This window comes from Talpa europaea, assembly GCF_964194135.1.
Source record: "Talpa europaea genome assembly, chromosome: 9".
Classification (NCBI taxonomy): domain Eukaryota; kingdom Metazoa; phylum Chordata; class Mammalia; order Eulipotyphla; family Talpidae; genus Talpa; species Talpa europaea.
Window position 1 is genome coordinate 15,267,294 of NC_140076.1, and position 69,479 is coordinate 15,336,772.

General features: G+C 51.6%; 6 protein-coding genes across 7 annotated transcripts; 2 read left to right on the forward strand and 4 right to left on the reverse strand.

Annotated features, from left to right (window-relative positions):
- Window positions 1-4,536: 4,536 nt before the first annotated feature.
- On the forward strand, window positions 4,537-5,283 carry SFN (stratifin; the record flags this gene model as incomplete). The annotated part of the gene is made up of 1 exon (XM_084243135.1): window positions 4,537-5,283. The coding sequence occupies one exon, from the start codon at window positions 4,537-4,539 to the stop codon at window positions 5,281-5,283; it is 747 nt and encodes a 248-aa protein (XP_084099261.1).
- Window positions 5,284-15,649: 10,366 nt separating this feature from the next.
- GPN2 (GPN-loop GTPase 2) lies at window positions 15,650-21,882 on the reverse strand (the record flags this gene model as incomplete). 2 transcript variants are annotated; one of them, XM_084242604.1, is made up of 5 exons in its annotated part: window positions 15,650-15,722; window positions 16,559-16,689; window positions 17,679-17,839; window positions 20,743-20,899; window positions 21,541-21,882. In XM_084242604.1, the coding sequence occupies 5 exons, from the start codon at window positions 21,880-21,882 to the stop codon at window positions 15,650-15,652; spliced, it is 864 nt and encodes a 287-aa protein (XP_084098730.1). The 2 variants fall into 2 exon arrangements, with proteins under 2 accessions (XP_084098730.1, XP_084098729.1); XM_084242603.1 differs by having other exon boundaries at window positions 21,472-21,882.
- Window positions 21,883-22,414: 532 nt separating this feature from the next.
- On the reverse strand, window positions 22,415-30,675 carry GPATCH3 (G-patch domain containing 3; the record flags this gene model as incomplete). The annotated part of the gene is made up of 8 exons (XM_084244115.1): window positions 22,415-22,469; window positions 22,737-22,913; window positions 23,426-23,553; window positions 23,667-23,788; window positions 24,360-24,419; window positions 24,743-24,917; window positions 25,983-26,407; window positions 30,240-30,675. The coding sequence occupies 8 exons, from the start codon at window positions 30,673-30,675 to the stop codon at window positions 22,415-22,417; spliced, it is 1,578 nt and encodes a 525-aa protein (XP_084100241.1).
- Window positions 30,676-36,190: 5,515 nt separating this feature from the next.
- On the reverse strand, window positions 36,191-37,936 carry NR0B2 (nuclear receptor subfamily 0 group B member 2; the record flags this gene model as incomplete). The annotated part of the gene is given in 3 exon segments (XM_084244251.1): window positions 36,191-36,237; window positions 36,240-36,392; window positions 37,396-37,936. Coding segments are annotated over 3 exon segments (741 nt in total).
- Window positions 37,937-42,455: 4,519 nt separating this feature from the next.
- NUDC (nuclear distribution C, dynein complex regulator) lies at window positions 42,456-55,210 on the forward strand (the record flags this gene model as incomplete). Its single annotated transcript, XM_084242608.1, has 9 exons — window positions 42,456-42,536; window positions 44,513-44,590; window positions 51,662-51,865; window positions 51,957-52,022; window positions 52,738-52,857; window positions 52,938-53,132; window positions 54,243-54,326; window positions 54,411-54,529; window positions 54,948-55,210. The coding sequence occupies 9 exons, from the start codon at window positions 42,456-42,458 to the stop codon at window positions 54,997-54,999; spliced, it is 999 nt and encodes a 332-aa protein (XP_084098734.1). The 3' UTR covers window positions 55,000-55,210.
- A 2,181-nt stretch (window positions 55,211-57,391) lies between these two features.
- Window positions 57,392-59,478, reverse strand: KDF1 (keratinocyte differentiation factor 1; the record flags this gene model as incomplete). Its single annotated transcript, XM_084243013.1, has 3 exons — window positions 57,392-57,474; window positions 57,980-58,054; window positions 58,440-59,478. 3 exons carry the CDS (start codon window positions 59,476-59,478, stop codon window positions 57,392-57,394), a joined length of 1,197 nt encoding a protein of 398 aa, XP_084099139.1.
- Window positions 59,479-69,479: the final 10,001 nt, after the last annotated feature.

The window sequence follows — 69,479 nt, forward strand, 5'->3', positions numbered from 1 at the left end:
AGGTAGGACGCAAGGGAGATGCTTGCTGCCTTTGCTCCAGGCACTGAGGGACTGAGTTAGCTCCAGAACATTGGAGAGACTAAAGGAAACTAGACTGGACCTACAGCTGGGGGATGCTTGTCTGCTGCCCTGTACCTTTTTTAACCAAAATAAAGATTCCCCTCTTCTTGCCATACTCTTGGCTCTTTGGTCCACCTTTACTTCAGGGTCTGGGGGTTGGGCCCTACCATGGGTGTGCAAGGGAAACTCTAGCTTCCAGAGTCCAGCTTCCCTCTGGCTGGTTAGTGTGGTTCTGGAGGTTGCAGAAGAGGCATAGGAATGACTAGGCCAGGAAAAACAGAGGAAGAGTAGCCAGCGTTCTCTTTACTCTGCCCCTCAGAGCCCTCCAGAGATATTCAGGCCTTAGCTGATCTCTGAAAAGGTCCCAGCCCAGGCAGAGACAGGGTTTCACTTCTATGTGGGACTATCATACCCTTGAACTGAGCCCCTCGTCAAGTCACACAGTGTGCTGAGTGGGAAAACATAATTACAGCGGCCATATATCGAAGGCTTGCCAGGTGCCAGGCCCATTTCCTCGCCTATGAGGTGATGTCAGCCTTTGCACAGAGGAGAGAGCTGCAGCTTGGAAGGTACAGGACTTGCCCAGGATCTCCCACCTGGCAAAGCAGAGAATCCAGGATTTGATCTCTGCCCTGACCTCTGACCCTCTGTGCTACCCAGGCAGTGAATGTCACTCTTTCAGGAGGAGAGCTTGGGGAGGAGGGGGGAGAAACCCTACAATTAGAGGATGTCATAATCTGTGCTAGCTTACTTGCTGTACCAGAGGGGAAACTGAGACCCAGAGGCAGGAAGGGACCTGCTCACGGCCTTCTAACAGAGCTGGGACGCAGACTACACCCTGATCTCATTCCCTTTTCTTCCCCAAAATTCTCCTCTATGCCCTAGACTGGACTAGCCTAGAAGATGTGGGATACGCTAAACAGCAGTGCCTTGGGGAGAAAAAGACTCAGAACAGCTGAGTCAGTTAAAAGTAACCTAATGTCCCTTCCCAAAGGCAACTAGTAGAGTGAGCTGTTGGCTGGATAACTGAACTTTTGTTCACAAAGAACCAGGGGGAGAAGATTTCATGATGTCTACTAGGCACCTGTTTAATGTACTCATTCCAAGACTGAAACAGTTCCTGGGAAGTTCTTCCTGGAGTCTAACCAGAGGTCCCCCTGCTGCAATCAGAGCTCTGTCCCCTGTTCTCAGCTGAGACAGAGAACACCTGGTCTCTGCCTTCACACAACTCTCTAAGCCTGTCATTACCAGCGAAGGAGGCTTGGCTAGCTATGGTGCCAGAGACCTTGAGCCCACTGCTGGGATAGATGCTATGTGGAAGGGTGGGGAGCAAGCAGGCAGGCTGAGGAAAAGCCCCTTTAGGCTGCAGCCCCAGCTCCTCTCCTGCTGACTCAGGTAGCTGGCTGTGGAACTCCATGCCCTGCCAGGGCCTGCTGCCTCCTGCCTGCCTGGGCTCCTGGACTTGGGAAATGGAGGCCTGGAGGCAAAAGGAGGAACCTGAGACAGGAAACTGACTCAGGATCGACAGGCCAGAGCGGGCAGGAGGTGTCAGGCAGCCTGGCTCCCAGATTCACCCCTGATCTTCAGCAGGGGAGGGGCTGGAGTGAAGGGACTTCCTTTCCCTTGCTCAGGGCCTTGCTCAGGGCCTTGCCCAGGGCATGTCGCTGGGGTGGTGAGACACCACCAGGCCTCCCGTCCCTGAGCATCGGGACGAGAGTGTTCCTTCCCTAGAAACAGAAGCTCCAAAGTGCCGGGGCCTGCCAGGCCCTGTCTTCTAGGTTTCTGGGATCTCCAGCTTGCTCACAGGACTTGGGAACGCCTGGGCTGGGTGACTAGTACAGGGGAAGGTCCTTGAGAGCCCAGGGCCTTTGTGGATCAGAAAAATGTCCAAGATGGGAGGGAGGAGGCAGTGCTGAGCAAGTGCATCTGACCCAGCATTGTTAGGGAGGGAAGAGGAGGACACCCAGATGGGCAGGGGCTGGCTCAGGGCCTTCCTCATTTCATAGAACCTAGCACTGCTCGTGCTTTGAGTGTATATGTTTATTATTAATACAGTTGGTTGAACTTTTCACGTAACAATCACCATGCAGTCTACTAAGTGCTTTCTATCAACTCAATCCTCACAACAGGTCCCACGTTAAAGATTTATTTATTTATGCATTCAAGAGCTGGGGAATAGGCCAGAGGTGCAGGGGGCTGAGGGTGGGGTGTGAGAGGATTCACCAGAGACAGAGCAGGGAACAGAACAGGCAGACTGACGAAATACACTGCTGAGGGGAGTAGCGGGTGAGACAGGAGAGGTCTGCTGTGCCATGTGGGTGGCTCCCTGGCCAGGGATGGGACTCCTGCTGCAGTGGCTGCGGATAGTTTCATAGTGCTGAAGCTTAACCCCTAGTACCACCAGGCCATTTTATACTGAGGAAAGCTCACAGTGGTTGTCACTTAACCAAGGCCAAGCACACTGTAAGAGTTGAACCCAGGCAGTCTGATTTCAGATAGTGAGCCGTTCTGTCCCTCATAGAAAAAAATACACACTGGCCGCTGATAACCTCACAGGAAAAGGAAAAACAAATCACTTGGAATCCCACTACCTAAAGATCGGCTCTGTAAGCTGGTACCTAAGTGTGTTTCTTTCCCGTCATGTCAGTGTCTGTGACCTAGTTTGAGCAAAAACTTGGGGGCATCAAGCCTAAAATGCTTTCTTCCTTGGAAAACCTGTAGCATCAGCCTACACTTCTCCCTACTCTTCCTTTGAAGAGGCAGGTCTCATCTTTGGGCCTCAGTGTCTGACCTAGGCCTCCCTCCAGGAGAGGAGGGTAGGTGTCCAGATACCGAGAAGAACCAAAGGAGGGACAGGTCTGTGAAAAGGTCCTGGCTCGAGGATTAAGCTATCTAGAACCTAGGGAGCGGAACCCCACCCCTCAGCCCCATCTGGGCTTTGCTAGGAGAGGGGCAGATAGGCAGGAACCCATCCTCACAGGCACAGAGCCAACGCTTTTAGGGGAAACTCTTGGCTGACACAGGATAACCCAAGTGAACAGGGACAGAGTTTCCTTACAGAGGAGTCTCCATCTCAGAGGCCTCTGCTGGGGTCAGGGGTGGGGCCATGGTCAAAGGGAAGGACAGGGAAACTTCTGAGAGGCAGCCTGGGGGAGGCAGCACTCAGCTGGGATTCTGCCCCATAAAACAAAATAGTATGTGTCAACACTACCTCCTTTTTCTTGGTCCTGATTCTCTCCCCAGGTTGCTAGCGTCCCCCCTGGGGAACCAAACTGGGCTGAGCACCAAGTGGCCTGCTTCCCAGCCTCTGACAGAGGGCGGGCTGAGTCAGGCAGGAAAGTGGGCCAGCCAGCAAGCTGGGCCCCCACCCTTTGTGAGCCCCACTGATACAGGACAGCAGGTGGCTTGGAAAGGGCAGGTGACCTGGTGTGGCGAGCCAGAGGGTAAGTCCTCAAACAAGTGGCAACAGGCCACCAACTTGAAAGGGAAAATTGTGCTGCAACGGGGAAGGTGTCCGACAAACCTACTGGGTGACTAATTACAAAGGCTGGGCTGGAGCGTCACAGGCCGCTCGTTAAACTCCTCATTAAGTGGCACCCTAAAAGCTGCCACCTGTGCATTCTGGGAGCTCAGAGGGGGACAGGATCCTGAGGGGGGGCGGCGAGGACCAGGCAGTGGCATCACTTCAGGTAGACTCTGGAAGAAGCTTGGATCTCATTTTTGAAAGAGTGTGTGCAGCTCACTGCTCAGAGGCTTTGAAGGAAGGGAAGCCAAAGCAAGAAGAACGAGGTGACTTAGTAGCTGTGACTCCAAGTAAGTCTCACTCCTCTCAGCCTCAGTATCTCCATCTCCCAAGTGGGAGTAATAGTCATCATCCTGCCCGCCCCACAGAGACAGACCAGGGGTGAAATTAGATCATGGATATGAAAGTGCTGAGAAAACCATGTATCCCTACCTAGACACAAATGATCTCACCTGCACGAAGCCAGGGGATGTACCTGGCAGGATTTGGAACCCCTCCTCTTGCACCTGGTTTTATGGGCTCTGCCTGAGCTGAAGTCATTCCTAGCCCCTGGAAGGACACCGTGAGGGAGGATCTGATTTCAGAATCTGGGCCAGCTTCCTAACGTGGGCACCCATGTAATGGGGCTGAGCACAAGAGGGGGCAATCTGGAGCCTGGAGAGCTGCCTGTACAGGTGGGGCCAACGCCCGGATTTCTCCTGCTGACTGTCCCGATGACTCACCCCCCCCCCCCCATGTCCAGGCCCTTTTACCTTTAAGGAAGAGCCGGAAAGGGTGTGGGGAGAATAGTAGATGGGGGCAGGTCCCAGGCTCCAGGCCCGCCCTCCGCCCCTCCCCACCCCTCTCAGGGCCAGGCCTTCCAGCCAAAAGGCAGGCAGAGAGCAGGAGAGGTGCAGAGTCCAGCACTGGTCCCGAGGCAGCCAGTACCCCACTGCCTACCTGTCCCCAGAGCCATGGAGAGAGCCAGTCTGATCCAGAAGGCCAAGTTGGCAGAGCAGGCTGAACGCTATGAGGACATGGCCGCCTTCATGAAGAGCGCCGTGGAAAAGGGTGAGGAGCTCTCCTGTGAAGAGCGAAACCTGCTCTCCGTGGCCTACAAGAATGTGGTGGGCGGCCAGAGGGCTGCCTGGAGGGTGCTGTCCAGTATTGAGCAGAAGAGCAACGAGGAGGGCTCGGAGGAGAAGGGCCCGGAGGTACAACAGTACAGGGAGAAGGTGGAGACTGAGCTCCGGGGCGTGTGTGACACCGTGCTGGGCCTGCTGGACACCCACCTCATCAAGGAGGCCGGGGATGCCGAGAGCCGGGTCTTCTACCTGAAAATGAAGGGCGACTACTACCGCTACCTGGCCGAAGTGGCCACCGGGGACGACAAGAAGCGCATCATCGACTCAGCCCGGTCGGCCTACCAGGAGGCCATGGACATCAGCAAGAAAGAGATGCCGCCCACCAACCCCATCCGCCTGGGCCTGGCCCTGAACTTTTCCGTCTTCCACTACGAGATCGCCAACTGTCCCGAGGAGGCCATCTCGCTGGCCAAGACCACCTTCGACGAGGCCATGGCTGACCTGCACACCCTCAGCGAGGATTCCTACAAAGACAGCACCCTCATCATGCAGCTGCTCCGAGACAACCTGACGCTGTGGACGGCCGACAACACCGGGGAAGAGGGGGGCGAGGCTCCTGAGGAGCCCCAGAGCTGAGGCAGGCCTGCTACCCTCCCCGCCCTGCCCTCTCCAGTCCCCCACCCCCAGCAGAGAGGACTTGTATGGGGTGGGAGGCCCGACCTTTCTCCTTGTGTGCTCTGCTCCAGCTCAGAAAAGATCCCTGCGACGGGACCAGCAGAGCTGAGGCCACCTGGAGCCAGGGGAGCCCACTGTTCGTGCAGCTGTCGGGTGCTCCTAACCACTGGTCATCCCACAGCCCTGCTCTCTGCACCCCCTTCTTCGAGACCCCACCTGTAAACCAGGCCACTTCTTCCCTGCTCTTGATTCCCTCCTGCCCCTGCTGCCTCTGGATCTTAAGAATTGAGGAGGGTCCCACCCTTGTGTCTGATACGGACTGTGTGGCCAAGGCTGGAGATGTGTGTGTGTGTGTGTGTGTGTGTGTGTGTGTCTGTGTGAGAATAAGACCCAGAACAAGAGGGAAAGTATGTCTGCTGGGTGTGACCATGTTTCCTCTCAATAAAGTTCCCCTGTGACACGCCTGTCTTTTCTAGTTATTGGCTGAGGGCTGGAACTGGGACTGGCGTAGGTTCTACAGAGAACCTGACTTTGGACCTCTGATTTAGGGGCCTGACCTACCAGGCGGCGGCCCACAGGCAAGACTCTGGGGCTGGTAACTCCAGGTCAGAGGCTGGGGATTCAGCTCTCCCAGGGTGGCCCCAAACACTTTAGTCTGGTCCTGAGAGGGTCAGGTGATGCAAAGGCGGTTTTGAGGCTCCTGGGCCAGCTGTGGCCAGATTCATGGGGCCAGAGACGGAAGAGCTCAAATCTGAGGACACAGGAAACCAGTTAAGCCTCAAGTGTGAGATCTGAGGACAGCGCCTCAGGGATACGTCATAGCAAGCAGCACTGGGCGCCCCAGATTTGAAAGTGGGTAACAGTCCCATCGGGTGCTCAGATCTTCGAGAAGGGAGACCGAGCTCAGATCTGAGACACACCCTCTCTCCCCGCTTTCCGAGAAGAGGCGCAAGCTGGTTGGAAGCGCCACTGGGAGCGCAGGCCAGTGGAGGGGGGCAGAGCTCGCCGCCTCCGCTCCAGGCAGCAACACGCCTAGGCCTGCGGCTGCCCGGCTGGGTCGCGGCTTCAGAGCCGGGGGCTAGGGGCGGGCCCGAGGCTGAGGTTCTCCAATCACGGGAGGGTTCTGCTCAGGGTCCCGCCCCTAACGCCTGACTGGCCAATGGGGGGTGAGCGGCGAAGGCTCAAGACGCGTCTTCCCGCCGCCCGAGGGGCCCCGCCGGCGCCGCGACGCGCAGCGAGTCTGAGGGGCCCCGCCGCCCGCCGAGTGCCAGGGCGGCGCTTCGCGGGTTTCGCTCCTGCAAGTTGCTGCCCGCCCGGCCGGGGAGCTCAGCATCCTCAGAGCAGCGGCGCGGGGCGGGCCCGCGCGGAAAAAGCCGTCCCGGCCCTTTGAGTCATCGGCTCATGCAGGCGGGGCCGGGACCCGGCTGGCCGGCGCGGGCGCGGGGAAAGGGCGCCCGGAGCGCGCGCTCCGCCGGCCGGCCCGGGGCGGTGGCCGGGAGACCTGGGCTTGACGCCCTGCCCTCCGCGACCAAGGCTCTTACCTCACTGGAGATTTGAAAAACAGTCCCTGCTTCTTAAGAGTGGTGGTGAAATTTGAGAAAATAAGTGCAGGTAAAGTCGCCCCCGAAATGTTCTTAGCTGTTAGGAGCCCTCCCAGCGTCGGTGGTCAAGGACTCCGCCGACATTTCTGTGCCCAAAGCAGAATGACCAGTCGGGCCCCTACTGAGGAGCAGCGCTCCTGCCTGGGCCGGCCACCTGAGAACCGGCCTGGCCTCGGCTCACTCCGCCGCCCGCAGCCCCCTGAGGGGCCCCCCAGTTCAAGCGTGGCCACACTCCGGGCACCCAAGTTGACGCGCTCTTGTCAGAGCCCGTGTCTGTAGGGGAAGCTGGCAGGGCCACTCTGATGAACTGTGGGGGCCGCCCCCCCTTTTTCTCCCCTCCTTTGCTGGAAGTGTGTTAAGTTTCAAGGTTCCCAACCAGGCAGAAACTCTGGGCCGGGGCTAGTGACTCCCCCTCAGCTCTGGAGGTGACCCGGTTTCTCTGACCAGACAGGTCTGGTGACTTTCTCTTAATAGGGTAGGTCCTGGGAAAGGAACTTCTTTCTCCTTTTCTCGTGGGCTGCAACTTGCCTACTCCCTCCACACCACTCGTGGTTACCCTTTCAAGGGAAGGAAAGGAGCTACCCAAGAGGTGACGGTGTTGAAGGAGATGGCGAGGGTGTGAGCTGGCTTAGCAGCCAGCGCTAGTCAGAAGGCCCTAGGCCTCCTTTGTCAATGACATGTATATTTCAGTCCAACTGCTTTTGGGTGTGAAGTTTCTTGGGGAACGTTGACATGCTCTGGATTTAAATTGTGGTGATAGTTGGGTCTCCCCTGTGGCGCAGCCGGTTGAGGGCAGCGCTGTGAAGCTGTCCGCAGCCTCTGCAGTGCGGGTTCCATCCCAGGAGAATCACACATGGCGCAGCAGACCGCTCCTCTCTCTCCTGCTGCTCCCCTCAGCAGTGTATTTCGGTCCTTCTGCCTGTTCTGCTCCCTGCTCTGTCTCTGGTGAATCCTCTTTCTGTCTCTCTCTCTCACACACACACACACATACACACACACACACCCCTACCTCTGGCCTGTACCCCAGCTCTTGTATAAAAATAAATAAATCTTTGAAAATAAATAAATAGATAAATAAATAAATTGTGATAGTTACACAATTTTGTGAATACTGAAGAACACTGGACTTTGTATTTTAGAAAGGTGAATTCCATGGTATATGAATTATATCTCTTAAAAATACCAGTCCATGGGCCTCCCCTGGTGGTGCAGCAGTTGAGCGCTGGGTTGCGAGGCTGCCTGCAGCTTCTGCAGCGCCGGTTTGATCCCTGGCCACCGGCGAGGGTCCCACAAAAAAAAAAAGAAAAAAGAAAAAAAATACCAGTCCAGGGGCCTCCTTGGTGGTGCAAAGGTCAAAGACAGCACTATTAGGCTGTTGCCAGCCACTGCAGCATGAGTTCCATCCCAGGCTCCTCCAGGGAGCTGACCCACATAGCCCAGCAGACCTCTCCTGCCTCACCCGCTGCTCCCCTCAGCAGTGTGTTTCAGTAGATCCACCTGTTCTGCTCCGGCTCTGTCTCTGGTGAATCCTCTCACCCCCACACCTCTAGCCTACAACCCAACTCTTGTAGGCATAAATAAATCTTTATTAAAAAAATACCAGTCCAGAGGGCAAAGTAGGTGAAAATGCCAAAATGCCAAGTTGTGCTGGAAATTTCATGGTGGTCACTCCCCCTTTCCCGCTGTCCCCTCCACTTGAGCTTTTTTTTTTTTTAAAGATTTATTTATTTATGCCTACAAGAGCTGGGGTACAGGCCAGAGGTGTGGGGGGAGAGAGGATTCACCAGAGACAGAGCGGGGAACAGAACAGGCAGACTGACTGAAATACACTGCTGAGGGGAGTAGCAGGCGAGACAGGAGCACCATGTGGGTTGCTCCCTGGCGGAGCCTGGGATCGAACTCTTGCTAAAGAGGCTGCGGATAGCTTCACAGTACTGTGCTTAACCCCTTGCACCACCAGGGAGGCCCCTTGATAATGTTCTTTTAACCAAATTTCAAAGTCCATCTTTAGGTCAAAACTTCACTAGCCACCTTCCCTTTCCCTTTAACACATTTCCTGAGCGCAAATCTGTTATCTGTTCTGTCACCTCCTACATCTGTATAGGTCCATTTATTCAATCATGAGTTCCTGTCTACTTGATTCCCACTGGGTTTCCAGCTAGATCCTGGTGTATTTATCTCCTCAGAGAGCTCCCTAAGAATGATAAATTGTCCCATTATTCCTTTTCTCCTACACGTCTCCAGCAAGGTTTTGTGTTCAAGACCTAGTTTTAAAACTTCATGCTTGGAAACCAGGTTTAGGGCCAGGTCCTCTATGGTAGAAATGGAAATGCAGTTGGTTGAATTGAGGGAGGGCTGTCTAGACAGAGATTAAATTCATAAAGATTTGAGTTACTCTAGCCCCATCCTTTCTGCACTGCCACATTATCCCCCGAAATGGAGGTCTGGGGCTTGCAAAGTTCTTCCTCTCCCAAGGATTTGGGAGGCATGGGAAAAATTTGTTACCTAAATTTTCTAGAGAAAGTTTTTCTCTTCTCTCTCACATATAGCTTCTTCAGAGAGCAATGTCCAATTTAGCTCTGTAGACCCATAGTAGTGGGTGATGGAAGGCAGAGCGCCGGGGTTAAGGTATCTTGTAAAAACCAACCAGGCACCCTAGGGAGGCCAAGGCATTGGGATCAGACAGGCCACTGTGGCTCCTTCCAGAAAGGCAAGGCGCGCGTGCACACACACACACACACACACACAGAGTCCAAATGACTGATGCCTTTTTAGGAAAACTGATTTCAGATGCTTACACCAACATTGCTCTCTGACCAACAGTGCCCCACTCTGGCTTCTTACTCGAGAACAGAACAGTAACAATAGCAGCTGGCACAACCACTATGTGCTAGGCATTTCCATTCCTTAATCCTCACAGCAGTGCATATTACCATCTTTGTTTTGCATGTGAAGAAGCCAGTGCTCAAAGCAGCTTAAAAAAAAAAAATTACCCTAATAATAACCAAGGTTATACAACTAGTTATGTGTCAGGGGAGTTAAACAGGGTCTAACTCCAAAGCCCATGCTTTTAAAATACAGCAGCTGCTTTCTGACTGTTCAGAGGGTTCCCCAGAAGCTGCCACTGGGCAAGAGCCCAGCAGTCAGGGTTTCCCCTGTTTCCACACACTTGGGTTAAAATAGCCACACATATGTCTGTTTTGTGTATTGGAGTTTCATGACTTAAAAATAAGTTTGAAAAGAGCCACATTATGCTATGCTGTTCTGCTCTATCTTGGACTTTCTAAGAATCAAGACCTTCTTACTCTGCTATCAATTTAATGCCACCCCAGGGCCCCGCACAAAGGAACTGTCTTAATTGAAAAAACAACAAAACCAATTTCTTGGCTGGTTCACCAAGTTTAGTTTTCCTTAATCTGGTTACATCCTTTGTTTCTTTCTTTTTTTTTTTTAATTGATTTTCTTATGCATACAAGACCTGGGGTACAGGCCAGAGGTGCGGGGCCGGAGGTGGGGGTAGGGGGCATTGAGAGGATTCACCAGAGACAGATTGGGGAACAGAACAGGCAGATTGATGGAAGTACACTGCTAAGGGGAGCAGCAGGTGAGGCAGGAGAGGTCTCCTGCCATAAGGGTTGCTCCCTGGCTGCAGCGGGGCGGGGGTGTGGGGGATGGAGGCTCGGGGGTTGCAGGGAGGAGATCAAACTTGTGCTGCAGGGGCTGCTGCGGACAACTTCATAGGTTGTGTCTTGACCCCTTGAGCCACCAGGGAGGCCCCCCCCACCCCACTTTGTTTCTTTTCAATTATTCACCCTGTTCACGGGGTCTGCTCTGTCTCCTATCCCTGCTGTTTGGAGGGTGACCTCACAGAACCCCCTTAGCTCCACCTGCCCAATGAGTCAGCAGCCAGGAATGTCTGTGGGGGCAGCAGACAGGTATGTCACCCTGGGGGTGTCAGAAGCTGATTCATCTCATCTCCACCCAATCTCCTTACTGCTCTCTGGGAAATTTAACTCTTTGTCTGGAGATAAAAGAGGAAAATCCCAGACTCAGAAAAAGCACGGAGTCTTTAATCTGTGGCTAGGTACAGCATATAATATATCAGATTATGGTATTCCATAAATATTTGTTAAAAGAGAAGGCAGGAAAGAAGGAAAAAAGGCACATTTTAATTCTCCAGAATAAAGTTAACCTGAAATTTTCTTTTTTTTTTTTATTTTTTTTATTTTTTTTATTTTTTTTATTTTTATTTTTTTCTTTTATAGAGGCATGTTTTATTTATTTGTTTGTTTGTTCGTTTGTTTCGTTTATACATGCACTGGGTACAGTCAGAAGCGCGGGAGGGTGAGAGAATTCACCAGAGCCAGAGCAGGGAGCAGAACAGGCAGAAGGACCGAAGTACACTGCTGAGGGGAGCAGCGGGCGGCAGGAGAGGTCTGCGCGCCATGTGGGAGCCTCCTCTGGTGGCCGGGGAGCAGCCGGGGATCGAACCGGCGCCGCAGAGTCCGCAGGCAGCTTCGCAACCCAGCGCTCAACCGCTGCGCCACCGGGGAGGCCCAACCTGAAATTTTCTTATCGGACTTGTCCCCTTTGGAGAGGGGCAGATTTTAGACCGGAAGAGATCATGTGACCCTGGCATGACTTATGAGTTGGGAAAAACCTTATCTGTGCCCGATATTCCTCCTTTGTTGTTTCCGATTCCACAGTGCACAGTGGAGACTCCAGGACTGATAGAGAGGAAGAGGGAACGTCCAGTGTGAAGGGGAATTGAATTTGTGCAGCAAGCACACTGCTATTTTGTTTGAGGTGATTTTTGAAGGGGCCTGTCATCTCCCTCCTCTACAACTGCTTCAGGGGTTTGGATGGGTAGGGAAAAAAATTTAGAATTTGCTGTGTGTTCTAATCCAAAGCATTTTGCCAATACTCAAATGCCCAGCCCAGCCCAGCCCCTCAATCTTAGACTACCTGGCTAGCTAGACTTCTGGGATTGCCTGAAGTTGGCTCAGAGGTTGGAAATGGTGGACACAATGGGTTGGAGTGAGGCACACAGCTTCCCCTATCCTCAGCAGTCTGATGCTGATGTTGAGGTGTGTGCTAATTTGGAACTAATCCTTCTAAAGGGAACAGGGAGAAGAGGTGGGCAGACCTGCACAGGCTGGGTAAGGCTCCACAGCTAAAGGAAATAGAGAAGAAAAGGGAGGGCAAGGGAGGGGAGCTACTTGTTTGCTAGAAATTTTCCCTCCAGAATTCTGGGGCAGTTGGGCTTGTACTGTTTTCTAAGACAGGGTGCACCTTAGTAGTGCTGACATCAGGCTGTAGTTACTCCACTCCCCCCTCAGGAACCTTGAGAAAGGACAGAGCATCTTTTTTTTTTTTTAATAGAGGCATGTTTTTATTTATTTATTTGTTTGTTTGTTTTTATACATGCACTGGGTACAGTCAGAAGCGCGGGAGGGTGAGAGAATTCACTGCTGAGGGGAGCAGCGGGCGGCAGGAGAGGTCTGCGTGCCATGTGGGACCCTCCTCTAGTGACCCTCCTCTAGTGGCCGGGGAGCAGCCGGGGATCGAACCGGCGCCGCGGAGGCCGCGGGCGGCTTCGCATCCCAGCGCTCAACCGCTGCGCCACCGGGGAGGCCCAGGACAGAGCATCTTTAAGATTAGTCTTGCCTCCTTTCCATAGACCCTAATGGGTTCAGGCTTCTTGTTCGCAGCCAATGTGGCTGCACAGTTTGCTAATTCAGAAGCAGCTCAGAACAGAATGGATATTCAACTCTGGGCTTTAGGGTGACACTCTCACTCCTAAGCCTCTTTGTCTGGAGTGGAAGCCTTTCCAATAACCTGTGACCCCCAGTTGTTGGGATTCCCCATTGAGAGCTAGAAAATGCATGTATCCTAATGCCATTGGCCAGAGAAAAGCCTCGGCCTCAGATGTTTTCTTCCTCCAGAAGGTTTTCAGAAGTGAGAAGTGAGTTCTGGAGGTGAGAACCCTGTCAGACAGTATCCATGAGATGTAAAATGGCACTTTTCTGGAAGACATTTTGACAATATGAATCCAGAACCCGAACATGTCTACTTTATTTTCAGGATTTTATCATAAGCTAAAAATTAGAGACTCAGACAAAGATTTGGGTACAAAGATGTTAATCATGGCACTATTTACAATAGCAAAAAGTTGGGAGTCTGGTTAAGTAAACAGTGTTATCAACATACCACAGATTATCACGCAGACATTAAAAAGGTCTTTATATTTTTAATTACATGAGTGTTAACTAAAAAAAGCAGGTTACAAAGCAGTTATAACGTACTCCACTTAGATAAATGTTATAGCTTCCCCGCATGTATAGAAAAATGACTGAAGGAAAACACCCAAGATATATTTAAATAATAAATGTATTATATATAATTTTCCTGTTATGGGATTATGGGTGGCTTGTTTTCATTTTCCATGTTTTCTTTAGTTTTGTGTATTTATTTATTTATTTATTAAGACAATAGATTTTTTTTTTTTTTTTTTTTATACAAACACTGGGTACAGTCAGAAGCGCAGGAGGGTGAGAGAATTCACCAGAGCCAGAGCGGGGAGCAGAGCAGGCAGAAAGACCGAAGTACACTGCTGAGGGCAGCAGCGGGAGGCAGGAGAGGTCTGTGCGCCATGTGGGAGCCTCCTCCGGTGGCCGGGGAGCAGCTGGGGATCGAACTGGCACTGCAGAAGCTGCTGGCAGCTTCACAGCCCAGCGCTCAACCGCTGCGCCACCAGGGAGGCCCTAGTTTTGTGTTTTTAATCAGGAAAGGAAAAATAAAAAATTCTTACAAAGGTTACCACATGTCAGGCATATTGGAGAACAGTCATTCTCTTACCCACAAGTCACCCAGTCTCTTTTCTGCATGGTGCTGTACCCTCCCACCATGCAGGGGAAGCATCATCTTGCTGTCACTAGAGAATGCACCCCTGCTGTGACACCAAGGCCTGAAGATAAAGATTTGGATTATTTCCCCCCTTCTCTACTAAGGACTGCAAAGGAGTAATGCTGAGGGTGCTTGGATGTGAGACCATAAAGTTCTAAATGACGCCTCCCTGCCAGCTGGTTTGCTTTGGTGAGCGCTGGAGCCTCTGTGATGGGGTAAGCATCAAAACCCATGACCACAGCTCTGGCTATTTTCAAAAACACAGCACCCACCCTCACATCCTAACTGATGAGGAATTTGTCCAGCACCTGGGCGCCAAGCCCCACAGGTGACTCACAGCCAGCCTTAGGCTGTGCCTCCTGCCCTCAGTTTCCCTGGCTAGGTCTGTTGATACTCCCCACCTACTGTGCAGGGTGTTAATAGGGGTGAGATGCTTTGAACTCCTCACATGAAAGAGGCTGGGGAAGCAACACCTGGTTATTATCCCCTCTATGGTCAGGCGTGGGAGGGGAGGTTGCCGGCTTTCATATTGTTCCAGCCACAGCTGCCTCCTCATAGCCCCTTCCTCTTCTGTCTTATGCTGTGGCTGCCAAAACTGGAAAGGGAAAGGCCCCACTGCAAAGCCACTTCGGATCGCTTCTCGGCCTTTTGGCTAAGATCAAGGGCAAAGCCACTTTGGAAGAGATTTTTTTAAACTGAATCCTCCAAGAGCCCAAGCCCACAGTGATCTCTCTTCCCTCTGATTTGTGATTTAGTAATTCTCGATAAGTATCTACACTCTGTCTCCTGATTGGCTACAACCCCTGTGGGGCCTTGACATTTCACTAGTAAGTATTCACAATTAAGTCAGTAAAGTGGACCATGAGAGAATCAAAGTTCAAACTCTTTATCTGTGGTTTCCTCTCTGTAAAATGGGTTCAGTAACATCCCCATTTTGTCCCTCTTTCCAGAGTTAGCTGTGAGAACCACGAGGACCATGTGCATGGAAGCACTTTGTAAAATGTCAAGCCCTTCACGTGTGTTAACAGGACCAAGTGTCTACAAGTAAGACTTTTGGCACAATCACCATCTGTCCCTTTCTGCCCCAAGGCTACAAATGCAAAAAATATTTTTTTAAAAGCCTGGGATGCCACCTATTGGTTGAAAATGTGAATTGCATTCAACTAGCTGCAAAAGCAAAGGAAGCAAATGCCAGTTTTCATTTTAAAGTGAAATTTTAATCACTGCCATAAATGAAAAACTAGTTAACATTTGCCCAAAACAGAATAAAACCATGCAATACAATGAAAATATTTTAAAATAAAATCTAGCTAAGAAGTGTTGCCTGTGAAAATTCAAACTTAAGGCTCACTGTTAAAATTGGAGATGAACAAAAGCACATGACTGGAGACTGTCCATCCCCCAGTATGCTTCTGCACTTTGGGGAAAACGTGGACCAGGTAAGGTGGCAGTCCCTTGTTCTGCCCCAAATCCCTGGGTCTGGGTGGTAGAAGGAAGTTTAGAAGCCACAAAAAACAGAAAATAAACCCTCGTATTGTAGTACAGTCCATCACTGCCAGGGAGGGGCCGGTGCTGCATTCCCGGTGGTAGTGCCCAGAGCTTGTAAGCATGGAGGACGATGGGTGCTCTATTGGGCACCATGTCTGCCTTTTGGCTAGATGTCCTTGGCAGGGCTGAGTCTCCCTTTGCCAGCTTCTCAGTTCTGGCTGAAAGGACTTGTCCTTGGATCTGTGCCTGCCAAGCTGTCCGCTGCTCACTGGGAGTGGTCACTTCCCCCGGTGCTAGGTTACGTGTCTGGCTCTCCAGAGCCCAGATTGTTGCTATAACTGCATGGTTTCCTGCTCCACTGACTGGTCTGAGGGAGCCAGGTACTTCTCCTGGATGCCCAGGGTGCTGAGGGAGGGGTGTCAAGGCAAATAGCATAGGCCGCGATGGACAACAGGCCTGGGAAGGAGCTGTTATGGATGCCACCGTCAACCTGTCTGGCAGATTCCTTTCTGTCCCCTCCCCACCTTCTTCATAATTATAGCTTCAGATAACAGGGAACACTTGGGTTTGAGAAGCCCCTCAAAGCCTCTAGCTGCAGATGCTCCCCCATTTGCCTCTTCCCCACATTGCTATGGATCAAAGGACCAGAGTGCGCTAACCCTCCAGCTGTGTACGCACTCTCTGGAGTCAGACTGCAGGGGCTCAAATCCTGATCTCATCAGCTCTTTCCCTCGTCTGTAAAACGGTGTTGTGAGGATTAAGAAACACAATGAAAACATGGCCTGGCATGGCACCTGGCACGCAGTAGGTGCTCATTAAATGTCTGTGACTATGCTAGTTCCCACTGCCCACTCAAGAGTTAAAGTCCACACTCCCTCACAAGGCACCCAAGTCCTCCACCACCAGCACTGCCCTCCCGGAACCCCTGTATCTCCTTGTCTTCTTCACACTCAAGCTACCAGGCAAGCCGAACCCTTCCACCTCTACCAAGCACCTGCCTTTTCATCTTTGGGCCTCTGTATTAGTTCTTCCTTCAGATCAATATCCTCGCTTGTCCTCATGTACAACCAATCCTGAAGCCTTCTCAGGGACCAGCCTTTGCAAATGAAAGACAGTCACCATGAAATCCAATTGGTCAACACAAAACCAGTCACCTACAAGGGTAGATGTGGCCACTTCTGGGCCCCATCTCCCTTCTTGGCTGTGGCTAAGAAGGGGTTGAGGCTAGAGAACAAGGATACGAAGAGAAATGGAAGTCAGCTCCCATGGCGGCAGACATCATGGCTTCCAGGCTTCGCTGCTCTTGGACCCCGAAACAGTAGCCATTGGCTTTATCCACAGCCTGCAGGACTCGCTGAATACTCTCCTTGTCCTGGGTGGGGAGGAGAGAAACAGAAGTGTGTGGAACTGAGGTTGTACCAAACTGCTTGCAATCTCCAGACACTCCCTTGATCTCCATGCAGCTTTCCGTGGCCTGGAGCAGTTCTACAAGTCCCCAGAGGCCCGGCTACGTCCCACTTTTCCTGACCATGAACACACCCAAATGAAACAGGTAAGTTCCTCTGTGCACACCCAGTCCCCAGGATTTATCCCTACCATAGCTTTGATCCTACCATCTTATAACACCTATAAACTGACCTGTCTCCTCTACTTGACTATGCACCCCTGAGATTAGGGGCTTGTTTGTTGAGGTATCTCCAGTGCCCGGCATACATTTAGCTAATAATAAGCATCTGATAAATATCTGTTCATCTACTTAACAGGGATAACAGTTCATCCTCACATGATGAGAAAGATCAAAATAATGTAGCATAGTCCTCAGCACAGGGCCTGGGAGAGAAAGCCTTCAACAAGCGGCAGTTGTCATGTTTAACATAGGCTTCACCTCCTCATTTAGAGGAGAAAGTGTGGCACAAAGAAGAGAGAGACAAATTTCTCCAGCTCTATCTACTGCAGAAAGGAATCTTATATGCACGTGTGTCTCCCAGGTTATCTTTGCAGGGTGCAAGGTAAGAGGCACAAGGGTGTTACTTTGTAAAGTTAACAGCAATTGCTTATCTTGAAGAAGTCTGAATCTTATCCCTGGTCTTGGTCAAGTCCCTTGTTGGTGACTCTGAAGTCATCCATTTTCACACTGAGAGAACCCAGTGATACAGAATAGATATGGCCAAAATTTGGTTCCTCCTCTTTACTGGAATCCTGCCCATCACTGCCCCTGGTCCCAGAACCAAGGGGACCAAATGATAATCAGACCTAGGACAAAACCAGAGTCCTGAAAGTTTCCTGCACCCTCCATGTGGTGAGGTCACAGGCACTGCCAGAGCCTGTGGCCAAGGGAAGAGGCCCCATAGTCCCCAGTACCTGGATGTTAAGTGGGACGAAGGACACCAAACTGTAGTCTTCGATGAGCTGCACCAGTTTCTCATTGAGCTGGCGGTAGTGGCGGAAGAAAGGATCAGAAGCTAGGTGGTCGAGCAGGTAGGAGAGGTCCAGGACCTCTGTATAGTAATCCAGGTTGAAGGCTAAGGAGAGAAGCTAGTATTTAAGAGCATCTGGCATCAGGCCAAAGACATGAAGCCAGGGATCATACTTACTTTCTTCCTTTGCCTTCATTCACTCATTCATTAAACAAATGTTTGTTGAGGCAGTGAAATGAAGTTACGAAGAAGAAAATACTTGGTATCGCTTGCTGGCTCTGCCGTTTACTCTGGCACCCACCTCATGGAACTTGTGAGGACTGAATGCTCTAAATCCCAGTGACGTACAGAGCAGCGCTTCACCAAGATAGTAATAACAATACCAAACCCACAGCATGAACAGTGCTTGATCCCTGCGCCAGGAAGCTCTCAGTCAGTGTACCCTCTCCCCCACTACAGGATTCTGTAAATGCTGATTGAATTGAATGAATGCTGCATTCTAGCAGGGTTACCTCTTGGGTAAATCACTCTCCCTTTCTGGGTTTCTGGGTCAGTTCCTTCTTAATGTTGGATGAGGAAACCAGAATAGATGTCTCGGAGTACCTGACTCAGTTTTATGAATACCAACTTCCTACTATAAGGAAAAAGGGCCTCTCTGCACTATCCATTTCTGTCTAGAAAACTTAAGCTGCTCACTCAGCGGGTCTGTCCCAAAGTGAGGTGAGGGAGTAAGGCTGTCAGAGACTGATCAACTCATTCCTCACGCTCTGCATTCCAGTCAGCTCTAATTAGAAACTGATGTTTCTGTGTCTATATGAAAAATGTCCTGGAACAAATAGGACTCTTCTGAAGATAAGTCACATTCCTTTGTTTTGCCCCAACTCTCTGAACCTGGGTGGTAGAAAAGTTCAAAAGCCACAAAAAGTAGAAAACAAACCCTTGTATTATAATATATTTGTCATAGCCTGGGTGGGGTCGGTGCTGAGTTCCTGGAGGAGGCACCCATCCAGACCTCATGAGCACTGAGGGTGTGGAGGGTGTGGTCCAAGAAACTTTTTCAATTGTCTGACAGGTACATTTTTCATCAAGAACTAAGAACCAGTAGCCAGATACACTTGGGTTTGGATTTCATCACAGCTAACTTATCAGCTGTGTCAGCGACCTTGGGCTATTCATGTAATATCTCTAGGCCTAAACTGCCTCATCTGGTTTGCACAAATGAGGATGGCAGGCAAGAGTCAGAGCTAGAAAGGTTAAGGATCACCATGTAGCCACCTGGGCTGGAGGCTGTGAGAAGGGAGAGAGGGTTAGGAGAACTGAAAATCTGGGTGTAGACAAAATAGGGTTTCTGGATTTGCAAAGGCAAGAACCAAGACTCTGGGCTAAGATGTCCCCTCCAAGGAGCTGACATCCCTCCAGTCCTGACTGGCAGCCAGACAGTTATCCTTTAGACAACTTCCCCTCCTTCTCACTGATGGAAATTTCAGTTGTTTTAGGTTCCCTCTGGCTGGAGATGCTATTTCAGGAACTGAAGCCCCCAAGCTCAGCAGAGCACAAATTCTGCAGGAAAGAACATGCTAGTCATAGGGCCCCTGGGCAACTCCTCTGCCTCATGCCAGTCTGCTTCTCCCTCAGTCTTCCCTCTTTGATAAATGGCACCCTATTGGTGTACTGGCCCAGCTAGAAAGCTGAGAGTCATCCTTAATTCCTCTGTTTTCTATTTTCTTTTTCTTAAAGATTTATTTTATTTATTTATGCATACAAGAGCTGGGGTGTAGGCCAGAGGTGCAGGAGATGAGAGGATTCACCAGAGACAGAGTGGGGAGCAGACAGGTGGATTGACTAAACTACACTGCTGAGGGGAGCAGCGGGTGAGACAGGAGAGGTCTGCTGCACCGTGTGGGTAGATCCCTAGCCAGGGATCAAACTCATGCTGCAGTGGCTACGGATATCTTCATAGTGCTGAGACTTTAAGCGCTGCACCACCAGGGAGGCCCTATTTCTCTGTTTTCATGTCTAATCCATGAACTATTTCTTGAGTAAGTTTGAATCTATCTACTTCATTCCCACTGACTGGGGTGCTGCAAAAACCTAAAGGATCTGTTTTCATTCTTGTCCCTTTCAATTCATTCTCCACAAAGCAGCCAGAATAGCCTTTTCAGCTTATTGTATTCATTCTTAATATTCATCAATGGCTTTCCTCTGTGTTTAGATAATACATGGGGAAAAAGGAGTCAAAAAAGAAAAAAAATCAAACAAACAGCACAGGTTCTGGTCCCTGACCACATCACTGACATCGTTTCTTCTGACAACCACTTGCTCAGCAACCCTAGGCTTCTCCCACTTCTTTTCCATGAATGCAAAAAACTCTTTACTTAAGAGCCTTCACTACTGGCCTCTTTTCCTAGACTAGCTCTTCCTTGCTTGGCTCCTTCTCACCATTCAGGCCTCAGTCCAAATAGCACTGCTCATTCTCACTCCCAGCCACTCAGTCTCATCACTAGTTCCTGTACAGTACATTATCGCTATCCACATCCCTCTTGTCCCCCAAACCCAGAACAGTATCTAGCACGGACTGGCTTAAAATAAATGGGCTGGGGCCTCCTTGGTGGCGAAAGGGGTTAAGTCTCAGCACTATGAAGCTATCTGTAGCCACTCCAGCACGAGTTTGATCCCTGGCCAGGGAGGTGACCCACTCGGTGCAGCAGACCTCTCCTGACTTGCCTGCTGCTCCCCTTAGCAGTACATTTCAGTACATCTGCCTGTTCTGTTCCCCACTGTCTCTGGTGAATCCTCTCACCCTCCCGCACCTCTGGCCTACACCCCAGCTCTTATATGCATAAATAAATAAATTTTTAAAATAAACGGGCAGGGTCCACGACCTGCTGTGCATACTATCACCAGGCTATGCAAGGTCCCAAGAGGCAGTGTCCTTCAGCTGGTGCCTCCACTTCACTCTGGCCCAGCAGCTCCTCTACTCCTTGCCTGTTCAGAACAAGCGTTCTTACCCAGCTTCCCATAGTGCTCAATGAGGTCCATCTTGGAGAGGAGGTTGACGTGGGGCAGCTCCACATGCAGCATGGTGGCCAGAGAGGTACACAGTACCGAAATGAACTTGGCTGGGTCTGTGCAATAGTGAGAATCCACTAGATGGACAGCAGTCAGCTGGGAGGGGAGGAAGAAGCAGTATGAGTGTGGTCTGGAGAAGGAGGGAACACCAAGGTCTATATCTCCCCCATCACTCATGATGCCTGAGGGAAGAGGACAAGCCTCCCCATTAGTTTCCTCTTGGTTCTGTTTCATTCTAATAGCCACGCTCATTTCCTTCTCTCAAGAGATATAGGGCATTTTTTTCTTACAAGACACTGCACTAAGTCTCTCAGTGACTAGTTCACTTCCTGCTGCATCTGACTCTACTCTGTCACTTTTTGTTGTCACCAGTTCACAACAGTCACCACGCCACTTTCCGCATAACCCCTTCCATACTTCCAGTAATCCCAAGTTGGTACTAATACATCCATTTTACAGATGAAAAAACTGAGGTTCAGAGAGACAAAGTGACTTACCCAGGACCACACAGCAAGTCATAGGCAGAGTCAGAATTTGAACTCACGCCTGTTTCACTCCAAAGCGCCTCAAGCCCTACCAGGCTGTGTGACTTGGGGCGTGGCATACGTCCTCTTCCCAGTCTCAGTTTCTCCATCTGCAAAATGGGCCTGCCCCAACCCGAGACGCACCCTGAGGTCCCACTGCGCCATCTGGGAGAAGATATTGCGCAGAGCGCCGTGGTGCGTGCAGAGTTCCACCTGGCCCGGGCAGTCGAACAGGAAGTAGTGACCGCGGAGGGGCTCGAGCTTGGCACGCAGCCAGTCCAGGTTGGCCTCCAGGTACTCCATGCAGTAGAGCAGGCCGCCGTTGGGGCCCAGCCGCAGCGCGTCCATCACGTCGCCCAGCCCCACCAGCTCGCTCACGTCCACGGCGCACTCGTACGGCAGCCCCTCGTTGGCCGGGTCCAGGTTCACCACCGCCACGCGCCGGCCCAGAGCGCGCAGGAATTCGCTCATGCCCGAGCAGTACGTGGTCTTCCCCGAGCCCGGCGGGCCGATCACCGCCTGCCCGAAGGCCGTGGTCGGGGCAGCCCCCGCCATGGACGGCGCGCTGTCCGCGGGGGCAGGTGGATGCGGCAGGAAGGCAGGGCGGGCGGCCGCGTCCGAGTCGCGTCAAGGGCGGAAGCCCCCCGACACGCAGGGCGACGCTGGGGGTCGCCGAACGGGCCCAGCAGGGGCCCCGCCGCCGCCAGGGCCGAGCTCGCCGAGCGCCGCCGGCCTCCCCGGCTTCCGGGCGCGCGGGGAAGTCCCGCCCCACGGCGAGGGCGTGGCCGCGCGCGCCGCTGCTCCGGCCGGGGCCTCGGACGCCCGCCTCCAGCCCCGAATTAGAAGAGAACGAAAATCCCGTAAAAAACTTGTTTATTCTCCCGTTAGGCCGCAGACCTGGGCCGCCTCCCGCGGACCCTCCGCAGCCAGACACCAGCCGGCGGCGGGCGGGACAGTGGCGGGCCCGCCCCGAGGCCGGCTCAGCCGGAGCCGCGAGTCGTCTCCTCCAGGTCCTTTTCTCTCTTCTGACCTTCGTAGATTCCTCTCCTTACCACCCCCCCAGAGAAGGCTGTGCTGATAACCCCAGTCACTTCAGCTTTTCAAGGTACTGCGGGGGCTGGATGAGCCAGGCCAAACTGGGACTAAGGTTAGAAGACCAAGGAGGAGAGGGGCTTAAACCCTAATATCAAAGGGGAGCCGAGGGGACTTCTTGTAAAAATGTCCTGGAGGTAGAGAACTGGATGGCAAGTTCAGAACAAAGCACCGTAAACAAGCCACAGGGATTGCTGCTCCCAGACTCCTTTATGCGTCCATGGAAGACAGGCCGGGGCGGAGGGCCTCCGCTCTGCAGTTAGCGATGCTGCCTGAGAAACCCTCAAGCCTATCACTCAGGCTCTGAGGTGCTGCACCCCCTCACAAAAGCCACATCTGTCCGAAACTTCATGCTAGTGGGAGGCTGGCGGCGCAGCAGCGACTCCCCCTGGTCCTGGGGTAGGGGCTCATCATAGATAGTGGAGATGAGCCCCAGGCCAGTTGGTCGGGGCCTCTTCAGCTGCCCAAATGGCTGCAGCTTCTCTCCATGGTACCTGGATTAAAAAAGGGTCTCAATGAAGAGGCCTGTTCTCTCTAATCCCAATAAGGGGTTAGGAGAGGAAAGGGAAAGAGCTACTAAGAAGCTACTGCATATCTGGTTTGTCCCAAAGTCAGAGCATTTAAAAGTCCGGATCTCTGCTCTGTAGCCCCCTTATGGTTAACAGCTCCAGCTTCCGGGGCCCTCACACACCGCTTTCATTGTAAACAGTACACAAAGTTCAGTACAACTGGCATGATGCTGAACTTACAGTGAGGCTAACAGCAATCAAGTCCAAACTCCTCACACCAGGGGGAATGATGTCCCCAGTAGGTCAATGATCCTATCAAGTCTTAGAGCTTGTCAAAGAAGAAAAAAGTACTAGACCTAATTTTTCCTTCTAACTCTGCTTTGCTCTATCCCCTGCGAGCCTCCAGCACCCATCTCACTACCAGAGGGAAGGAGAAAACCAGGGCACAGCTAAAAGGCTACTTGGGCCTGCTAGGGAGGTCCCCCAACCACACTCACCCCAATCCACGCTTGCATCTGGGGTGCTGGCCATCACTATCCAGGGCCTCCGGCACCCCTGAACACTGGCTGCCCAAGCCCTGGCCCTCAGCCCATCCCTGCCGCTCCATCACCTTCCTCCCGATGCCCTGCAGAGGCAATAGAGAGAGAGATTCAAGAGATGGGGCTCCTGGAGGTGGAGGCAGGGGAGATGAGGTTAGAGAAGGAAAGGAGGGATCAATGGGCTGGGCACAGTGCTCACCTTGGTGTGGCGCTCAAAGGTGCCCACCTGGCGTTCGATCACAGAGCCATCCTCCCGGCCATCACGGAGTCTCTGTTCCAGGCGCATCTGGACAGAGTCTCGGGCATCCTTGTCTCCACCATCTGAAGAACCAGAGCCAAGTTTGCAGAAGGATCTCAGCAGAAGGGGCAATTCAGGTGTCTAGGACCTCTTACAAAATTGACTTAAGTATCTTCTGTTCTGTTGCCTTATTATTATCTCTCATTAGACTGGGAATTCACCAAGAGTAGGAACCCTGGCTCTCCCATCTCACACATGAGGAAACTCTGTTGCAGGAAAGCGAAAGAGCTGACCCACTACAGACCGAATTAGGTCTTCTCCGCCTCCCACCTCCATCACAAGCAAGTAATTTTTGACTCCAGAATCAACTCAACTGAAGCTGTAACTCCTGACTCTCCCAATCAACTAGGGCCTGCCTGTCAGAACGAGTGCCCTGAGAGCTGTCTGCACAGGTCCTTCCTCCTCCACAATGAAAGAAAAAGGCTCTGCCTACTACCTGCACTGAGGGAACTCAACTAGAGACATTGTAAGACAGGAACACTCTCAGTGGGCTACTTAAGGGAACTGGTCCCATCTCAGCCTCTGCTCAGCAGGTCTGGTAACCAGACCAGGGCACTAGTTCCATCCCTCATTACTGCAGCCCTGGCCCAGTACCTCTGTCGTAGTACACACTCATGTCCACGTCCCAGTCATCAGCTGTCTGTTCATCAAAATCTGCAGGGACATAAAAGCATCAAGCAGAGTTAAGGTCTCAGCCAGGTGGAGAGTCAGAGCTAGAGTTACACATTTGTTCTAGAACTTGGGGTTTTTTAATTGTATTTTGAAATCTCTCCTCTGGGAGGGGTGTGAGGAGAGCAGTTTCTCTCCATCTAATCTCCTCCACCCCTAAAACGGGAATTGATCTTTCATGTGCAATCCACATAAGCCTCTTCCCTGGCCCTTTGCTTAGGCCTGCTGCCAGGGAATCCACTGCATGGAAGCAAGAGCCCCAAGTGAGCCCCCAAGTGAATGCAGAGGGACCACTCACGTTAGCATACCTCCTTCCTCCTCCTGCCAGAACTGGGCATCCGTGTAGAACACCAGGCCAGAGCCACCCTTCTCCCACTTGAGCTCGATCTCCTCCTCAAAGAGCCGCTCAGAGGTGCGCTCCTGCCGGGTCACGTCCTCGTGCAGTGCTTCATGCCGTTCCCATTCCTCACCCCGGTCATCGTCCTGAGAGGTATGCTAACGTGAGTTATACATTATCACAAAGCAAAAAGGGAAAAGAACACTTCATCAGGCCTTTCTCATAACTTAGCTCTTTAATTAGCCCCACTCCCCTGTGTGGTAAGTACCATTACTCCCATTCTACGGATGAAGGAACCTGGATTCAAAGGATTAATCTTCCCAAGACAGACACCAAGGACTGACAGAGCCAACATCCAAACCCAAGTCACCACACCATGCAGCCTTCTCCAGATGCTGGTCCTCTCTCCTCAGGGAGATTTTTCAGCTCTGAGGAAGAAGATGAGTCTCAGGTGTCTTTAGAATCCTGAGCAACCCTGTTTTATAACCGACTGGACTTGTGGAATGATAGGATGACTCTTAGCTTGAATCCCTGGGTGCTCCTGGCCTGGTTTAACTCAATGAGGCCTCAGGAATCACTGCTACAGAGCAGGTGTTGGAGAAAAGTCCCGATGATACCACACTCAGCATGTGGTCCAGATGTGTTAGCAACCTGGCCTGGGAGCTTTGAAGACATGGGTGAATTGCATTTTACCCAGAGTATACATAGTTTTCCCAACAAATCACACCTCTTCTGATTTTATGGATGAACAAGTATGTTTGGAGAGGGAAGTAGAAGAAATGTCCCTTTCATTGATAAAGTTAGTGCTTAATCCACAGACTCAAGGTGACTCAGACTTGAGAAAACAAAGGCAACTTCTTAGCCACATAATGAAAGCACTCAGGGCATACAAGCACCAAAGGGAACTGGGTTACAACCAGGCTGCCTCTGCTTCCTTAGAAATCTTGGTCACTAGTTTGTCATCTATGAAAAGGAACCCCATATTCCTTCTGAGGCAATAAAAACAAGACCCCTTTAAGAATCTACTGGCCCTTCTCCCCAAAGAAATGTGTATCTGCATGTGCAAATACAGTTTTATATTCAGGGAATTGTCATTCCTTGGAACCCTCCTAAGGGCCTCAGGTTGAGAACTCTTATACAATTGGAGAGTGGAATTACGAATGCCCTGGCCTCTGCGCTGCCAACAGAACAGGGTGGTTTACTGCACTCACGTCATCTGAGAGCCACGACTCTTCCTCCTCCTTCTCCTCTGTCTCCTCCGGCTCTCCACAAGGGCTGGCTGGTGTATCTGCCAGGCTGCTTCCCTGGGGTATTTCCTCGCCCTCGGCCGTGTACACATGCTCTTCCTGCTCCACAGTCTCGGATTCCTCATACTTGAAGGGTACATTGCCATAGCGCCTGGAGGAACCTGTCTTGGGAAACTGGAGCTGCAGCTGAGTGATGATCCGAGGGGGTAAGCGGCAGGCCCGAATTAACTCCAAAAAGACCCTTAAGGGAGTCCCCACATTCCCATTGGGCATCAGCACTGGTGGGTTGAGCTCTGGCAATTGCCTCAGGTCGGCCAGAGTGAAGGCTTCATCGTTGGCTTTCCGACTCTGCTGCTCCTTCCGTGTCTTGAAGGGAAAGGAGCCCAAACCTTGGGACAGAGGGAAAAGAATAGCTCTTGAAACCTATAAGCCTTCAGCAACACTTGAGCCAGCAATCAGTCAAGGTATAAATCCTTTAGCCTGTTCCTCCCTTGCAAACTTCTCCAGAGTCCCTTCCTCCATTCTCTGATCAGAACCACCTAATATTTTCATGCCATTTCTCATAAGCACAGTAAGCATACAAGCTTCTTTCAGATCTGGTTCTAGCTGACTTTCTTGTTCTCAACTGCCACCAACCTGCACCCCACACATACCATCCTGCCATGTGCTCCAGCCATACCAAACAGTTTAACATGCCCAAAAGTTTCACAGGCTTGCACATGTTTTTGTCTTTGCAGATCCATTTACTTTGACCACCACTCTTTCCTACAAACTTTTGTTTATCTGTTAAGATCCAAATGAAAAGCCACATTTTCTGATCCCTCTAGGAAATTCTTTTCTCCCTTCTTTATCATCTCACAGGACTTGGTGATAAAGAGCACAGACCCTGCAGCAAAATCTCCCTAGGTTTGTATTGTTATTCTGCTACTGACTAGCTCTGTAACTCTGGGCATCCCTCAGTTTCCTCACCTATAAAATGAGTAATAATACCTCCTACCATGTAGGATTGTTGTGAGGAGTCAATATGAAAACGAAAGGCTTAGAACAGAGCCCTGTACACAGGAAGTGTTCAGTAATGTTAACAATTAGAATGGCATCACTACATTTTAGCGTACACACACTGAGGGGAGTGTTCCAGATAAATGTGCTCACAGGGCTTTATTATATTATTGGTCTTCATTTCTAATCAAGTAAATACACCAGCAGTTGTCATTTAATGCACGTTTTGAACTAAATTATCTGATTTTTAAAATCTTTTTAAGAGCAGAATCAAATTGATCTACCTGCCATTTGTTTACCATTTTTCCTGCTTTTACTTTTGTCATTTTTGGATAATTGTAAGCCTTGAGAATATTTGTGGAAAAGTTTTATTTTCTGTTATGTATACATAATTGAATGAAAATTCTTCAGGACAAAAATAGAATGGTGTCTCTGTGACAATTACTTTTTCAAAATTGTCTTCCTCTTTGGATTCTGAACAGATTGTGTCCAACTGTTTTCTGTATAGGAGTGAGAGTCACACTAGATCTATCAACATAAGCATTTGTCGAATTGTTAGGGGGAAAAGGATGTCCTAAAGCTAATTCCATACAGGCTTTGTGGACTCCACCCCCACCCCAGGCCAAAGCCAAAGACACTGGCAACTCCAAATCCCATCCCCACCAAAGGGAAGGTAGCTGGGAACTGAGGGTGGGGTTAAGCAGCCAGGTTGATATAAAAGGCAGATACGTGGGCTTTGGGGGGTCCCCCATTTTGGCTTTCCACCAGCTAGCAGCGTCTGGCCAGCTCTGAGAGTGATTTTGGGTTTCCAGGTCATCGGATCGGGTAGGACGCATTAAAGACTTTATTTCCCGGGCCTCCCCGGTGGCGCAGCGGTTGAGCACTGGGTTGCAAAGCTGCCCGCGGCCTCTGCGGCGCCGGTTCGATCCCTGGCTGCTCCCCGGCCACCGGAGGAGGGTCCCACATGGCGCGCAGACCTCTCCTGCCGCCCGCTGCTCCCCTCAGCAGTGTACTTTGGTCCTTCTGCCTGCTCTGCTCCCTACTCTGGCTCTGGTGAATTCTCTCACCCTCCCGCGCTTCTGACTGTACCCAGTGCATGTATAAACAAACAAACAAACAAATAAATAAATAAAACATGCCTCTATTTAAAAAAAAGTGCAAAAATATAGAAAAAAAAAGACTTTATTTCCCTATTTTCTTCCTGAGTTGTACATTTTCCTTATTTCCTTTTCCCTTGTAAATAAACCTTTTATTAACCTTTTGTGTGTGCCTGTAGTGGAGTATTCATAAGTCCCTTTTAAGCGCGCGGGTGTGGACCCACAGCCAGGAACCTGTTCAATATCGGGGCCGCTCTATAACAGCATGAGTGAATTGGATGACACTATGATGTTTCCTGTTATCTATCAAAGTGATAGATAATGTGAAATTGTAACAGGGTGGTCCCCAGGAAAGGGGAAAGTTCCAGGTTCCCTGCCGCACCCAAGGGAGGGTGGAGCTGAGCAGGAAGAGGAGAAGCGGCAGAGGAGACTGAGGAAGGAAGCAGGATGGAGCCAGGAGACCTGGAGGAGGCGCATGGAGCCTAGAGACACATGAAGAAACTGCGCTTGTCTTTTGGTTGTGGACTGGGTGACACAGATGTGGGTGAGACCCGTGGGGAGGAGACAATGACAGCTTTTATCTTTTTTTTTTAAAAGATTTATTTTTTTATTTATACAAGCACTGGGTACAGTCAGAAGCGTGGGAGGGTGAGAAAATTCACCAGAGCCAGAGTGGGTTGCAGAGCAGGCAGAAGTGTTAGGGGGAAAGGATGTCCTGAGATAATCTCATACAGGCTTTGTGGACTCCACCCTCACTCCAGACTAAAGCCATCAGGACATTGGGGAAGACAAATCCCATCACCACCAAGGGGAGGGTGGCTGGGACCTGAGGGTGGAGTTGGGCAGCCAGGTTGGATATAAAAACCAAACACATGGGCCTTGCTGTCTCTCTGGCTTGCGATCGCTCGCCTCCTGGCTTCACCGCTCCTGGCTGGCCGCCAGCTCTCAGAGCGCCATTTTGGGATTCCTAATCGGCGGATCGGGTAGGACTCATCTAAAACTTTGACTCCCACTTTTCTCCCACAGCTGTACATTTCCTCATTTCCCCTTCCCTTTGTAAATAAACCTTTTATTAACCTTTCGCGTGTGCCTGCAGTGGAGCACTGATAAGTCCTTTTAAGCGCGCGGGTGAGGACCCACAGTCAGGCACCCCGTTTTGTATCGGGGTTGCTCTACAACAGTTGGACCGAAGTACACTGCTGAGGGGAGCAGCGGGCGGCAGGAGAGGTCTGCGCGCCATGTGGGATCCTCCTCCAGTGGCCAGGGAGCAGCTGGGAATCGAACCAGCTGCAGGCAGCATCGCAACCCAGCGATCAACCGCTGCGCCACCGGGGAGGCCCGACAGTTTTTATCTTGATGATGATTTTGGTCTTTTCCTTCCGGGCTTGTCTGGTAGTTTCTGACCCTTTTCTGTGGGTCCCCACTGGAAGATGCTTTAGACTTGTGGCAGGCTTTGGGGCCTTGCTCTGGGCCGATCCCATATGGATGGACTTTGACCCACGAGGGGACGGGTAACTGTGGGTGCTTTATTTAGAAACTAGACTCTTTGCCTTACCTATATTGTTTCCTAGTTTTATTAAAGTTCCTTCCCATTAAAGTCTCATATGTTTTGTGTTGATGCGGCGGATGGCAGAACCCATTTAGAATAGGCAGGTTTGTGGGGTTTGGGCTGCCCCTCTCCCTGTCCTATAACAGATTTGAGAGGTGAAATGTGAAATGGGAGGAAAGGAGGTATCCTGAGAAAGAAAAGACGCGTCTCTTCATTTGCATCTTGCCAAAAGAGGGTCGAGTAGGTAGCAGGAAGAGTGCAATGGAAGAAAGACAAAAAGACAGTAAGAAATCTGACTTTCTTTTTTCCTCCTGTGTCGGAAAAATGAACCCCTCAGATAAAGAAATGGATCTCCAAGGAGTCCTAACAAATCGGGAAATACAGGATCATTCGAACAGGTTTCTTTCAGGTTTTTCAACCCTACGTTAAACTAATGTGCAGTTGAGCCTGATGCTCTCTGTCCAGGAATTACTTAAACGTCTACAAAGTCGTAATCAGATACCTGACTAACCCTCACCACCCCTCAGGAAAGTTACCTTTGTTTTGGGGTCAATCTATTATCTTTCCCACTCGTACCTGATGGCTCAGTAGGTAGCCGAAGTCTGCGGATGAAACAGCGGCCAGGCAACCAAATCCCCTGAGGATCCAACCACCGGCGGCCCGAATACATACGAAGAAACCTCTGGGCTTGAGCCGCCCCCCGTACCGAGATGACGCAGCAACAAGTGCGGGTCTGGGCAGGGGCAGAATCCCGAGTGGAAAGAGCAGGAGCATCGGTTACTGAAGTTTGGCCGAGAACTTGGCCGTCAGGAGTTATGGAAGAGTGGGGAGCAGCCTGGGGAGGAGCTCGCTCAGGTCGATGCCGGTAGTGGAAACAGAGGAAGCCACAGTCGCGCTGTTCCCGAAACTGACTAAAGTAGCTCCGCAGCTGGGCTGAGCGCAATCCAGAGGGGATACCACCAACTATTAAATAAACTACCGCTTCTTCCTCCGCCTCGCTGGGCGCCGCCATGATGGGTCGTCACATGATCGGCTGGAACCAACTCTCGCGAGAATATCGCAAGAAGCGCTCGGGCTTTCGCGTTGCAATACTGTGCGGCTGTGAGGCCGCCGCTTGGTTTGTGGCTGTAAAACTCAGAGCGGGAAGGTGCTGAGAAGTCCTTCTCCTACGTTTCCACAGAGGACGGCCGACGATGATGGCTGAGAAATGGGCTTACGGAACATTTTTGAGGCCTTATTGAGGATCACATTAGAAGCTTGCTGGAAAGGCAATATTTAAGAGTTTTAGTTGTTGGGATCTCTCAAACCTCAGTTCTTCAGTTGAGAACCTTTTAAGTCGTTTATCTATTTACTCTTCCAAAACATATTGGTGAACTACCAAAATCATTAAGAAAAAGACCTCCTGGGACTCCCTGGTGGCGCGGGTGGTTGAGCGCCGCACTGTGAAGCTGCCCTCATCCTCTGCAGCGCAGGTTCGATCCCCGGCCGCGGGGCGAGGGTCCCACATGGCGCGCAGACCTCTCCTGTCCTGCCCGCTGCTCCCCTCAGCAGTGTACTTCGTCAGTCTGCCTGTTCTGCTCCCCACTCTGGCTCTGGTGAATCCTCTCACCCTCCCGCGCATCTGGCCTGTACCCCGTTCTTGTATAAATAAATAAATCTTTAGGGGAAAAAAAAAAAAAGACCTGCTATGGTGTTAGTAAATTGTCTTTGACAAAATGAGTATTCCTGGTACTACACGAGGACGGGCTGCACAGCGTGGCTGGGACTCTGTCCAGGGAGAGAACACACAGCCCAGATTTTTCATCAAAAACTTAAACCCAATGGTAGCTAAGACTAGGTTTTCACTCTTGCTTTACCTTATAGAAAGATGAAGGTGGGAAGGAGTCTACATGCTATTATTTGCCCTCCAGGTGATCATCCCTGACCTTATTTTGTTTAAAGCTTTTTATTTTTTAAAGATTTATTTATTTGTTTGTTTATACATACAGAGCCAGAGCGGGGAGCAGAGCAGGCAGAAGGACCGAAGGACACTGCTGAGGGGAGCAGCGGGCGGCAGGAGAGGTCTGCGCGCCATGTGGGACCCTCCTCCGGTGGCCGGGGAGCAGCTGGGGATCGAACCGGCGCCGCAGAGGCTGCGGGCAGCTTTACAGCCCAGCGCTCAACCGCTGCACCACCAGGGGAGGCGTGATCCTTGGTCTTTAAAAATACAAGAAAGTGGGCCTCCCCGGTGGCGCAGCGGTTGAGCGCTGGGCTGTGAGGCTGCCCGCAGCCTCTGCAGCGCCAGTTCGATCCCCAGCTGCTCCCCTGCGCTTCTGACTGTACCCAGTGCTTGAATAAATAAATAAATAAATCTTTAAAAAAAAAATACAAGAAAGCATAGTGTTTAAGAGCAGAGGCCCTAAATCCAGACCTCCTAAATCAAATCTTGACTCTGCCATGTGTTAACTGTGTAACCTTGAGCAAGTTACTTAACCTTTTTGTGCCTTGGTTTCTTCTTGTATGAAATGGAGATAAGGACAGTACTTACAGTACAAAGTTATTGGGAAAATTAAATGACATGATCCATAAGGTGTTTAGCATCTTCCCTCAATGACCCGTGAGGAACAGGAAGTCCCCTTTGTTAACCTTGATTCCTGAGACCTTTGCCTTTGGTCTCCATCAGTTTTATTGGGAACATCTTTTTCTGCTGCCTTTTTCTGTGACATTGTCCCTGTCCACTTCTGTCCATATGTTTCAGCCCTGGGCTCCAGTTGCCCCAGATCACTCATTAGCTGAGCACCCTTGCTCTCTGGTACCTCTGTTTTCACCCCCATTACCCCCTTTGTCTGGAATGCCCATCCCCTGACTTGCATGGCAAACCCCTATTCCCAAACCCCTTTACCACTTGGGTGTAGTATATTCCCATCACCACAGATTTAAGCACTCTCTTCTTAGCTCCTGTTGTACATCCCTCTCTCTCTGCTCAGGCCATGCTATATTGTAATTACTCATATGTCTCTCTCTGCCATAGAGAGGATGTTCAATGAATTCAGGGGTCACAGCTTTTTATTCTGTGCCCCATATCTCTGACCTGGCATCTAGTGCAGGGTCTGGTGCTAGTGGAGAGCAAGAGAGATGTTGAATGAGGGACTAAATGGATGGATGGATAGTGGCCACTGGCTTTTGCGGCACCACAGGTTTTAGGATATGTGACTTCCCCAAGGACAGGATGTGTCTGCATGCAAGTCAGTGGCCTGACTGTTTAATAAGCAATGAATTAGCTAATGAAAGTAGAGATAGTTATGATAATAAAATGATACCTGAGGCTGACCCAGTGCCACAGTCATGCTTTCCTGAGTCATCTCTGGCTGGGCCTGAGGATAAGAGTCATGGCTGAGAGGGTAAATGGTCAGTCTCAGTGGCAGAGCTTGCTCCAGACATCCTGATCTTGGTTGAGACTCACTCCAGTCCAGAGAACCCAGCCACCAAAGTCATACAAGCCTGAGTTCAAGTCCCTGGACAGGCCACAGTCTGTTCAGACCTTGAGTCTGTTTCCTCTTTTTCCCAGAGACACAGGTTCCACTCCTAAGGCTTTGGTAGTGGATATTCAAAGCTACGCCTTGGGGAAGACTGCATGGAGAAAGCACTATTGCCTTTATGACATTGGACTACAATTCTCTCCTTTGTTTTGTTCTATTTGTCTTTATGTTCTTTGCAGAGGCTTGCAGGTAAGGCATAGGAGTGACCCAAGAGAAACAGATGGAAGTGTCACTCCCAACCACGTGGAGGAGAAGCACGGTAGGAGCAAGGTAGGCTGATAAGAGAAGCTATTTGGATGATGGAAACATTTGCTAAGCTGAGAGAGAAAGGCTGGCGTGGGAGTGGAGAGGAGCTTTTTAAGGGTTGAAGCTGTTCGGTATTGAAGAAGGGAGGGGTGAAGGCTGGAAGACTCAGCCTGGGGTTCAGAGAGATGCAGCAGTTAACTACTGAGGGAGGGAGTGAAAGGACATAAAAGGTAGAATGATCCCAAATCCCCAAATCTGCTGGATTTGTCTCCTGTGGGAGACCAGGCTTATGTTACTCACAGCAGTGGTGTCATGTCTGCAAGGTGAGATGGAGCATTGTGTGCCAGGGCCTGGCAAGGGCAGGCCAGGGAGAGGTGCCTGGGGGCCTGCAGCCTGGGTCTGGGAGGTCTGGGGAGCTGGGAGGAGATGAGGGGAGGCAACACTTGATCTGGGTTCTAAAGGATACTTCTATTTGGGGATTTGATTAGGTCCTGGCTGAGGGGAGTTATAGCACAGGGATGGATGTTGGGGTCACCATGAGAAAAGGGGGTGATTGGTTAGTTGTGGCCCTGAATGCCAGGCAGGGTAGTTTGGCTGGATTTGCAGGCTCTGGGTTGACCCTGAAGACACTGAACTGCCTGCGTTGGGGCCACTTTTCTTTCACTGCGACACCCAGAGGGTGAAGAGCTTGCTGGTGTGAGAGTGTCTCTGGGCTAGGCCCCTCTCTCAGGTGCGGGGTGGGGGCGGTGTGTACCCTGGGTGGGTGCTTGTCTCTGTTGTGTGTTTGGGTCTGTGGAGGTCACTGAGTGAGTGTGTCTGGGCAGTGCACTCCTGAGCTGTGTGGGGGCAGGATGGAGGGTGTTTTATGGGTCTTTGTGTGCCTTTCAGAGTTGTGCACCTTCATGTGTGGGAGAGAAAGTTGCAGACCCAAAGTGCACCTGTCTTTATCATGGGTCTGAGCTGCACTTCGTCTCATTCTGGTATCTGAGTGGTGAGCGGGTGCGGGATGGACGAGGGTGCCTTGTTGCTGGCTGGCACTGGGTGCCCATAATGGACCCTTGGCTAGTTCAGCTGTGGTCCTGGTCCTGGGGGCCTCGGAGCTGTCTGAATGATGACTCCTGGACACTTGTCCCTGAGTGAATGACCTCTTGTAAGCAATAATTAACTTGGTCCCCGTGAGAACAATCCAAACTGTGGTGGTGAAGGGGGGTGGGGCCTGGTTGGGTCAGACCTTATTGCTGGAGAAAGGAGGAGGCCTAAAGGGGGTCCTATGGGCATGTGTGTTGTTATCATTCTCTCCTGCCCACCCTGCGGTCAGTCACCCTGACCTGGGTGAGATGCAAAATATTTAACAGCAGGGCACAGACATCCACCAGTGCAAACACACACAAACCTGGCAGGGAATGGTGCAGTCACAGAGGCCACCACTAGGCCAGGCGTTGCCTCTAGAGCTCCAGGAGAAGGGCCAGGGCAGAGGAGCAGCGGAAGGGAAGGCCAGAGCGCTCAGGTGGTAGCTGGGAACAACTGTCAAGGACACGTTTCAGATTCTAACAGCTGGCGCGGCAGCTACGCCTAGGGCTGACCTTGGCCTCCAAACAGTTGCCAGGCCAGCCCTGGGTGCCCTCGCCCCCTCCTATTGAGAACAACGACTCTCCTCTTCTGCTGGCTGCAGTCCGGGGAGAAGTGAAAGAAATTGGAGAAATTCCAGTGACCTTGTCTGTTCCAGTTTGGGCACAGGCAGCTTGGATTTCTTTGTTGGCTGTGAGCCCACTTTCATGGAGTTAAAATGAGCCTGTAGGGGGCAGGAATCAAGGGGAGGGGCCGGTGGGGGGTTTGGGGAAGGCGAGATAGATAAAAGCAAGGAGGGCCTCCCTGCTGGCACAGGAGTTAAGTCTCAGCGCTATCAAGCTATCACCAGCCAATGCAGCAAGAGTTTGATCCCCAGCCAGGGAGCTACCCACATGGCGCAGCAGACCTCTCCTCTCTCGCCCGCTGCTCCCGTCACAGTGTCTTTCAGTAGCTCCACCTGTTCTGCTCCCCACTCTGTCTCTGGTGAATCCTCTCACTCTCTACAACTCTGGTCTACACCCTAGTTCTTGTATGCATAAATAAATAAAAATAAATCTTAAAAAAAAAAGATAAAGGCAAGGAGGTGAGGAGTTCCTGAACTGATCATGCCCCTGGATTCCGACCCAGGCAAAATAGATCTCTTCCCCAGAAGTGAAACCACCATTTCACTGGAAAATTAACATCCCAGTGCCCTGCTGGCTGGCTTCCCACGTCTCATGGTTTCTTCCTCTTGGGCTCCCTTTGCTCGGGCAGGGCCCCAGAGGAGAGACGGTCCCTTCCACATGCACACACCACAGTGTCAGACTCTGAGGGTGTTGCACCTTTTATTACAAAAACCAATAACTTAAGTCAGTCTGTACAAAGTCAGTAGGATTCCTGGCCCCATGAACATTCACTCCATCCATCCCTGTCCCAGGAGGAGCAGGAGTCTTGGTCTAGAGGCTCTGGAGGCCCCAGAGTCAGCCAGACAGCTTGGCCAAAATGAGGTGTGGGTGAGTTCACGCCCCTGAGCCCCGCTTGCTCCTGGGCAGCTGTGTACTGTCTGAACAGACCGGCCACCTCTGGGAGGGTAGGGGCATCTCGGGGGGACAGCCAGGCTGGATCAGCGCTGTCCAGGTCTGTCCAGCCTATGCCTGGTCTCTGCTTGGGTGCATGTGTCCAAGCCAAAGCATGTCCTCGAGGAGACTGCCGATGTCAATGTCTCCAATGATAGGGCGAAAGAAGAGATCCACCAGCAGGCTGGGCTGAATGGACTTGAGGGTAGAGGTCATGAGGAGGACATGCGCCAAGCGGCTTTGGCCTGCTGGGCACCAGGACTCCAGCACCTCACACAGCACCTGGTGAGCCTCCTGCTGCAGGTGCCCGATGTGGGAGGAAGCGTGAAGGCCTGGCTCATCTGCGGGCAGAGAGAGCAAAGAGGGCTGGTGAGCACCCCACTCCCAAATACCATAGATGTGCTGGCCCACGACCCAAAGCTGCTGCTCAGCCTCTGAGGCTCCATTACTTCCTCCTCTGCTTATTTATCATTTTATTCATTTGTCCATTTATGGAGAAGCAGTATAGAGTGATGGTAAAAACCAGGCTGGTGTGAATCCCAGACTGTTACTTATTAGCTGCATATCTTGGGCAAGTTACTTAATTTCTGTGCCTCAGTTTCCTTGTCTGTAAAATGGGGATAATAATAGTACCTCTCAGAAGAGACAATAACAGGACCACTTAAAATAATAGTACTTAATAATGTCATAATAAAATAATAATACCACTTAATAATTTCAGGCTTGTTCTGAGGTTTCAATGGGTTCAGTAAGGTAGTATATATAAAACTGTTAGCACTGGACTAACATATGGTAAGTCTAATATGAATATTCATTTGTTATTATAATTAATTGCTCTAATTCACACATCCCATGAACGCCTTTTGGCAGGGAATCCTCGTCTCAGATGCTCTCGGGATTATAAAGCCCACCGTGTCCATCTGTTGGTCTCCTGGCTGAATTTCACAAAGACTTCTCCCCCCTCCTCTGCCATGCCCTCTTGTTTTCATTCCTCTTCTCTAGGTGCTTTCTGAACTCACAGGGTGTTACTTGGGACTGAGGTACAGCTAGGCCTGCCTCCCTCCCCTCCCCCTCCCACCTTCCCTGAGGGTTAGAGCACGTTTCATGGGTAGAGTGTCAAGGGTCAGTCTCTGGAATGAAGAGACCTGAGTCCCCATTCCTGCCCTGCCTCTACCTGGCTGTGTGACCTTCAACAAGTCTCTTAGCCTCTCTGAGCCTCTTTTGTGAGATGATTACTTGATGAAAATAAGGACTTAGTACGATAACAGATTTAAGTCCTTAGATAGTGCCTTCCCCAGCTGGGCCCTGCCTCCCTCCAGCTTTGGCCCCCATCCAGGAGCTCACCAGGGTTGAAGAGGATGGTTTCTTTTAGGTAGGCGTATTCCTTGGGGCTCAGTTCCAGGCTCCAGAAGGACTCCAGGCAGCACTGAAGCCACTGCACCGCAGCCAGTGAGGGCTGGGGCTGGTCTTGCGTCTGGCCTCTGTCTGCACTGCCGTTGGGCTCCTGCAGCAGGATCTTTTTGAGTATGCTGGGAACCGGGGCCTCAGCCACCTCGAAGGTCACAGTGTCTTGTGCCAACCCAAGCAAGAAGAGGGGGCCCCAGCAGCCCTGCAGTAGCCGCCGTTGATCCTGGGGGGGCAACTGGCAGAAGGACGGCAGGTTCCTGAGGAAGACCACCATCTTGGTCAGAACATCCAAGGCCTCCCGGCAGGTGCGATGGGGAGCACACAGCTGGACCGGCCGGTGCTGCTTGCATAGGCAGTGGCTTCGGGCTGGGGGCCCAGGAGGCCTGGCCCCGAGGCTGGGCCTCAGAAGTGCATATAGAATGGCTGGGCGACCTGAAGCACCCCGGCATGGGCAGGCTGCTGGCTGGCTGGAGCTCATGACAGGATCTGCTCCTTCCTCCTTGCTCTCGCTCTCTGGCCCTCTGCTCTGTGCTGTGGGTGCTATTTATATTCCGGCTTGGGGGGATGGGGGAACTACCAACAACCTTGACTCTAGAAGTCATGTTCATTGAAAAAAAAAAAGAAAAAGAAACACACACTGATCCTGGCTGGACTGGAAGGGAAGTGGGGGGAAGGGGCCTTGGGAGCTCCACGTGGCGCTGATAGCGCTTCAGTCAATGAAGTAAGTTGGTGCAGGGCACAGGCCGCCTACCTGCTGGCCTGGTTAGCCCTTATCGGATGACTCAAGCGGATAAACAGGGTCATTAACCCAGGCTGTACCAGGGCACCAAGGCCTCAGGTGCACAATCAGCAGGCGGTTGTGGCAGGTGTCCCTACTGGTGCTGTCTTGCACGTGCATAGGAGTGGGACTTTCGCTAAACGGGAAGCCAGCTCCAGAGTGGGATGAGCCTTGAACACAGGGCCCAACCTGGAAGTGCCTTATCACTGGCTTGTTTGCCTAACCTTGGGGCCCTGCTCCTGTAGTCGGTAAGGAACAGGCTGCAGGGAAAGAAGCCAGGACCCTGAGGAGCTGGGAGGACTTTTCCCACCACCTCTAAGAAGTCCCCTTTCTGACTCCATTTCTGGGGGACCCTGAAGAAATAATATCCTTAAGAACTCTTGCTCTACAGCCCAGAGCTCCTGACAGACCATATCTATTGAGAACCTCTCACAGAATGATGACAAAGTAGGACTGCTGTTTATTGAATAACTACTGTGTGCCAGGCACTTTCCACTCTGATGTTCAGAGCTCCCTGAGACAAGGTTCTTTTGAGAGTCAAAGAGGTGAAGTGATTTGCCCAAGGTCATACCGCTAAGAAGAGAGAGAGCCCAGACCTGCCTGACTCCAAACCCCTTGCTTATTCTGGACCCACCAGCCCAATTTTATAGCCAGAGCTGTGTGGCCCAAGTTTGCCAGAGCTGCTGGCTACCTGGACTCCCACCTTGCTGCAGCCTGCAGATGTTGCCCTTTTATGATCCGGGCATAGATCTTGTTCTGCTACCAGCCACATGGCTCCACTGTACCACTACCAGCCACATGGCTCCACTGTACCAGACCGTGGGGCTGGGTTGTGAGAGCAGATGGGAAGGTCCTGGCTATGCCATGTCCCTGGGCCTTTGTAGGCTCAGCCATATGAGCCTTGTGCTAGCACCCTCTTGGGTGGCCATCACCATCCTTGGCATCTGCTTCTGGCTCCATCACTCTTTGGTTGATCCCCAAGCCTCTGTGGGCCCCAGGAACTTCATTTGGGACAATAATGCCTACCCAAATGACTGCTGTGAGGACAAAGTGAGGTCCTGGCTGTCAAATTCCAAGCTGTTCCTGGCACATAATAGGGGAGCCCTGCTTCTTGCTTCCTTCTGCCTAAGGAACTGAGCCTCAGCAGATGAACAGGCACCCACCTTTCATTTAATTATGAATCATCTTAATTTTGCCATTTATAACATTTGTTTCATGTCCTTTTATCTCACTGAATTATCACAGTGTCCCTTCAAAGGAGGCTGTGAAGTCAGATTGCCTGTGTCCAAACCTGCTTCATCACTTAGACAAGCAGCCTTGGGTAAGTCACTTTACCTTGCTGTGCCTCAGTATCCTCATCTTTAAAAGGGTGTCAAGAAAACCCAGAAATGGATATCAAGCTTATATATCTTGGAGGGTCCTCGTTAAGAAAAGAAAAGAAAATCAGGTATGAGAATAAATTTTTAAGTGAGGAAACTAATCACTCCTACAAATGACTAAATAAAATATCTGACAGAAAACATAAACATCACAAACCCAGAGAACAGCAAAATATTGGATCAGTTGCCTGAAAATATTTTATTGATCAATTGCCTGAAAATATTTACCTACATATTTTAGCTGCACACTTTTCTGGCCTCTTCACATGGGGGTGATATTTATTTGGAAACCACAAATACCAAAAGGTTGCAAGTACAGTCCAGATAACTTTCTTTTTTTAAAAAAAAAAAAAGATTTATTTATGTATGCATATAAGAACTGGGGTACAGGCCAGAGGTGTGGGGGGTGAGAGGATTCACCAGAGCCAGAGGGGAACAGAACAGGCAGACTGACCGAAATACACTGCTGAGGGGAGCAGCAGGCAAGCCAGCAGAGGACTGCTTCGCCATGTGGGTTGCTCCCTGGCTGGCTGGGGATCGAACTCACACTGCAGAGGCTGTGGATTGCCTCACAGTGTGGTGTTCAACCCCTTGCGCCATCAGGGAGGTCTATGAAATGACAATTTATATGTGGTGACTGAAAAAGTCTTTTGCACAGATTTGATTCTTGTTTCACACCTATCCTTGTTTCTCCTCCACCAACCCCACATACTCCTAGGTATGTTAAGAGTCACGCAAATTGGGATTTGACCTCTGACCTGCACAAGGAGAGTCATGAGGCAGTGAGTGTGGGAGAATTATTGGAAGCTCTTCCTACACTAAGGAAGCTCATGATGACTTAACTATACACAGTAGTGACGGCACACCACTTAACTATATCCCAGCAAATCCAAATCAATTATGTCCCCAACTCAACTTCTTAGCTGGACCCCACAGTTCTTTTAACCTCTCTGGCATCATCTTATGTGAGGGGAAGTAGGATAGAGTGGGAAGAAACAGAGTCTTAACCTATCATAGTTTAAAAAATGTACAAGTTAAGGGCCTCCCGGGTGGTGCAAGAGGTTAAGGCGCAACCTATGAAGCTGTTTGCAGCCACTGCAGCATGAGTTCAATGCCCAGCCAGGGAGCTACCCACATGGCGCAGCAGACCTCTCCTGTCTTGCCCGCTGCTCCTCTCAGCAGTGGATTTCAGTAGATCCGCCTGTTCTGTTCCTGACTATGTCTCTGGTGAATCCTCTTACCCCCACACCTCTGGCCTGTACCCCAGTTCTTGTATGCATAAATAAATAAATCTTTTAAAAAATGTACAAGTTAAAAAAAAAAAAACATGGAGAGAGGGCCTCCCTGGTGGCACAGTGGGTTGAGCACAGTGCTGTGAAGCTGTCCACAGTTCCTGCAGTGTAGGTTCGATTCCCGGCCATCCGGGGAGATTCCCACGTGGCGCGGCAGACCTTTCCCGTCTTGCCTGCTGCTCCCTTCAGCAGGTGGATTTCAGTAGATCCTCCTGTTCTGCTCCCCACTCTGTCTCTGGTGAATCCTCTCACCCTCCTGCACCTCTGGCCTGTACCCCAGCTATTGTATAAATAAAAAATAAATCTTTTTTAAAAAAACAAAAAAAACATGGAGAGAGATACATATGAAGACCCCACCAAGACATTCCTGGGGCCTCTCCCAGTGCCTTGGACAAGTGCCAGACCCTGAAGATCAAGCTTCATAAGCCTCTCTTAGGCTCTCCCAGTTCCTGTATTTTTGCCACAGTGAGGACTGTGTTTTCTGAGCCGAGTGTGTAGGTCATTGTAACCTGGTTAGAGTCTTTTAAGAAAAGACTAACTGGACTAAATTGAGAGATGGAAAGTGAGGAAGTGGAGAAACAAGTATAGCAAGTTTTGCTGTGAATAAGAACTGTAAACTGGGGTAGTGGAAGAAAGCAGTCACAGGATAGGAAAAAAGAGAAAGAGATGACATTAAAGCGTGTTTGAAAGTTGAAGGGAATGTGCCAGAAGAAATTTGTGATGTATGTCAAAAAAAAAAAATTAGGGGAAGAATTCCTGAAAAGACTAGGATGATGAAATTCACTACAAAAGTGGAGCGGCTGGGATCCTCTCTCCACATTAACAGGAGTGAAGGTGTCATACAGCACTCAGTACCTAAGCTACGGGGTCCCGTGCAAAATGACAGTGTGGGGGTTCTCCTGCACAAAAATTAAGCATTTCTGGACTGTAACAGAAGAGCGTTAGCCCAAACACAGAGCTACGCCCGGGAGGCCGGGCTACTGCACGGTCTACGCCCACGAGGCCTGCGAGGGTCCAGTCTGTGACGGTGCCGCAAGTAGCCCCTCTCTTGGGCAAGGCCCTTCGCCATTCAGGGTCTCAATTCCCCAGTGGGAGGCACGGACGAGACGAGTAAGGACGCTTTCGGTGCCCCTGTTTTACAAGCTGGGACGGCACCCCCAAGGGGGAAAGAAAAGTTCGTCTCTTTTTAACCCCCACCCAATTGAGCTCAGAGCTTTCTGGAAGGCTCCAAGGCTTCTGGTGACCATAGCAACTCACGCCAAACTCCAGGGCCTCCGGCCCCGCCCACCGCCTCAGGGACCCGCTTGCTGATTGGCGCAGCGTGCCGGCCAATGGCTGGCGAGGCGGGCTGAGTGCCGCGCGGTCAATGGCCGCGAGCCGGGCCGGGGGCGGGCGGAGAGGGCGGGCGCGGGCGCGTGCGTGTTTCCGGCTCCGCTGCGGAAGGCGGAGGGCTGGAGCCGTTGGGCCGCACGCAAGCCGCAGCGGCGGGGCGAGCGCGGGGCGCGGGTGCGGAGCTCTGACCTGCGAGCGTAGCCCGGGGCCGGCGCGATGGGCGGAGAGCAGGAGGAGGAGCGGTTCGACGGCATGTTGCTGGCCATGGCGCAGCAGCACGAGGGCGGCGTGCAGGAGGTAACGGCCCGCGCGGCGCAGGCCCGGCCTGGTCCAGCGGCGCCCGCCCCCCGGGCGCCCAGAGCCGCGTTCCCTCTGCCCTTCCCTGCCTGCGAGGGTGGAGAGCCACCCCGGGCCTCTCGGGCCTCTGGGCCCCCTCCGTCCTCACCGCGCCCCGCTTCCGGCCCGGACGCCCCGCGGTGCGTCTCGCTCCCTTAGTATCGATCTGGGGCCCCCGGCGTGCCTCGCTCACTCTATTTCAGCAACTCCAGCATCCCTGATCCCGCCCCAAGTCTCCCAGGGCCTTGGGATCTCTGCCCGCACCCCTGACTTCTGCCGTAGACTCAGCATTACCTTCCCTGTTTCGCTTTTGATAGTCGCCCCCGAAGAGCGTCCCTTAGGGTGCACCCTTAGGTTCCTTGAATCGAAACGTAGTGATTTGCATCTGCGAAGACTTGGGATGAGCTGCTCAATGTGTGCGGGGTGGGGTGAGGGCTGAAGGCGGCAGGGCGAAGTTAGCACGTGGTCTTTTTAGGCCTTAAATAGGAGACCTGTGTTCACTACTGGTGTCCACCACCTACCAACTTGGGACCTTATCTGTCTCCAAACCTCAGTCTCCTTGTCTCTGAGACAGAGCTAAGCATCCTTTTATCTCAATCTCTGTAGGGTCTTGAAGTGAAGGACATGAAGAATTTTCAGTAATCAGGCATGTTTATCCAACAAGTATTCGTTGGGTGATTAATGTGTGCCACACACTCACTGGACTGGGTCCTGGAGATACAGTCGTGAGCAGAAACCTGTCTTTGTCATGGTGACACTGACAAAAGAACTTTTCACAAGTGTAGCTCATGTGTGGTAACAAGACCCAAATAACACATAGTGTCCGAACTCCAAGGACCAACCAGTAGATTCTGGAGTTTGGAGCAGAAATATGGAAAATTAGAGTAGGAAGAGCCTGTTAAGATCAGTCCAGAGCTCTTCTATTAAGCAGGCCAAGGGCCACAGAGGGATAGAGATCGCCCAAGACCATCCAACAGGCTCCTGACCTGGATGCCACCAGACTGCTAGGCCAGTGTGCTTTCTGCAGTCCATTGCCCATTGTTTCACTGGAGACAAGTCTTCACTGAACTTTCCATTCCTATTCTTTAGGTGCTTGTGGTAACCAAGGACTCCCAAGCCCTTTGAGGTAGCCCGCAAGTTACTGATTTGCAAGTGTGAAATGGCTCTCTTCCTTCCCCCTAAATTGTTGACACAAACTGGATTTAGGAGTGAGTTCAGTTTTGAGTGAATTGAAAACGTGTTTAGAAATGGGAGTCCAAGCCATGGAGATAAGTTCTGGTGTTGGATTTAGAATATATAAAAGGACTTATAGGTGCCAATCCCGTGTTACCACTAGATCGTTACATTTAAAAGTGTGACTTAGTGCTGGATGTCAGACACTTAGTGCTGGATGTCAGACAGAATAAGCCATGGTTCTTAGTGTCTACTTGTGAGGAGCTCATGCTCTGCCAGATGTCTTGCTTTGAGACAAACACCGCTCAGGTCCTTGAAAGGTCCCTAAAGGTCTGTTGCTATACCTAAGAAACGTCCCTAAGGTTACAGTCTAATACTCAAGCCCATGCTCTTGACCTCATGGCTACACTGGTACCTCAGGAAACCCCAGGTTGGTCTTACCCAGCTCTGCCTCACCAACTCCACCAGTGCTACTCTGGGATGGGCTTTTGGTATCAGTGTGCAGAGGAAAGCTGTACCCAGGCATGTACACATACCCACGAGAAGTGAGAAATCTACCTTCAGCTGATCTGGGTAAGGTAAGGTCAGGCATCCTGGCACAAGTCACTAAGGCAGGGCCTGTTGAGAGGGCATCTCCTCAGTTGGGAGGCTTAGGAGTGAAATAGTCAAGTCCCAGATTCTGTCTAGATTAAGGGAGTTGACTTCTGTGTAGGTGAGGGGCTCTCAGAGTGGCACCATCACATCTTGAGTTTCCTGTCTTCCAGCTTGTGAATACTTTCTTCAGTTTTCTTCGACGCAAAACAGACTTTTTCGTTGGAGGAGAAGAGGGGATGGCAGAGAAGGTGAGTGTTGGGGACCGCTGTCCTTTGGGCAGCTCTGTTTCTTCATTATCAAAAGCTCACGTGGCCTGCCTTTAGCACACTAATAGGATTTCAGCAAAAGTGAGATGCCAAGGTCAATGGGTGGGGTTGGGAATCCAGCTGTCATTGATTGAAGCCCCTCTGTTTGCCAGGTGCTTCTGCCAGTCTCCCATGATCCTTTAGCAGTTGAGAGGGGCAGGTGTTACTGTCACCATTTTTTTATTAAAGATTTATTAGAACTGGGGCATAGGCCAGAGATGCGGGGGGTGAGAGGATTCACCAGAGACAGAGTGGGGAACAGAACAGGTGGATTGACTGGAATACACTGCTGAGGGGAGAAGCGGGCAAGACAGGAGGGTCTACCATGCCTTATGGGTCACCACCCTGGCTGGGGATGGAACTCGTGCTGCAGTGGCTGCGGATTGCTTCATAGTGCTATGACTTAATCCCTTGCGCCACCAGGGAGACCCCACTACTGTCATTTTTTTTTTTTTTTTTTAAGATTTATTTATTTATACAAGCACTGGGTACAGTCAGAAGCGCGGGAGGGTGAGAGAATTCACCAGAGCCAGAGCCGGGAGCAGAGCAGGCAGAAGGACCGAAGTACACTGCTGAGGGGAGCAGCAGGCGGCAGGAGAGGTCTGCGTGCCATGTGGGACCCTCCTTCGGTGGCTGGGGAGCAGCCGGGGATTGAACCGGCGCTGCAGAGGCTGCGGGCAGCTTCGCAACCCAGCGCTCAGCCGCTGCGCCACCGGGGAAGCCCCCCTACTACTGTCATTTTATAAGCCAGGAAATTGGCTCGGGGTGTTTGATGCTTGGCACAAAGTCTTGAGCTGAGTTGTGGGATAGCCAAGGTTGGACTTGCCTTCTGCCCCGGCACCATGCTTGTTGGTTCCTTTTCCATTGAGGATATTTTGTCTAATTACTTAACTGGGAGATAAGAATGGGCAAATGTTCAAAATGGTGCTTAAAACACAGAAATTTAGGAAAACTCAAAGCCAGCCAGTCCTAGATTTCCCAGATGTTGTGATCCAAAGTTCAAATATTTGGAATTGGTTCTGACACCTTGAACTTCTGATTCCTTAGGTTGTATAACATTTTGAAGATTGGTAAATCATGAAACTATAAAATCAGTAAATCACTTCACTGAACTATAATTTTTATAATCTTGATAATTGTTTTCACTTAAACTTAAGACACAGTAAGGAGACATTTTGCAAACCTCTTTCTGGGAATTCATGGTTCTCATGAGTTTGCATCTCTGTGCTGTGCCTTGAAGGCCCAGGCTACTCTTCTATAACACGCAGGGACCCGGGTTCTTGGTGGTGCTACAGGACTTGGTTATCTTCCATTAGTTCTCTGGTCCTTTCAGTCTTCACATCTGTAAAGTGGAAGGTGGGCTCACGGCCCTGTAGGACCCTCTGGCTCAAATGTTCATTCTGATTTATCACTAGCATCTCCCATTTTTCTGGGGGCTGGACTGCCTTATTGTAACAGCACTCACGCATTCTTTCAACTGCATTTGTTGACCACTTAACCTTTTGCCTGGATTAAATGCCGTGCCAAACCCTTTGGGGCTACAGAGGTAATTCAGACATAGTCTTTTGCCTTCATAGATATTACATGGTAGGCCTCTCCCCCACAACAACAGACAGGCAATGAAGAAGTGGTGGGTGGTAGAGCAGGAGCTCTGAGAGCATAAAGTGGGGACTTCCGTAGGTTGGGAGTTCAAGGAGCTTCCTTTATGAGGAACTGATGCTCGAGGTATGGTGGATGAGTGAGAAGTAGCTGGAAGAAGGGAGTGGCGATACAGGGTTCCTCAGCCTTGTCACTGGGGCGGTGATAAGTGCCACGTGGTGGATGGCTGCTGGTGCTCACTTAGAAATCCTTGTCCTGCTCCTTGGCTCTTTGTTTCCTCAGGGTCAGCTCTTCACCAGAGGTTGGGAAGATTCAGTCAGGCAGGACCTGTCTAGCCTTTATGCCTGGCTTCCAGTTGTAACACAGTAACTCCTTTGTTTTGAGCACCTATTATGTGCAGGACCACCAGTCACATCCTTTCCCTGAGCACAGAGGTGAAAAGTCTGTCCTGTTCTCTTCACTTGACAGTGTGCCTTGGATGAACCACTGTCTTTCAGCCAGATTTTTCTCATGAGTGAAGGGGTAATAACCGTTAGCTCATATGGTTGTTGTGAGGATAAGAAGTGGCTGGTGTGTGAGGAGGCAAGTTCACAGGCATTTTCTAAACCCCTTAGGGTTGCAGATACCTTCCTGCCACAAACTTAACAGAAAGACTTTTACTTTTGATAGCTTTCGGACTAGGAATTGTGGGTAAGATTTGTGTAAAGCTATAATGCTCAGAAAGACAATGTGGCATCGACATGGGAAGAGTCAGTAGCCAGTGAAGTGCTCAGAAAAAGTCTAGCGTTTTTGAGGGTGTAATATGTATCTAGGAGGTAATTCAGTTTAGTCGGCAAAAGATGGCTTAGTCAGTTGATATGTTATTTTTCTATTAAAAAAAACAAGATTGTACCATCTGTTTTATTCAGGTAAAAAATAAATTGTGTATCAAGAAGAGTCTTGCGAGGAAAGCTAGTCTGGGGAGGCCATGCAAGACTAGAAACTTAGATGCTGTTTAAAAAAATGATAGCTGTTTCAAACATTGAAAATTTGTGTTTGGCAAAAGAGACTTGACATAATAAAGTCAATTGAAAAGCAGTAGATTTGGAAAACATGTGCAATGCAGAAGACAGATAGGATTTAATAGCTAGGGGCCTCCCCGGTGGCGCAGCGGTTGAGGGCTGGGTTGCGAAGCTGCCTGCGGCCTCTGTGGCGCCGGTTCGATCCCCGGCTGCTCCCCGGCCACCGGAGGAGGATCCCACATGGTGCGCAGACCTCTCCTGCCACCCGCTGCTCCCCTCAGCAGTGTACTTCAGTCCCTCTGCCTGCTCTGCTACCCACTCTGGCTCTGGTGAATCTCTCACCCTCCCGCGCTTCTGACTGTACCCAGTGCATGTGTAAACAAAACAAACAAACAAATATAATAAATAAATAAATAAATAAAAAACATGCCTCTATAAAAAAAAATAGCTAATTTAATATGCAGGAATTCTTGTACATTGATAAGGAAAACACAAAAAATGGGCAGTTCCAAGGACAGATGCACAGAGCATGTGAAAACATGCTCAAATTCGTTAATGGTCAAGGAAATGGAAGTTAAAAGAACCGTGAGATTCACTTTTCTTCCTGTCAGCTTTTTTGTGTGTTTGTAGAACAACTGGTGAGGTGTAGGCCAGAGATGCAGGGGTTGAGGGGGTGAGTAGATTCACCAGAGACAGTGGGGAGCAGAACAGGTGAATCTACTGAAATACACTGCTGAGGGGAGCAGCAGGTGAGACAGGAGAGGTCTGCTGCGCCATGTGGTTTAGCTCCTTGATTGGGGATCGAACTCAGGCTGCAGCAGTCACAGTGCTGAGATTTAACTCCTAGGCCACCATCGAGGCCCCTCTATCAACATTTTCAATTGTTTATAGGGCTGTGGAAAGGAGTACTTTGCAGACATTGCTGGTAAAAATGAATTATTGTAAGCTCTTTAAAAACTTTTTTTTAATAGTTTTTTTTTTTTTTTTAAAGATTTATTTATTTATTTATACAAGCACTGGGTACAGTCAGAAGCGCGGGGAGGGTGAGAGAATTCACCAGAGCCAGAGCGGGGAGCAGAGCAGGCAGAAGGACCGAAGTACACTGCTGAGGGGAGCAGCGGGCGGCAGGAGAGGTCTGTGCGCCATGTGGGACCCTCCTCCGGTGGCCGGGGAGCAGCCGGGGATCGAACCGGCGCTGCAGAGGCTGCAGGCAGCTTCGCAACCCAGCGCTCAACCGCTGCGCCACCAGGGAGGCCCTTTAAAAACTTTTAATTATAAAAGATACTCAGCTTCACTAGTCATCAGAGAAATGCACATCAAAACCGTATCATACCCTCATACCCATTAGGGTGGCTTCTGTCAAAACAAACAAACAAACAAACCAAAAAGTATTGCGAGGATGTAGAGAAGTGGAAGCCCTTGTGCACGGTTGGTGGGCCTCTGGGAACAGTATGGTACGTTCTCAAAACAATTGAAAATAGAGCTGCCATGTGATCCAGCCCTCCCACTTCTGGGTATATATCCAGAAGAATTGAAGAGAGGTTTGTTCGTGTCATAGCACTATTCACAATAGCCAGCAGGTGGGAGCAGCCCAGGTGTCCTTGGGCAGGCAAGGAGAGAAAGTGCCATATAAGGAGAGTGAAGTTAAAAAAAAAAAGACCAGAAGCAACAAGTGTTGGTGGCGTGTGTAGAAAAAAGAGCTCCACAACAGGAGGAATGTGAGCTCATCTGACCTCTATGGAAAAGGGTATGGACGTTTTGCAAAATATTAAAAATAGATCTACCATGTGGTCCAACAATTCCATCCCTAAGTATTCAGGAATAGAGACACTAACTTGAAGGTCTGTGTGTACTCCTGCTCATTGCAAAACTACTTGCAATAGTCAAGCTAGGGAAACACCCTGAGTGCCCAAGGACAGATGAGTGGATGAGATTTGGTGTATATACAGAATGGAACACTGCTCAGATACCAAAAAAAAAAAGATGAAGCCTTGCGTTTTGTTACCCAAAAAAGTATACGAGCACATATTGTATAATTCCATTTACATGGGGCTTTAGAAGAGGAGTGTGTCATCTCCCTTAGAGTTGGGGGACGTGTCTCCCTCCCCATGGTCAGATTCAGGGCTCATGTTTTGGATTAGGCTTAAATTAAATATCTATCAGGGTCTCCCTGGCCAGGCTGGCGGGACCACTCTTTACTCCCTTGTGACCCAGCAGAGGTCATGGGAAGCTTGTTTCCAGGTATGCCACTCAGGGTGTGGGACCGGTCTCCTAGCAGTGGCTCTGCTCTCCTCCTCCCTTGGCCACTCTGCCAGGCTGTGGTTCTGAAGGGTGTGTCAAGATTTGACGCTGAGCATGCTAGTTGGCTCCTGTGGGTGGACTAGGCAGCACCAAGTATCTTTGCCTAAGACTGGGCCTGGGTAAAGCTGATGGGAGGAGAATAGGAGGCTGGGCCAGAGGCCGAGGTGATTGGCCTTGACTCTGCCCTCACCTAACCTCTGGGAGCTGGGAAGGAACAGGATGAATGGGATGTGACATCACTGAACGACCTGAAAGGAGAGGGCCCTGCTACCACCACCCCTTGGCGCTGGTTGGCAAATGGCTTGAGTTCAAGGTCTCTCCGATTAGGAACTTGGGACCAAGGCCCTCTGGTGGAACAGTCTCGCTGGCGTAATTGTCTCTTGACTGATTTCTGTCAATACCAGAATGGCCTTCATGTGTTGGCTCAGTCCAGAATGGCTCATTTCATTTCTTCCACACTTATACCACACCACGTCCTGTTAAGCCATTTGGTTTAGGGAGTGCTTTTGGTGCCCTTTAGCCTTGCAGAGAATGGAGATACTGCAGTGTGGCATGGGGCTGGAGGTGTGGGGGTGGTGCGAGGAATTGCCACCAGATGAACGAGAAACCACAGGGCATTTGGCAGGACCCTGGGTCTGGGTGCCCATGGTGACTCGGTGACCCTGAGCCTTACCTCGGTCCCTCAAGCTCTTTCAGACCTCTTCCTCTGGCTCAGAGATGCTTGACACGTGGGTTACTGACCACTGATCTCGCGGTGGCTACCCTGAGAGGCCCCAGGGTGTATGGATCGGCACAGTCGCGTCTCTTAGCTCGTGCCTGGGCTGCCGAAGTAGCAGAGACCAAACTCAGGAGACACTTCATGGTCCTGGGGGGTGAGTAGGGGTTTGCTAATGAACTGGGGGTTGGGGGACAAGGACAGTGTAGGCAGAGAACGGCTTGTGCGAGACTGCTTTTAGAAATATTAAAATAGAGGCAGAGAGATGACCTCTGGGTCATGCAGGTGAACTTAGGGGTGGCTCAACTGAGCATGAGAATTGGCCAGGACTTGTTAAAAATACAGATGCTGCCCTGCACTCCAGGATTTCTGACTCAGGAGGTCTGCAGTAGGGCCTGAGGTACAGCATTTCTACCAAATTCTGGGTGACGCTGATGCTGCAGGTCAGGGAACCACACCCTGAGAGCTGGTCTAGAAGTGAAGTGGAGCCTTCTCTCACTTTTCATGGCAGAGGTGGTGCTTCCCCAGCCCCTAGCTGACATGGGGTAGGCTTTGCTGACTTCGTCAGTCCTGACATAGTTGCTTGTGACAGATGAGGAATCTGAGCTTAGAGTCAAAGTTGTTCACTTGTCCACGGCCACAGCCAGATAGTGCCAGGTGGCACGTGTGAAGGGTAGTCCTTGTGTGGCAGGGAGACTAGCTAGCAGGATGTAGGTGGGAAGTATGTTGGCAAGGTATTGTGGTAGAGAAGGGATTTGAAATTGATAGCTTGCAAGCTGGGGAGAGGAAGAAACTAGCCTCTTCCCTCAGGAAAGCTCCCTCTTGCATCCTGCTACTGTGGCCGTTCTGTGTGGTGGACAGTGCTGCCCAGCTGGGGCTCATCCTGGAGACTGTACAGCGGATAAGCGAGACCAGCAGGCCAGTGTGGGCCTAAAGCTCAGAGAGGCTTCTCCGCGGTGCTGAGCCTAGAGCTTTCTTCTGAGGGCTGGCACTGTACTGCAGGGTCTGCGGGTCTCTTACATCTGATCTGCACAGTAACCTGAGTAGGGATTCAGCCTCACCAGTGAGGAATGTGAAACTGGTACATGTTAAACAGTTTGTCAAAAATACAGTAGCCAGAACTCAGGTTATCCAACTTCAGTGTCCATGCTCTTAATCATTAGACAGTATTTTTAAAAAGTAACTGCTCTTTATTGGGTGCAGGTGTTTTGCAGGGGTACTCATTACAACACACATGAGTAGGTGCAGGTTCGCTCCATTTTACAGATGGGGAGACTGAGGCTCTGAGGCTATTGCTTTGCCCAGGTACCCAGGAGGTAGAGATGGGACTGACTCCTGGCTTTGGGGCACTGTCCCTTGCTTGCCCTGATGTCTCATTACCTTCTTTTCCTTCCCCAGCTGATCACACAGACCTTCAACCACCACAATCAGCTGGCACAGAAGGCCCGGAGGGAGAAGAGAGCTCGGCAGGAGACTGAGCGGCGGGAGAAGGCAGAGCGGGCAGCCAGGCTGGCCAAGGAGGCCAAGTCAGAGACCTCTGGGCCGCAGATCAAGGAGCTGACTGATGAGGAGGCAGAGAGACTGCAGCTGGAGATTGACCAGGTAAGAGTGGGTTGCAGCCCTCGCCTGCCTCATCCCCTCTGGCACTGGGATGTGAGGACCCTCTTGCCAACTGCTGTGTCCTTTGCTACAGAAAAAGGATGCAGAAAATCCTGAGACCCAGCTCAAGAATGGCAGTCTTGGCTCGCCAGGGAAGCAGGTGAGATGGAGTGCAGAAGCTCGAGGGCTTCTGGTGCCTCTCCAGCCTTGCCTTTCTCTGGAATGTTTTCCTCGGCTTTGGCCATCCTCCTCCTATTTCAGGATCCCAATCAGGCATTGGGACAGAGGGTCTGGGTTTAAAAACAAAACTGACTGACTTTAAGCCTTGGCAGGAAAGTCCAGGAGCCAGAGAGGGCAATGCCTGGATCTAGGGTGGGGGTGCGGGGGCGTATAGATCTTTCTCACACATCTGGGCTATGTGACCCTCAAGTGTACCCCCCCACTAACTCCAGTCCAGCTTCCCAACAATCCTGGGGACATTGATTTGACTTTCCATAGGTTCTGGTCTGAGACTGGGAGTCTCAACCCTGCAGACACAGAAAAAGGATATCGATCATTGTCTGCCTGGTTTTATTTAAGAACAGCCTCACTCCCTGGTCACCTTGTCACACTGGCTTCCCAGCTTCCCTGACTTGGACCCCCATCTGGGTCCCGTGGGTCCTTTTCTGACTGTCACTGACCCCCAACAGTGTCCTTTGTCACATGGTAGACAGTGAGCACTCGGGGGGGTGGTCAGACCAGGTTTGACCACTGGCTCCCAGTGGGCAGAGACCGGGCCTGTTTCCTTTGCCACTGGGTCCAATGCCATCTCTGGGCCTGGCCCAGTGGTGTTCAGTCTGTGTCAAGTAAGTAACTGAGAACCCCTGACTGAGCAGGAGGCTGAGGAGGACGAGGAAGAGGAGGATGAGAAGGACAAAGGGAAACTGAAGCCCAACCTTGGCAACGGGGCTGACCTGCCCAATTACCGCTGGACCCAGACGCTGTCAGAGCTGGACGTGAGTGGCAGGGCCGGGATGGAGGTTGGGGAGCATCCTGGGTGGCCCTAGGCCCTTCCTGACTGCCCTGTCCCATGCAGCTGGCAGTGCCCTTCCGAGTGAACTTCCGGCTGAAGGGGAAGGACGTGGTGGTGGACATCCAGCGGCGGCACCTCCGGGTGGGGCTCAGGGGGCAGCCGGCCATCATCGATGGGGAGCTGTACAATGAGGTGAAAGTGGAGGAGAGCTCGTGGCTCATCGAGGATGGCAAGGTGGTAACGGTGCATTTAGAGAAGGTACGAGAGGGCCTCCCCAGTGGCGCAGCGGTTGAGTGCTGGGTTGCGAAGCTGCCCGCAGCCTCTGCAGCGCCGGTTCGATCCCCGGCTGCTCCCTGGCCACTGGAGGAGGGTCCCGCATGGCGCGCAGACCTCTCCTGCTGCCCCCTGCTCCCCTCAGCAGTGTGCTTCGGTCCTTCTGCCTGTTCTGCTCCCTGCTCTGGCTCTGGTGGATTCTCTCACCCTCCCGCGCTTCTGACTGTACCCAGTGCTTGTATAAATAAATAAATAAATCTTTTTTAAAAATTAAAAAAAAAATAGAGAAGGTACAAGAGATGCGGCTTCCGGGGGGGTGGGGGGGCGTGGTGTGGGCCGGCATCTGCTCATTCCCTCAGGGACTGCTGGGGGCTGCTGGATATAACTCATTTAATCCTCCAACAAGACCGAAAGAAGGCCTGATACATGTTGAGTCAGGAAAAGGGCCACTGAGAAATCTGCCTGGGCTCCTCCTCACAAGGGGTGGTGTCGGGATTGAAAGAGTCTTTGGTCCAGAGCCACGTCCGTTGGTGCATGTGTGTCAGTTCAGCAGACACGCGGACGCTGCTCTGTGCAGGGCTGTTCTCAGTGCTAAGAGAGCAGCCAGCAGTGCAGAAAACAGGCCCCAGGGAGCCTATGTTTTCCCTTTCACTCTCCTTATGGAGGTGGGGCGCAGGCACCGATAAATAAAGGGGGTCTCGAGTCAGTACCAGGGGTGTGAGGAGAACTTCCATGGCACATGAGTCCCTGTCCGGCCCACCCAACTGGCCATTGCTGCCTTGCACCCCTCTTTCCCCTTGCACTTGTGTTCCTCCTCTGTGAGTGTCCTCCCCTTTTTCTTCATCTGGCCCCTAAAAATCCAGCCATGTGTGTCTTTCCCTTCACCCTGGGTTAATATCTCCCTCTGCGCTATATTCTTCCTCTTGTAACTGGCTCTGTCTCCCCTGGCTGCTGGGTCGAGCAGAGTCTTGCCCACCTGCACCTCTGGTCCCAGCCCAGGCTTGCCTCTGGGTCCCAGGGGCAGGATGTGGATGGGGGAGAGAGTTGGGTCTGGAAGGGTCAGGAGGCCACCTCCCACCCCTGGTGTTCCCACAGATCAACAAGATGGAGTGGTGGAGCCGCTTGGTGTCCAGCGACCCCGAGATCAATACCAAGAAGATCAATCCTGAGAATTCCAAGGTGAGTCCTGGGGGTCTTCAGCTGGGAGTGAGGGCCCTGGCTCACCCCAGAGCCTCACCCATCCCGTTCGCTGCCTGCCCCCAGCTGTCAGACCTGGACAGCGAGACCCGCAGCATGGTGGAAAAGATGATGTACGACCAGAGACAGAAGTCCATGGGGCTGCCCACGTCGGACGAGCAGAAGAAACAGGAGATTCTGAAGAAGTAAGCAATTCAGATGTGGGGTTTGGGGAGGTGGGTGTCTGCAGGCTTGGACCTGGTGATAGCAACTCAGTGGGTCACTGAGCAGGATGCAGGCGCCGCCCTGCCCTTCCAAGATGAGACAGTGTTTATGGCTTTACAGCCTTGGCTCACCTACCCTAATCACTCGCTTCAGGTCATCTTGAGGCCAAGGCCACCTCGGGTAGGAAGGGGTGACTGGCGGTCATTGCCACCTCCAGGAACGCAGAGCTGTGCTGGTGCTCAGCTCTCAGCCCCGGCTCACATGGGCTCCAGGCTCAGGGACCCGGCCCATGCTGTCCTGGCTCCAAGTGGCTCAGGGTCCTGCAAAGATTACTCCCAGATACGGAGTGGGGGAGAAGGCGTCAGCCTGTTTCACCTGTTTTCTACTTTCCCTCTCTAGGTTCATGGATCAGCATCCAGAGATGGATTTTTCCAAGGCCAAATTCAACTAGCCTGTTTGCCTCTTGAATTTGTAGGGCTGAGCCTCCATCCACTTTGCTTCCTCACACGTCCCTGGAACCTGGGGGACCTCAGGATTGGGGCAGGTATGGGACTGGCCCAGGCACACAGGTCCCAGGGCATCATGGGAGAAGGACTGGGGCTTTGGGGTGGTCTTGTCCTCCCCAGTTGGCCTGCTGTTACACATTAAAACTATTTACCCAATCCCACTGCTGTCCTCTCTTCCTCAGCTGGGAGCTGGGCTTCTCACTCCTGTTCTGCCATGTGACCGAGGGCACATCTTTGCTCCTCTGTTGGGCTCAGTGTCTCATTACTTAAAGGGAGGATTAAAACAAGCCTTTTGGTCTGCATAGGATTCTGAGCAAAGGTGAGTTTTTCTGGCTCTAGAACATATGGCAGAATCTTGAAGGGGTCCGTGACTCAGCAAAATTTAAGACCAGCTGGACTTGCTGGTTCCATTTTCCTCCCCTACAGCACATTTGTCCTTCATCCCCAAGTGTTTCTAAAACTACATACTTGTTTTAGGGATCAAGAATAGCAAAGACTAGGGGGACTGGCCAGGCTGCTACATGGTTCTGGCCAGGAGGATAAAGTCCAGCTTGTGTCTCTGTTTGTGAGTCTGACCTGGGCCTCTGCAGACTGTAGCATTTCTCAGTCAGCCTCTGGGGAGTGCTAGGGCTGAGGAGCTGCTCGTCTTTGTCCAAATCCAGCCCTGGAGCTGACCCTGGCCCACTTTGGCCAGAGGGTAGTGCTTACCAAGTGCAGGGGCAACAGAGGTTATGGTAACAGCAAGAATCTTGTTTAAGTTGTGAGTGATCCCTGAATTTTCTGGAATACAACATGTACTTTTGGTATTTCAGAATAGCTTGTTAAGGACTTAGAGACTAGGCAATATCCAGCTTTGTCCAAACTCCATAAACCTTTTTTTCAAGGAATGCCAATAATAGTTCCCAAGACTGAGCTGGGAAAGTGGTCCTTATGGTCATGGCTAGGGTGGAGGGACCACTGTTCTGTGCTGTCCAGTGCTAGCTCTGGGCTCCAGCACCCTGTGGTCACTTTTATCTTGGCACGGCCTTGACCTGGATGAGACAGCAGAGCCTAAGGAGAGAGGCCAGTTTTAGCAACTGGAACTTGGCCTTGAGGTTATAGCCTCAAGGGACAATTCTGTGTCTGATAGGAAGCTGGCCAGACAAGGGCAGCTGACTAGTTGCTTCCCAAAGAACTTTGCAAAGGGCTATGGGGCTGCTGGGGGGGTGGGTACAGGCTGGTTCTGGGTACCTGCTGGCTTCTTCAGTTGAGAATGGGCTTGAGGGCCTGCTCTGCCCTCACTGTGAAAGTACTAACACCCTTTCTGTGGGGAGTAATCAGGAGCCTGAACCCAGTTGGGCTCCTACATCCCAAGTAGATCAGCTTGCCAGCTTGGGGTCAAAGCTGCCAAAAGGCCAGCTCCCAGGTAGAGGCAGTTACTAGCAGCAGAACTCACTGAGTTGCGACACCTCTGAGCCCCAGCTGCCCCTGCAAAAGCACAGCCTCACTCCAGGTTGCCAGCGAGGCCAAAAAGCGGTGTGGCTATGATTCATCAGCACCAGGTTGGTGGTAGGGATGGCATTCTGAGGGTGGGTGGGGGCTGATAAATGCTCAGGGATTTGGGGGACACTTCAGGTGGCCAGAAGCAAATTGATCTGTCACTAGAAAGTTGGAACAGTGGTGGGCAGGTAGTCCAGACTAGCCTGCCCAGAAGTACTGCTACCATGACCACTTACTGGAACTTGGTTAGGTAGATGATGCCTTGAGCTATCTCAGAATACTGACTCCAAGAGGTGGACACAAATCCAGGCTGATGCTCCATCCTGGCTCCAACTCTGAACAGCACTCAGGTAAATGGGACAGAAAGGACAGTGTCACGGCAGAGACGACCAGGGGGACCCATTAACTTTGTACTTGTAACACGATCATGTTAACATGTAGAACATCAGCCAGGAACCCAACTGCTCAGCAACATGATGTGGAGTGGGCCCTGCCCACTGCCTGTCCCCCAACCCAACCCACTGAAGACGAGTTTTGTATGATGGGTTCAGGTAGTGCCTCGGGGTAGAGTCAGGATACAATCCAGAAGGTAGCTCCTAAGTCTTTGCTTTTCGTGCCCCATATGGCCTGGCGACCAGGGCAGGAAGGGTCAGGCAATTGGAGGTCCACAAGGATGCGGGCACTGTGGCCCAGTGAAATGCACGTGGTCCAGGGACCAGTCAGCCAAGGCAGGAGGAGCCAGAGTGGGCACTGCTTCAGGGTTCATGGTCCTGCCCCCCACAAAGGGAATCCTGGTCCCCCTCTTCATTCTGTTCGCTGTGCTCTCAGAAGGGTAGGGGCCTCTGGGCCCAGTGGGGGTCAGCAGTACACCTGGAGCAGAGGTGCCCCCGATGAGTCTGTGTCAGTGCCCTGGAAGGATGAGTCGTGGCTGGCCGGGTATCCTGAGGGGAAGGGAGGAGGGGACAGGCTGAGAGGGAGGAGATCCTCCAGGTGCGTGGGCAGGGCAGAGGGGGGTTGGAGCTGGGTTAGTCTGATCCTGGTTGGGTGACCCACTTGTGCATTTCTTGACCTCAGAGCCCCAGCTTCACTGCAATGACCTATTCCCAGGGGTCATCTTGAAGACCAAGATGACGGCTGTAGAAGCCACATGGGGTGCCTGCAGCACCAGAGGGCTGGCCGCCTTTCCTCTGCTTTCCTTCCCAGGACCTGGCTTACAGGTTGGGGTCCCCATCACTTGCAGCTAGCTTGTTCTGGACACGTGGCCCTCTAGTCCCAGGGCACCCCCCTGAAACCCTTTAAGTCAGTTTGCAAGATTGGGGTGATTTGTGGCTGCACAGGCTTCTTGTTCCTTTGTGAGCCCATTCTCACCCCCCTGGGAGGCATAGAGGCAAAGGGGGGCCCCTAGGATAGTCTCTCCGCTCTGCACTCATCAAGTCAAGACCAAACCTGGCGTTCCATAAGGCCTCAGCTTCCGGGCGATGGCATCTGCAGTCGTCTCCTGGGAGATCTGCACTGTCAGTTCTAGGGAAAGAACAGGGAGCAACGTCATTATCATATCCTTTCAAACTTCCTCACTCTGCTCCCAGCCCAATGAGGACTAGAGAAATAAGGTTAAAGAAAAACAAAAAACCAGGCGCGTGCATGCATGTACATGTACGAGGGTGGGTGAGACTTCTGGTTAGATCAGGACAGGTCAGGGGTCAAAATTCATATGGGTTCCTGGGTCCTATTAACCAAGAAGGCAGGGGGTAGCAGGAGTTGGGACCCCTTAAGGGATGCAGAGAAGTGGACAAAGGGAGCAGGGAATGGTTCAGGGGTGGCCCCACAGTGGCCCAAGACTGCATTGCAACCCTCCCTTGGCCAGAGCCTCCTCCATTCTGCCCCTCAGTCCCAGGTCCCCACCTACCATCCTGGCTTAGCCCTGAGCCCACCATGGTCTCATGGCCACTGTCCGGGGCAGCAGCAGTTAGGGCGGCCGCCCGGGAGGAGCGCCCCTCTGTGGTCTGCGGACGGGCGCGGCTCTTTCGGGTACTGATGCGAATGATGCCACGCACCAGGCGCCCCTCGGCATCCTGCTCATCTAGATGGTAATCCTGGGTGATGCTGCTGATGAGGTCGGAGATCTTGCTGGTCTTCTCTAGGAACACCGTGTCTGACGTGCACTTGGCCAGCTCGTCGATCTGATGCACGCTGAACAGCTCCGTTAGCTTCTTAAAGATGAGCACGTCGATCTCTCGGCTCGACATGGAGCCGCTGCCTATCTCGGGCAGGTCCAGGTCCGACTCGTGGAAGGAGTAGTACTCCTCAGAGCCCCGGGGGCTGCTGGCAAGGGTGCTAGGCAGGCTGTGCCGCATGGGTGGGGCCTCTGCCAGTGGCTCCTTGCAGCAGGAGTCCACATCGGGGGCTGGGGAGGTGGTGCTGCGGTAGGGGTACACTGGGATGCCTTTGAGCTTGACATCAGGGTAGCTGAAACTGCTGCCCATGTTTGATTTGAGCCTCGTGCCGTCCCGCCGACTAGGGGGTGCCCGATCGGGGCTGGGAGGCACTCCATTGTGCTCTTTGGCCCAGCTGGCTTCTGTAGCCCCCTCAGTGGAGTCCCCGGCAGACAAACAGGGGCTGCAGCCCCGAACACAAGCTCCGCAGCGCTGGAGGCAATCCCGGCAGCGGCGGAAGCAGAAGGCAGCCCGGCACCAGTCCCACACCCAGGGTCGCCAGAGCAGGCAGCAGGCTGGGGGCTCAGTGGCTGGCTCAGCAGAACCAGAGATGAAGGTAAGGCTCTCGGGCCCATGGTGGCCAGGGTCCTTGGGGTCTGCTTTACGGGTGCGGCGGCTTGGTGGGTGCCGGGATGGCTCCTCATATGTCTCCAGACATAGCTCTGATGGACGCTCCCAGGGTCCCAAGCGTGGGGGCCCAGATGATGGGCGGGGGTGTCCAGGGCGGGGCATGGCTCATCTCATGGTTTGCTGCAGCCAGCACCTGAGGGTGAGAGGCCGAGGAGGAGTCAGGGTCAGGGGCGAGGCAAGCTCCTGCACTGACCGAGGAGCTTCAGGCTCTGGTTTCTAAGCAGTTTGTGGTGTGGACTGGCCCAAGAGTGCCCACAACCCTCATCTAGTGCTCCTCTGCTCCCCGAAGAGGAAGTTCTCTCTGGGTCTAACCTACACGTCAACATCTGGGATGGCTACTCTTGAAAAAGCAGGCAATAGCAAGTGTTGGTGAGGATGTGGGGAAGTTGGGGCCCTGGTGCGCAGCCCGTGGGAATGTAAAATGGAGCGGCTGCTGAGGAAAACAGCGTGGCGACCCCTCTGAAAAATGTAGACTTACCATATGAGCCAGCAATTCCACTTCTGGATATATATTCTGCAACAGATATACAAACATATGTCCTGGGATCCTGCTTCTGGGCAATGGTCTCCCCCAGTTTCTTCCCACTGTTGGCAAGCCCAGCCAGCACAGAGCCTAGGAGGCTGCTCAACAAATGTCCTTCCTTCCATGTGACTCGCTACAGAACTTGATCTTTACCACATTGCCCCCATCCCTTCCCCAGCCCCTCCCTTCAGAACTGACACGGAAGTGTAACAGCTCGCTGTCAATATTTCAGTCCAGGGCCTCCCCGGTGGCTCAGAGGTTGAGCACTGGGTTGTGAAGCTGCCCGCAGCCTCTGCAGTGCCAGCCGCCAGGCGAGGGTCCCACATGGCGCGCAGACCTCTCCTGCTGTGACTGCTGCTCCCCCTCAATAGTGTACTTCGTCAGCCTGCCTGCTCTGCTCTCCCCTCTGGCTCTGGTGAATTCTCTCACCCTCCTGTGCTTCTGACTGTACCCAGTGCTTTATAAGATTTTATAAATAAATAAATCTTAAAAAAAAAATTTCAGTCCAGCTCAAGTTTGCTCTTCTAGCAGCATTTAACACTAAGTACTTTTTGCTGCCTTTGATTAGACAAAAAAGCTGAGCCACAAAATACAGCATCTTTCCCTTTTTAACTGGGTTGCTAGTAGGCTCAGAGCTAAGACTCCATTCCATAAGCACTGAGCCTGGTTCTGTGTTAGGTATTGTAGGCCAAAGATGAATGAATTATAGACCCTGCCCTTGTGATTTCCACATGCTTTTGTAGGGAAAAGATGTTTAAAAGTTCTTAAGATGGATAAATGAGGCTTTATGGGAGGAAATAACTCTGCCTGAGGAATTAGGGAACATTGTCTAGTGATGTATTTAGGAGGATCCTTATCAGGTGTAGGGTTTACTGGGCAGCAACTAGGATTAGCCTGGGCTTTCTGAGACATTGATTCCTTCTCTTTTTTTTTGTAGTTTTTTAAAAAAATATTTATGCATACAAGAACTGGGGTACAGGCCAGTGGTGTGGGGAGGTGAGAAGTTTCACCAGAGACAGAGTGGGGAGCAGAACAGGCAGATCTACTGAAATCCACTGCTGAGGGGAGCAGCTGGAGAGATAAGAGAGGTCTGCTGCACCATGAGGGCAGCTCCCTGGCCGGGGATTGAACTTGTGCTGCAGTGGCTGCGGATAGTTTCATGGGTTGCTTCTTAACCCCTTGCACCACCAGGGAGTACCTGATTCCTTACTTCTTTATCCCTGATGGCACTGGGTTCTCAGAATTGGCGATGGGCAAGGAATCTGGGGCTAGATAGCAGATGTCTGTGTTCCAGTTCCGGTTTTGGCTCTAATAGGCAACATGCCGCAGGCAAATCAATGTCATCTCCCTAAACAAGGCTACCATCACCTCTCACTCAGATACTATCAAGACTCCCATTTTGGCTAGCTCCATTCCATTCTTCTTGTAGCAGCCAGTGAGAACTTAAAAAAAAAATCTGGAGAATCTGGCAGACACCACCTTAATCATATGATCAAAGTTAATATCAAATAATGGGGCAAACCAACATCCATGCCTCCTGCTACAATGGAGGACTATAAGGAGGGTCACATGACTTACAAAGTAGTCCTGACAAAAAATGCCCAACCTGAATATAATCATGAGGAAGCATCAGGCAAAGTAAACCCATGTTGATGGACATGACAACTACATGGATCAAGAGAGAAAATTGGAAATTGGATAAAAGAGATAACTGGTGAAATATGAAAATAGACTATATTTAATAGTATTAGGTCAATGTTAACTTTCCTGAATTTGATTACTATAGTTATGTAAAATAATATTCTTATTCTTAGGAAATATATAACAGCATTTAGGGGTTACGGAGCATGATGTCTGCAAACTAATGTCAAAAGGGTCACAGGAAACCAGAAGGCATATGTAAACAGAGAAAGACAAAAAGGGAGGCAGGGACTATCAGCCATGGGAATGGCGCGGGGAAGGCTACAGTTCTTTACTCCTACAACCCTTCAGCCCATGCCCCCACTCCTTCGCCAAGCACCCTCCGGAACCCGAGTTAATGGGAGCCCCACATTCTTCTCTGGGCTTTCTGTCAGCTGAGTCGGCTTTGAGCCCATTGTTTGAAGAGAAGTATGTATGGTCCCGAGGGACAGGGACGCTGTCTGATTCCTTCTGCCTCAGTGTCCGGAACAGGATTAGGTACAAGAAATGCTTTTGGGGACTGACACATAGTACAACTAGGGCTTTTGAGGAAAAGGAGAAAGGACTTAGGCTCTAGTGTGACTGGACTGGGGGAGCAGTAGTCTGGGGTGGGGGAAGAAAGTGAAAAGTGAAATTGTAAGATGTGACTTTAAAATCGTTAACAACCCGGAGAGACAAGTGGTGAAATTCTTAGCCTTGGTTTGAGTACTGGGATGGATATGGATTCATTCATTCACTCAATTAACAAACATTTACTGAGGGCCTACTGTGTGGCGGATACTGCTCTAAATTCTATGGACACAGTGGTAAAACAGACCAAATTCCCTAAACTCAGGAGTTTGCACTTTAGTGAGAGTTGATTTGTGGTGACTTGATTAAATCAATTACTTCTCACAGCCCTATTGGCAGGTATAATTGTTATCATTACTATATTGAGACAGAGAGGATAAATAAGTAGCCAACATCTGCTTGGACCCAAGCGTCTGGCCCAGACTCCTTTTTGCTACCCCATCCCATTGGTTACTTGGGAGAACAGGGCAGTGAAAGTGGCTCTGCCCGCTCCATGGACAAGCCAGTGCCCAAGTGCCCACACAGGCAGCCCTGAGCCTTCCAGTCTCAGGTCTTAGATGAGAAGATGACCACATCTGTACCGTTTCAACCACTCTGAATTCTGGGGTAATGGGTTTGTAAGAGCATCAAGGGTTTACTGATGATGGTCTGGGTCACTCTCTTCCCCCACCTCCAAGGCTTCAGGATTCACTATTTATTAAATCCATCCAACAGACATTTACTGAACACCTACCACCCCCTCCCCACCTCCCCCAATCACACTGCTAAATGCTGGGGGAACAGACGTGAATGGGCAAGAAACAGGCTCCAGCCCAAGGGGACTTGCCCTTTATTCAGCACTCACATTGCCCTGCAGGTATTATAGCTCCCTCTCATATCAGGTGTGTGGAAGCTCAGAGGTGAAAGAGACACCTGGCTGGAAAGGGATGGAGGAGGATTTGAACTGTGGTCCCCAGACTCCAGAGCCCACATGCTTTGCAGGTGCCACACATTCTGAATAGGGGCGGGATAGGGATTGAGCACAAGAACTGGGGTAAGGACTGTGCCTAGTCTCAGTTTCCCTCTCTTCTTGGTCCTGAACCCTCCTAAAATCATCCTAAGCCCGTTTTGTACAAGTTATATCTCCTGCATCCTGCCTCCCAAGCCCTAGCGCTCCTTTGGTTCTGTGAGGGAAGCTCACTCCCCACTTGCCTGGGCAAGATTCTTGGCCTCAGTTTTCTCATCTAGAACAAGGGGAGAGAGTAGTGTCTTCGTGGGCCACCAGGAGGACTAACTGAGACATCCCTGATGACTGGCATCCGGGAGCGGCTGCATTTTCGGTCACCCCCAGCGCGGGGGGTTTAGCTCCACGGGCACTCAGGCGCGGTCTCCACGCGACCCTCTCCTCCCGCAGTCCCCAAGACAGATCGGGCCGCGCCAGCCTCTGCCCCACTGCCGGGCCGGGAGGGGCGCCCCAGTCCTGCCCAAGAAACAGACGTCGACCCCAGCACCAGGCATCCGCGCACCCTTCATCTGGCCCAAAGGCTCAGCCCGCGACTCCCGCATCCGCGGGCACCTAGTCCCGGGACAAGGGCGCCCCAGATCCTGGCACTGCCCGTCGGACTAGCACAGCCTCGACAGCAGCAGTGCCCTCGGGGCGGGCACACCTCTCCAGCTGCTGGGGCCCTCCGCCCGCGGGCGGACCCAGCCTCCCTCCCTCCTGACACCATTCCCGGGGCGAGCACCGCCCCCTCCCGTCCCGACGCCGCCCCGGGGGCGAGCACCGCTCTCGCCGCAGCCCCGCGCGTAAACCCGGCCACCCCTCACCCAACTCTGCCCGCGCGACCCAGGCGCCCGCTCGGCCGCTCCCCGGCCCGGCCCGCGCACCCCGGAAGTGGGAGGGTGGCCCCGAGGAGCCTGTCCCGGGCCGCTCCCCCGCCCGGGCGTTGCCTCGAGGGTCTCTCCACGCTGGCGCCGCCCTGGTTCGCGCCCCCTCGGGCCCGCGCGGGGCTTACCTGTCCCGCCAGGTGAGCCGCCTCCGGCTCGGCCCCTCCCCCGCCCCCCTCGCCGCTCACCTGGGGCGCAGGTGAGCGTCTCGCGGGAGCGCCGCACGGGCCGCCGCTGGGGACACACTTCCTGCCTCCGCGAAGCCGCCGCGCACCTGGGCCGAGGCCCCGCCCCGGGGCTGGGCGGACGGGCCCGCGCCGGGGAGTCACCCGGGGCCTAGTCCGGGTAAGCGAAGCCTGGCGGGGAGGGGGGACGGAGGCGGTGTCTGCGGATCTGCTGAGTGGGCCTGTGGCCCTAGCGGCCCCTGAGCGCCGGCCGAACGCTTTCCTGGACCTCACAGGCCCCGCTCCAAGCCATGTCTGCTGCCTTCCCGGACCTCTAGGCCGTGTGATTTATACATTTCCCCGTACTTTATCCCAACACTCAACACACTGTTATTTTCTTGTCTCTGTCTCTTTCCCGAGAACAGCGCTAGGCTCCTGGTGCCCAACGCAGGGCCTGGCATATGCTAGGTGCTCAGCTAATAATCTCTTGAATGACAGACTGGGCTGGAATTTCTCCCTTTGCCCTGATGGCCCATCGTTATATGAGGCAGAAATGGGGGCTTGATCTCTGTTTGCTGGCGGGTTCCTGTTTTCTGTTGTGGGACGGGCAGGAAATCTGCAGGTGAGGTACCTCTGCTCTGGAAGTACATGGAGGAGTGGGGGTCACCTATGTAGTCCTGAAAGAAGTATCTGGAATCAGGGCAGGTGGCCAAAATGCGCCATGATCACCATATCCCATGAGTCTTTGTAAGAGGCAGCTTCACTGGGAAACAAAAAAGGTCTCAGACTAGCCTGATCCCCTTAATAACAACTTAATAACAATGACAGTCCCAGTAAAAAGTGACTTTTAGGGAGCAACTGCAGGGTCCAGACTAAACTACTGAAAAGCTACATACAGTAAAATTCACCCTTTAGTGTACAGTTCTATGAGTTTTGGAAAATGCACGTAACTACCACCACAATCAAGACATAGATCAGTTCCATCACCCCCCAAAATTCCTCTAAACCCCTCAGTCATCAGTCCCTCCCCCCGACTTCAGCCTTTGACAACCACTGGTCTTTTTCTGTCTCCGCAGTTGTATCTTTTCCAGAACATGTTTAGCTGCAAATGTACAGGAGCACTCTACACAAATCCTGCTTCTGTTGTATCTAAAATGCAGTAGATTAATAAGTAAGAGTATGACAGCTGAAGACCACTCCTGTCTCACAACCTGCTGCTCCCCTCAACAGTGTATTTCAGTGGATCTACCTGTATTGCTCCCCACTCTGGTGAATCTTCTCATCCTCTGCACCTCTGGCCTACATCCCAGTTTTTATATGCATAAATAAATAAAAATAAATCCTTAAAAAACAATGGTTAAATGGCAAATTTTGTATTTATATATATATATATATTACCGTAATAAAAAAACTAAAATTATCATACTTTTTTTTTAAAGATTTATTTATTTATACAAGCACTGGGTACAGTCAGAAGCGCGGGAGGGTGAGAGAATTCACCAGAGCCAGAGCCGGGAGCAGAGCAGGCAGAAGGACCGAAGTTCACTGCTGAGGGGAGCAGCGGGCGGCAGGAGAGGTCTGCGCGCCATGTGGGACCCTCCTCCGGTGGCCGGGGAGCAGCCGGGGATCGAACCGGCGCTGCTGAAGCTGCGGGCAGCTTCGCAACCCAGTGCTCAACCGCTGCGCCACCGGGGAGGCCCAAATTATGATACTTTTTTTATAAAAAGATTTATTTATTCATACAAGAGTTGGGGTTGGGCCTCCCTGGTGGTGCAAGGAGTTAAACACAGCACTGTGAAGCTATCCACAGCCTTTGCAGCAAGAGTTTGATCTCCCAGCCAGCCAGGGAGCAACACACATGGTGCATCAGACCTCTCCTGTCTCGCCTGCTGCTCCCCTCACCTGTGTATTTCAGTCAATCTACCTGTTCTGCTCCCCACTCTGTCTCTGGTGAATCTTCTCACCCCCCACACCTCTGGCCTACACCCCAGTTCTTGTATGCATAAATAAATAAATCTTTAAAAATAAAAAATACATAAGAGTTGGGGTGTAGGCCAGAGGTGCAGGTGGGTGAGAGGATTCACCAGAGACAGAGCAGGGAGAAGAACAGGCAGATCTACTGAGATCCTCTGCTGAGGGGAGCAGTGGGCAAGACAGGAGAGGTCTGCTGCGCCATGTGGGTCAGCTCCCTGGCTGGGGATCGATCTCAGGCTGCAGCAGTGATAGTGTGATAGTGTGATAGCGCTGAGACTCAAGCCCTACATCAACAGGGAGGCCCCAAATCATGACACTCTTGAAAACAAATTCAGGTATACTTATTGGCTCAGAATTTGACATGACAAAGGAAAGAGAAGTCGACGAGAGTGAATTTTCCAGGCAATAACCCACCTCTCTTGTGCAGTTCACCTTTTTAGTTGATCCTTACCAAAGCCTTACAGGTAGGCATTGTTCTATGCATGTTAGAGATGGGGAAACTGAGGCATATCAAGGTTAGGTCATTTGTGGAAGGCAAAATGTGACGGAGTAGAGGTGCTGGGCAGGAATCCTGGCCTTCTGGCTCCCAGTGCAGGGCTCCTTACTGTGCCCTTGTCCCAGTCCTTAAAGTTGTATCTGGTTTTCTGTCTAAGTAGTGAGACCTGCCTTCCTAGCCAAAGCCACCTGAGCTCAGCTCTGCCTCTTGGCCATGACCTGGGGCCATTGTCCTGGTCCTCGCCATCCAACTGCTGTTGTTCTGCTCTATTCAACTTTTATTTTTCTGGTCTCCTTCCTCTGTCACCATTCAGGTTCCTGGGGTGGTAACAGAGTTGGGGGAAGAAGGAGGGGTCAAGGATGACTGGGTTGGATGGAGATGACTGGAGATAGGGGTATAAACTGGATGTTATACACCTGTTAAATTTGCAGATTTGTGAGTTAGTCAAGAACTATCACAGTTGTATATGTGGATGCCAATCACAGTGATATTTAGAAGCTGCAAGGCCTGCTGCTTTGGCCTTGGGGAGGAGGAGTGGGTCTGGGGCTTGTGGGTCTCCAGCCTCTTTCCTTGGCTGCTGCTTGCCTTTCATGTGCTTCTCCTGTAAGGGCACTAGGGGGCAGCACACAACAGTGAAAATTGCAGGAACTTGGGCATTATTTGGCTGAGGTGGAGTCGTAGGTGCACCCCTGTTCTGTGTAGTGTGAATTTAACCCCTTTGAACTTTAGCATTTTTAAAAAGGATTTATTTATTAATGCATACAGGAACTGTGGTACAGGCCAGAGGTGTGGGGGGTGTGTGTGAAAGGATTCACCAGAGACAGGGTGGGGAGCAGAACAAGCAGACTGACTGAAATACACTGCTGAGGAGAGCAGTGGGTGAGTCAGGAGAGGTCTGCTGTGCCATGTGGGTAGCTCCCCGACCAAGGATTGAACTTGTGTCGCAGTAGCTGCCGATAGCTTCATAGGTTGCGTCTTAACCCCTTGCGTCACCAGGCAGGCCCAACTTCAGCATTTCTTATCTGAAAATGGGTTTAATGTGAGGCGGGATAGTACAGTGGTTCAGAGTGTGAACTTGGGAGTCCCAAGATATGAAAATGTGCCCCAGTTCTACCACTTCAAGTAATTGAACTTGTCTGTTCCTCAGACACCACATTTGTAAAGTAGAACTAGTAATAGTTTCACGGTAGGTGCTAAGTAGATGACAGTTTTATTTTTCACCCCTTCTGGGACAAGGACTCCCGAGCAAGATCCCTGCTTCTGAGAATAAACAGGACAAATGACAGGGTGCTGGTCTTGACCACCCACCATGTATTGAGCCTATTATGTGCCTTATTCCCTTTTAATCCTCACAACTCAGTGAATAGATCACAAATCCCAATTTTACAGTTCAGAAGACAGAGGATCAGAGATTTAAGCAACTTGCTCAAGGTCACACAACTAGTATGCGGCAGAGCCCAGAACCGAGCTCACGTTCATTTTGTTCAGTGCCTGAGCACTTTGCAGTGGTTCCTCTGGAGACCTCAGTAACTGGATCCATGAGGTTGCCCCAGGCCCCAGCTGAATGAGGGACTCTCCTCTTAAGAATTCCCTCCTGGGGCCTCCCTGCTGGTGCAAGGGGTTAACTCTCAGCACAGTGAAGCTATGGGCAGTCACTGCAGCTTTAGTTCCATCCCCAGCCAGGGAGCTGACCCACATGGTGCAGCAGACCTCTCCTGACTCGCCCGCTGCTCCCCTCAGCAGTGTATTTCAGTCGATCTGCCTGTTCTGCTCCCCATTCTGTCTCTGGTGAATCCTTTCACCCTGCCCCCACACCTCTGGCTTACACCCCAGCTCTTGTATGCATAAATAAATAAAATCTTTTTTAAAAATGAATTCCCTCCTGTAATCAACACCAAGCTGCCTTTCCCTAGTTCCCCAGATAGAATTTTCTGGAATTCTGAATGGAATAGATGGAGTAGAACCAACTGACAGGGAATCCTACCCAGTGGAAGGAAACAATGGTGGGGGATAAACAGAATTGGAATGTGGGAGTTGAGGCTGTCTCCTCTGATTGGTCAGCTCAGAAACCGGGGTACAGGCCAGATGTGACGGAGGTCAAGAGGATTCATCAGAGACAGAATGGGGAGCAGAACAGGCGGATCTGCTGAAGTGCACTGCTGAGGGGAGCAGTGGGCAAGACAGGAGAGGTCTGCCATGCCATGTGGGTATGTCCCCAGCTGGCTGGGGTTGAACTCGCATGACAGAGGCTGCGGATAGCTTCACAGCGCTGCTCTCAACCACCTGCACCACCAGGGAGGTCCTGGGCCAGGTCATTTTGAGTTGCCTCTCCCCTTTCCTTATTTGGACAGAAGACGGTGTGTTCCAAAGATGGAGATAAATAGGGAGGCCTGGGAGTTATCCTGGGGAGTGAAAGGCAGGTGAACTGAGGCCTGGATTGAACCATTGATGTGCTTAGAGGGCAGTTGTGGCTCAGAACTCCAAGGGACTTCTGGGATTCTGGATTGAACTATTGGGTGGGAGACCCCAGGTTCACCTGACACTGGGGAATTCTGGGCCTCTCTGGCTTTTCCTAGTGTGGTGTTGACTCCCTCCAGGCTGAGCACCTGTCCTGTGCCAGGTTGAGGCAGGGGCCACTTTCTGGGTCCTGAGTTTGGTTCCAAGCTCTAGTAGAAGTATTTATTCTCCGCAGAGACCTTGTGTGAAAGAAACTTCATCCAGTTCCCTTCATACAACTCCACTGATCAATGAGGAAATGAGGCCCAAGAGGGCACCAGCCTTAGTGAAGGTCACACGGCAGGTAAGCAGCGGGCCCTGAATGGGGGGCCTC